Source organism: Cherax quadricarinatus, chromosome 39, assembly GCF_038502225.1.
Source record: "Cherax quadricarinatus isolate ZL_2023a chromosome 39, ASM3850222v1, whole genome shotgun sequence".
Classification (NCBI taxonomy): Eukaryota; Metazoa; Arthropoda; class Malacostraca; order Decapoda; family Parastacidae; genus Cherax; species Cherax quadricarinatus.
The window spans coordinates 30,642,799-30,714,887 of NC_091330.1; the positions used below are offsets into that span (position 1 = coordinate 30,642,799).

A 72,089-nucleotide genomic window follows, 5' to 3' on the forward strand; every position below is an offset into this window, starting at 1 on the left:
TTTAGCTCACATAGCAGCCTCTTCACTTCTTCTTGTATGTATTGTGTCCAACACTTGAAGGTGTACCCACACTTCACTGTCTTTCTGGAGTCCCTTCTGTCTCCTCTGTGAACACTTCGTTGAATCTCATATTGAGCTCCTCACATACTTCTCGGTCGTTTCTCGTGATGTCCTCAATGTCTGCACTACTCAAAGTGAATACTAGGTCCAGTCTTGCTGGTTCATCCCCTCCTCTCTCTCTTGTAGTGTCCCTTACATGTTGGTTCATGAGGTTTTCCAGTACCACTTCCACCATCTTAGCCCTCCACTTGTCTTGGCCCCCATGTGGCTCCAAGTTCTGCCAATCGATTTCGTTGTGGTTGAAGTCACCCATGATCAGTAGCTTTGCTCTGCTCACATGAGCCCTTCTGGCCGCTTCAGACAGTGTGTCAACCATTTTTCTATTACTCTCATCATACTCTTGCCTTGGCCTCCTGTTATTCTGTGGTGGGTTATACATCACTGCAATTACCACCTTGGTACCTCCAGACTGAATCGTTCCTATTATGTAATCTCTCACTTCTCCTCTGTCTCCTCTCTCCAGCTCATCAAAATCCCATCAGTTTTTGATGAGCAGTGCCACTACTCCACCCCCTCTGTTCCCTCTGTCCTTCCTCAGGATCTGATAACCCATTGGAAAGATGGCATCTGTTATCATCCCTGTGAGCTTGGTTTCTGTGATGGCTATGATGTCCGGTGATGCCTCTGTGACTCGTGCTACTCCTCCCACTTATTCGTTATTCCATCAGCATTGTTGTACCATACCCTCAGTATTGCCTCAAACACTGTGTTTTGGGGGGTTCTGTGAAGGTGGGGGACCTGGCAGTATGCTACGGGATTCTACAGTGTATTCTGGGGTGGAGGCTGAGAGCGTGGATTTTGGTCTGCTTTGGGATAAGGTGTATGATTGTGGGACTCTGGGGACAGTCTTTGTGTGCTTGCTCTTGTTGCTCTGCCCAGCTCTGGATGTCCTCTGCTGATTCTGTCCTTGTCTCTCTTCCTATCATCTTTCGTTTTAGTGTCCTCTCCCTCAGCTGCTGTCATTCTATTTTTGTTTTGTCTCGGTCTAGGAACACCCTTATGTATGCTGATGATTCCTCTAACCATGGTTTCTCTTGCAGTATCCTGTTTTGCACCGTTTCTGTTCTGAAAATCGGCTTGATTAGCCGTTTTCTCCCCTTCAAGTACCCCACTATTCTCTGAAAATTTAAAATCTCAGATATGTCCTCTTCACCTATTTCAATTTCCTGTCTTTCTGCATGCCCTCTTTCATTGTGTGTCCTTCCCTTGCTCTTCTGAAGCTCATGAATAAACACTGACTTTGCACTTTTCTCCTCCCATTGCCTTTCTCTCTATGTCTCTGGTTCCTGTTTGTACATAGCCATTTTCTCCCTTATTTCTTCCTGTAGCTCTTGTTGGCATGGTCGTGCCTCTGCATATGACCTATCCCCCTCTCCCCCTTCACTCCTCGTCCCTGCTTGGTGGGCAGATAGGGCCTTCGTGTGAGTTCTGTCTCCTTCCTTCCCGTTGGGCCCCTCGTTCATTAGGGGTGTACCAGCTTCAGTTGCTGTGTTTCCTCTGGTCAATACCCTTGTAGCTCGCTTCAGCCTATTTACCTCATATTCTAGAACCTTATCCTGGCTACTGCAGCTTCGACTTGTGACTCTCAATTCATCTTTTTCTCCAACCTCTTTTCCAATTTCACAGAAAGCTCTGCCTCCATCCTTTTCTCCATTTTTGCAGAAAGCTCTTCTAGTTTTCACTCCCACTCTTGTTTCAATCTTTTGCATTGCTCTTCCATCCATTCTTCCTTACCAAAACCTTTCTCCTCTGATCCCTTGGCCTTCAAGTTCCCCTCTGAGCCACCATTTTTTTAAAGGGTTATGTGCTGTAGTTGTGTGTTTGTGAAGGGGGGGAAGAGAGGAGGGGAGAGGGATGGGAGAGTGATGGAGGGGTGGAGAAAGAGTGGGAAGGGGACTAGAGGGAAAAGGGGTGGAAAAGAGAGGGGAATGGGGGGAAGGGAGGGAGAGGGAGAGAAAAGGGAGATTGGAAAGAGTGAGATAGAGAAGGGAGAGGCAGAGGGGAAAGAGAGAGAGAGAGAAGAGAGAGGCAGAGGGGAAAGAGAGAGATGGAAAGAGAGAGAGAGAGAGAGATGGAAAGAGAGAGAGAGAGAGAGAGAGAGAGAGAGAGAGAGAGAGAGAGAGAGAGAGAGAGAGAGAGAGAGAGAGAGAGAGAGAGAGAGAGAGAGAGAGAGTGAACTTCAAACCTACAAGCCTCCTCTGGGATGACTTCACACCGCAAAATAGCAAGAATATCTACGCTATCTGGCTATTGTCCCAGTAGTTACTGCTGTGTTTGTGGGTATACCACAAGGGACAAAATTCTTCTTAGATGTAAGGAGCCTACTTGTTCCAACTACTGCCACACAGATTGCATTCCAGAAGAAGAATTTTGTTGCAGCCAGGTTGAAAATTTCAGAAAATTTAAGGATATCCATAATCCTGTGGTATATGTGGATACAAGCCTGGAGCTACAGGAGGAAGGTTCAGAAGTCCTACCTCAGGGACTCCTGTCCAAGGATCAAGACTGCCCTCTTGGGCTGTGTTGTAAAGTTGCAGCTAAGATAATCCATCACAGGGAAGCACTTCATGAGCTCCTCAAATCATTAGATAACCTACAAGCTATTGTAGAAGGCCAGTGCAAGCCTGCATCAAGTGACGTAAGCTGCTCAGCTGATGGTGACACTATTGACAAAGACTGGAAGTCCCACACTGAGCTTAACTCAGGGGTAAACAACTGGTGGAATTCTGTCATCGCTAAGGTCCCACAGACTGACAGAGTTCAAAACACTACCTTTGGGAATTCTAACACAATTCCTCTGACCACCACAGAGGGAACAAATCCTCTTCCCAGCAACGAGGGAAGCCTTGGATCTGTTAATTCTCCTACACCTGACATCTCTGCTTCAGCCACTGCCAGTCTACTTGACAGTGCACATACCATCTCTGATCCTACACCTGTCAGCACACCTGCCGACACTATTCTAGAATCTGGTAGCAGTGCTTCGTCAGCAAGTTCTGAGCCAGGAGTTTCTCCACCAGAGAACGGTGCAGTTAATGATCAGGGAACTATCACTGCACCTGATCACCTACTGCGCCGAAGTACGAACAGCAGGGACACATCTGTCAGAACTGGTAGAGGAAGGGGCAGAGGACGTGGAGGAGGACGTGGAGGAGGAAGACATCTACAGCCGTCTCACCCTCCACTAACACAGTTCCAGCGGCAGAATCTGAGGACAAATCTGCAAAACACAGGAGGTGCAACAAATCCTAGTCCACCCTCCCAGGCACCTAGGCTGTGCTCTCGCTGTCACCGGAAGGGGCACACTGCCAACAACTGCCTGTGAGATACCAGGTGTAATTACTGCTACAAGAAAGGACATAAGGAGGACCAGTGTCGGAAGAAAAAGGAACTTGACAGACAGAGCCACCTGTTTAGAGACCTGTTCTCAGAATAAACCAGCAGGATCTCTGAATTGGTGAACACTCTCACACGTCACCCACTTAGCTACTCCTATCCCAGCCCAGCAGGTGGGATTGTGCCTTATACAAGACCACAGACCTACATCCCTGCAGCTGCCTCAGTACCCTACCTCTCTCAAGGGCATTCCCTACACACCCACCACCTCAAGCTGACCACTTCATCATGAGGAGCCAGTCTATCAGCATCCTGTCGGCCAACATTAGAGGTTTCATTACTAATGTTGGAGAGCTCACACATAGTTTTGTGAACACTCGACGTCCCGACATGATAGCTGTTGTTGAAACATTTTTGGATGACAGGACTCCAGAAAATTTTGCAAGAATTGCTGGCTACACCTCATGGATGAGAAGAGACAGGCAAGGGCAAGGAGGTGGTGTTGCTGTGTGCTTCTCTAAAAGTGTTCATACCCAGCCCATTGATGTTGCCACCCCTACACATCTTGAAATTATGTTCTTCAAGCTCTGTATAAACACTAGTACCTCTGTACTAGCATGTGCAATGTACAGACCTCAGTGGCAACATGCAGACCCTATCAACTTCCTAATGGAAAATATTGACTCCCTTCTGCTACAACACAACTGTCAACATATTATAATTGTTGGTGACCTCAACCAGCACCTTATACAGAGGGACTTTGATGACCTTCTTGCAGTGTTTGACATGAGAAACTTTGTTGATTTCCCTACTCATATCTCTGGCTCCTCCCTTGACCCAGTAGTGAGTGATCTGGCAGAAGGCATAGTCACTTGTCAACCCCTCGGCTACGTTGGATCGTCTGACCACAAGGCTGTTTTTACGACACTTAAGATCCCAACAGAACGAGGTGAGGAGTCCACACGCACAACCTGGCTATGGGAAAGAGGTAATTGGCCAGCCCTTTGCTCTGAGCTCGCCACCACCGACTGGAATGCTCTTCTCCAAGGGGATGTTGACAACCAAGTGAAAGCCTTCACTGGACACATCCTTAATCTACAACAAGAACACATTCCTCACCGGCAATATGTGACGAAGCCTACAGATCAGCCTTGGTTTGGCTTTCGTTGTAGAAAGGCTGCTACTGCTAAGTACAAAGCATGGCGAAGGTATAAGAGACATCCTACCACCTATAACAGGAACTTGCACATGCAAGCCTGTAGGCATATGGGTGATGTTCAAAAGTGGGCCATTGCTAAATGGGAGGTGGACACTAAAAGAAAGTTAGCATCAGGTAGGGTAAGCTCCAAAACCTGGTGGTCCCTGGTCAAGGACAGACAAGGTTATCTGCCTGATGAACTTATTCCACCTCTAAATCGACAAGATGGGACCACTTCTACTAGTAGTCAAGAGAAGGCGGACCTCTTTGCTGAACACTTTGCTACCAAAATGCAAGTTCCTGATCCAGCAAGGGACCCTCCTTGGCTAGCTGCAAGAACTGTGTCAAAACTGTCAGTGGTGACAATAAGGCAGTAGGAGGTGCATTTCCTACTTAAATCGCTTGACCAAGAAAAGGCTGTGGGTCCAGACAAGTTGAGCCCAAGATTGTTGAGAAGATGTGCAGACCAGCTAGCAGCACCTCTAACTCGCATCTTTCAGCACTGCCTAGTACAGTGTAAATGGCTCTCTCTATGGAAAGAGGCAAATGTAGTCCCTGTTCACAAAAAGAAGAGCAGAGCAGAAATCAGCAACTACAGACCAGTGTCACTCCTGTCAATCACTGGTAAGATCCTTGAGACAATAATCTCAAGACAAATGACAGAGTTTTTTGACTACCACTCACTACTTTGTGATCGTCAATATGGCTTCAGGAAAGGTTACTCTGCTGCTGATCTGTTGTTAAACCTCTCCACTAAGTGACACCAGTCACTGGATGAATCCAAAGTCAGCTGTGTGGTAGCACTGGACATTGCTGGCGATTTCGACCGGGTGTGGCACCAGGGCCTCTTAGCAAAACTTCAAGCACTGGGAATTGCAGGCTCTACGCTATGTCTCCTCAGTGATTACCTTCATGGTAGATCTCTAAGTGTAGTTCTCAATGGAACGGAATCAGCAAGACATCCTATTGGGGCAAGTGTTCCACAAGGAAGCGTGCTGGGTCCATTGTTATGGAATGTCTACTTCAACGACCTTCTTCATCTCATCCCAGAATCACATGCATATGCAGACGACTGTACACTGACATTCACTTATCCAAGAGAGGAAATGCCAGCTGCTCTAAGCTACATCAATCACCAGCTGAGAGCTATATCAGCTTAGGGAAATAGATGGCAAGTAACATTTGCACCTGAGAAAACGCAAATGATGATCGTCTCTAGGCACCATGATGGTAATGCTGGTGCAGTAGTAAGGATGAATGGGAGGATGTTGGCACCTGGAGAAGAAGTTGATATCCTTGGGGTGAAATTTGACTCCAAACTAACCATGAAGAACCATGTTGTAAATCTTGCAAACAAGGCAGCCAGGAAGCTTACAGCACTTCGCCGTATCTCCCATCTGCTTGACAGTAGGGGTTGCAAGATCCTGTACGAGGCACAAGTACGCTCGCACCTTGAGTATGCTCCACTTTCTTGGTTTGCCTGCCCCCCCTCTCATCTGCGACTGCTTGACAGAGTAGAGAACAGAGCAAGACGTCTCATCTCTCGCCTGGACCCATCCTGGATAGATCTGTCATTTCAGCAGAGCCTTCAACATAGGAGGGATGTGGGTGGCCTTACTGTTATGTACAAGGCCAATATTGTCAAAATACCACACTTGGATCAACTTCGAGGACAGCGTGAAACAAGCTTCTATGCCACAAGACGGGCAGAAAGCAGCAACTTCACTCTGGCTGTACCCTTCTCCAGAACATCACTCCATCTGAGATCATACATACCCAGGATGACTCGAGTATGGAACACATTCGTACAGGATAATGATGTCAACGAGATAAAGTCAGTTGATCAAATGAAAATGCTGGCCCACAGATGGCTCCAACTTCATCCTGTTTCCTACTTGTATGTCTCATAACAAAAAAAATGCTTTCAAATGAGCTGATGTAGGTAACAGCTCTTAGCTTGCCATTAAAGTTAGGAATCCTTAACCTGTAAATAGCTGTCAATAAAGCTAGGGATCCTTAACCTTGTCAAACCCTGTGTAAAAAAAAAAAAAAAAAAAAAGAGAGAGAGAGATGGAAAGAGATGGGGAGAGGGAGTGTGTATAATTGTGTGGGGGGTGTGGAGGGTTGTAAGGGGAAGAGAAGAGGGGAGAGGGAGGACAGGGAGAGCGATGGAGGGGTGAAGTGTGTACTCCCCTAATTGTAGTTGCAGGGGTCGAGACTCAGCTCCTGGCTCGGCCTCTTCACTGATCGCTACTAGGCCCTCTCCCTCTCTGCCTCCTGAGCTTTGTCATACCTCTTCTTAAAACTATGTATGGTTCCTGCCTCCACTACTTCACTTGCTAGGCTATTCCACTTCCTGACGACTCTATGACTGAAGAAATACTTCCTGACGTCCCTGTGACTCGTCTGAGTCTTCAGCTTCCAGCTGTGACGCCTTGTTTCTGTGTCTCCTCTCTGGAGCATCCTATCTCTGTCCACCTTGTCTATTCCCCGCAGTATCTTGTATGTCATTATCATGTCTTCCCTGACCCTTCTGTCCTCCAGTGTCGTCAGTCTGATTTCCCTCAACCTTTCCTCGTACGACATTCCCCTGAGCTTTGGGACTAGCCTTGTTGCAAACCTTTGTACTTTCTCTAACTTCTAGACGTGCTTGACCAGGTGTGGGTTCCAGACTGGTGCTGCATACTCCAGTATGGGCCTAACATACACAGTGTACAGTGTCTTGAACGATTCCTTATTAAGGTATTGGAACGCTATTCTTAGGTTTGCCAGACGCCCATATGCTGCAGCAGTTATTTGGTTGATGTGTGCCTCCGGTGATGTGCTCGGTGTTATGGTCACCCCAATGTCTTTCTCCCTGAGTGAGGTCTATAGTCTTTGTCCACCTAGCCTATACTCTGTCTGCGGTCTTCTTTGCCCCTCCCCAATCTTCATGACTTTGCATTTGGCAGGGTTGAATTCGAGAAGCCAGTTTCTGGACCACATGTCCAGCCTGTCCAGGTCTCTTTGCAGTCCTGCCTCATCCTCATCCAATTTAATTCTTCTCATCAGCTTCACATCATCTGCGAATAGGGACACTTCAGAGTCTATTCATTCCATCATGTCGTTCGCATATATCAAAAATAGCACTGGTCCTAGAACTGACCCCTGTGGGACCCCGCTCGTCACAGGTGCCCACTGTGATACCTCTTCACGTACCATGACTCGTTGTTGCCTCCCTGTCAGGTATTCCCTGATCCATTGCAGTGCCCTCCCTGTTGTATGCGCCTGATCCTCCAGCTTCTGCACTAATCTCTTGTGAGGAACTGTGTCAAAGGTCTTCCTGCATTCTAGGAAAATGCAATCAACCCACCCCTCTCTCTCGTGTCTTACTTTTGTTACCTTGTCATAAAACTCCAGAAGGTTTGTGACACAGGATTTGCCTTCCATGAACCCATGCTGGTTTTCCAGGTGTTCCACCACTCTCCTCCGGATAAACTTCTCCATGACTTTGCATACAATATATGTCAGAGACACAGGTCTGTAGTTTAGTGCCTCGTTTCTGTTTCCTTTCTTAAATATGGGGACTACATTTGCTGTCTTCCATTTCTCAGGTAGTTGCCCAGTTTCAAGGGATGTGTTGAAGATTGTGGTTAGGGGCACGCACAGCATCTCTGCTCCTTCTCTAAGGACCCACGGAGAGATGTCTGGTCCCGTCGCATTTGAGGTATCAAGGTCACTTAGCTTCTGCACCTCCTCCTTGGTTGTTTGTATGTCATCCAACACTTGTTGGTATATTTCCTCTTGATGTTCCCTTCTGTGCTGTCTTCCCAGAGCCCTTCCTGTCTCTACTGTAAAAACTTACTTAAATCTCCTGTTTAGCTTCTCCACTTTCTGTCCTCATTCTGATCACCTGGTCTTTGACTGTTGTCTTCCTCCTGATGTGGCTATACAGCAGTTTCAGGTCAGTCTTGATTTTCGATGTTATGTGCATACTCGTTCCTGGCTCTGCGACTAATCTCCCTATTTTCATGTGTTCTCTGCCTTCTGTACTTTTTCCATTCTCTATTGCACTTTGTTTTTGCCTCCTTACACCGTCGGGTAAACTAGGGGCTCGTTCTGGTGTTCCCATTGTTTCTGTTGCCCTTGGGAATAAACCTTTCCACTGCCTCCTTGCATTTTATTGCTACATATTCCATCATTTCATTTACTGGCTTTCCTGCCAGTTCTCTGTCCCATGGAACCTCCTGCAGGAAGTTCCTCAACCCTCTGTAGTCCCCTATTTTATAGCCTGGCTTTTCCCATTCAACTCCTGTTACTTTCTCCTCTTGCAACTCTACTATGTATTCAAAGCACAGAACCACGTGGTCACTAGCTCCTAAGGGACTCTCATATGTGATGTCCTCAATGTCTGAACTGTCCAGGGTGAACACAAGGTCCAATCTTGCTGGTTCATCTTCCCCTCTCCCTCTGGTAGTGTCCTTAACATGTTGGTGCATGAGGTTTTCCAGCACCACATCCAACATCTTGGCTCTCCATGTTTCTGGACCCCCATGTGGCTCCAGGTTTTCCCAGTCAATCTCCCTGTGGTTGAAATCCCCCATAACCACCAACTTTACTCTGCTGGAGTGAGCTCTTCTTGCCACCTCAGCAAGTGTGTCCACCATTGCTCTGTTGCTCTCTTCATATTCCTCTCTTGGCCTCCTGCAGTTCTGTGGTGGATTATACATCACTGCAATGACCACCTTGTGCTCCCCAGACTGAAGTGTACCTACTATGTAGTCCCTTTCTCCTGTCTCGTCTATGCCTCCCATTTTCTCGAATTTCCATGGTTTTTTTACGAGCAGAGCAACCCCTCCTCCCCCTCTGCCCCTTCTATCTTTCCTCATGATCTGGTATCCTGGTGGGAAGATTGCATGTTATTGTCTCTGTGAGTTTTGTTTCTGTAACTGCTATGATGTCTGGCGACTTCTCATTGATTCTTTCTTGCCATTCCTCATATTTATTCGTTAATCCATCCGCATTTGTGTACCAAACCTTCAACTTCTGTTCTAATACTGTAACTGTGGTCCTGGGGGAATACTGGGGTTGGGAGAGCAGGAGCCCTGGTGGGAGCCTGTGGGGGGGTTGCAGTGGAGGTGGAGGAAGATCTCCCATAGGGGGTTGCTGTAGAGGTTGGGTTTGTGGTGCGGGGGGTGGGAACAGAGGGATCGGTGTGTGATGGTTGGTTTGGACTGTTCAGTTGCCTTGGGGGTGTCATGGCTGGAGTCTTTCTGCAGGTGTTTCTGGGGGTGTGCTTGTCCTTCCACCTGTGCCTGGGTTATTCTGCTCTTCTTTGTCATTTCCTCCCATTCCTCCTTTCATTTTTGCACTCTCTCTTTCAGTATCATCCTTTCCTCCTGTGTTCTGTCTCGATCAAGGTACACACTCATGAACTCCTGTTTGCCTCTCAGCCGTGCTTTCTCCTGCAGGATCATGGTTCGAGTTGATTCTGCCTTGAAAATTACTTTGAGAGGCCGTTTCCTTCTCTTTGTGAACCACCCAATTCTCCAAAAATTTGCCACCTGGGTCATGTCTCCCTCGCCTATCACCTTCATGATACCTTCAATCACTTTTTTCTCCTGCTTTCTTTCATCATAAGTTTCCCCTTCAGCTTCATCTAGCCCATAGACATAAACTGATCTCTCCCTTTCCACCTCCCACTGTGACTCCCATTGCATCCTCTGAGGTGTTTTAGTTCCTTCTCGTGGAGTGTTCCTTCCTTCAGTCCCTTCCCTAGCTGTGGCCCCTATGCTCATTGGTTTGTCCTTCCTGCTCACCTGTTCCTGGCCCTCACAAGTGTCTGGTAAGGTCCCTGCACATGTCCTAGTTCCTTCAATGTCTTCCAACCTCTCATTCTGTCCTAGTGTGCTCCCTGTCTTTGTTTTGGCCCCATGTAGGTTTGACAGGACCTCTGCATACAGTTTAGCTTGCATGCTCCCTTCAGACCCTTTGTCTGTGTCTGATGTAAACATTGCTGATGCTACTTCTGTATTATCTTTGTCTCTAGGCTGTATCAGATTTCTCAGCTCCTCTTCTAATCTCTGTAGCTTGGCTTCTGCTACTGTGGCATGTTGCTCCCACCTTCTGCATTCTGCTGATAATCTCTCCTCCATCTTCCTTGCAAGCTCATCTAGCCTCCTTCCCCAGTCTTCCTCCCTTTTTTTGAGCTCTGCCTCCCAGTCCTCCCTCCCAGATTCGTCCTTCGGGCCCTTGGCTCTCATCCTAGTTCTAGGTTGCCCCATTGCACCACAGAAGGAAGGGGGAGAGATGGTTAGGGGGAGGAGAATAGATGGCTAGGGGGAGTGGGGTGGATGGTTATGGGGGAGGGGGAGGATGGTTATTGGAGGGGGAGAGGTGGTTGGGAGGAGGGGGTTAGATGGTTTGGGGGAGGGGTTAGATGGTTTGGGGGAGGGGTAGGTGGCTAGGGGGAGGGGGAGAGGTGGTTAGGGGAAGGGGAAGCACATGTTTGTGTCAAGTGTATATGTGCTTGTGTATGTGTGCTTGTGTATATGTGTGTGCATGTGTGGGAGAGAGAGGGATAGGATTAAGGGGGAGGGGGGAGGGGGAGAAAAGGATGAGGGTAGAGTGACCCCTAGAAGCAGGGGAGGTGTGTGTGTGTGATGGGATTAGAAGGGGAGGGGAGGGGAAGAGAAGGCTGAGGGTAGAGTGACCACTTGATAACAAGGTCCTTACGGGTGTGTGTGTGTGCATGTGTGTATGTACTCGCCTAGTAAGGGTGTGTGTGTGTATGTATGTATATGTGTGTGTGTGTGTGTGTGTGTATTCACCTAGTAGAGGTGTGTGTGTGTGTGTGTGTGTATGTTTGTATATGTGTGCGTATGTGTGTGTGTTCATGTGTTTGGCGGAAATTGGTACTAGGGTCTAAAGCTTCTATAAGTGTCTACCCTTGTGTGTGTGTGTGTGTGCCTCCAAGGACAAAGTTCTTTGTCTCCACAGACTCCTAAGTGCACCACTCACCCTTTTCCCCTCATCAATTCTATGATTCACCTCATCTTTCATAGACCCATCCGCTGACACGTCCACTCCCAAATATCTGAATACATTCACCTCCTCCATACTCTCTCCCTCCAATCTGATATCCAATCTTTCATCACCTAATCTTTTTGTTATCCTCATAGCCTTACTCTTTCCTGTATTCACTTTCAATTTTCTTCTTTTGCACACCCTACCAAATTCATCCACCAATCTCTGCAACTTCTCTTCAGAATCTCCCAAGAGCACAGTGTCATCAGCAAAGAGCAACTGTGACAACTCCCACTTTATGTGTGATTCTTTATCTTTTAACTCCACGCCTCTTGCCAAGACCCTCGCATTTACTTCTCTTACAACCCCATCTATAAATATATTAAACAACCACGGTGACATCACACATCCTTGTCTAAGGCCCACTTTTACTGGGAAATAATTTCCCTCTTTCCTACATACTCTAACTTGAGCCTCACTATCCTCGTAAAAACTCTTCACTGCTTTCAGTAACCTACCTCCTACACCATACACCTGCAACATCTGCCACATTGCCCCCCTATCCACCCTGTCATACGCCTTTTCCGTAAGCCATGCATGTCGTAAGAGGCGACTAAAAAGCCGGGAGCAAGTGGCTAGTAACCCCTTCTCCTGTATATATTACTAAATTTAAAAGGAGAAACTTTCGTTTTTTTTTGGGGGGGGGGCCACCCTGCCTCGGTGGGATACAGCCGGTGCAATGAAAGATATATATATATATATATATATATATATATATATATATATATATATATATATATATATATATATATATATATATATATATATATATATATATATATATATAGGTAGTAGGTTGGTAGACAGCAACCGCCCAGGGAGGTACTACCGTCCTGCCAAGTGAGTGTGAAACGAAAGCCTGTAATTATTTTACATGATAGTAGCATTGCTGGTGTCTTTTGTCTCTCTCATAAATATGCAAGATTACAGGTACGTCTTGCTACTTCTACTTACACTTAGGTCACACTACACATACATGTACATGTTTATTTATACACACTCATCTGAGTTTTCTTTGATTTTATCTTAATAGTTCTTGGTCTTATTACTTTTCCTTTTATATCCATGGGGAAGAGGAATAAGAATCTTTCCTCCATAAGCCATGCGTGTTGTAAAAGTCAACTAAAATGCCGGGAATAATGGGCTAGTAACCCCTCTTCCTGTAATAATTACTAAAAAGAATAAGAAGAAGAAAATTGTCAAAGCGGGAAGCCTGAATGTGCGTGGATGTTGTGCAAATGATAAGAAAGAGATGATTGTGGATGTTATGAATGAGAAGAAGCTGGATGTCCTGGCTTTAAGTGAAACAAAGCTGAAGGGGCTGGGTGAGTTTCAGTGGAGAGGAATAAATGAGATTATGTCAGGGGTTTCTAATAGAGTTAGAGCTAAAGAAGGAGTAGCAATAATGTTGAAGGATAAGCTATGGCAGGAAAAGAGGGACTACAGATATATTAATTCAAGGATTATGTGGAGTAAAATAAAGGTTGGATGTGAAAAGTGGGTTATAGTAAGCATATATGCACCTGGAGAAGAGAGAAGTGTAGAGGAGAGAGAGAGATTTTGGGAAATATTGAGTGAATGCGTGGGGAGTTTTGAACCAAGTGTAAGAGTAATGGTGGTTGGGGATTTCAATGCTAAAGTGGGCAAAAATGTTGTGGAGGAAGTAGTAGGTGAATCTGGGGTGCCAGGGGTAAATGAAAATGGGGAGCCTTTAATTGAGCTATGTGTAGAAAGAGGTTTGGTAATAAGTAATACATATTTGATGAAGAAGAGGATAAATAAATATACAAGGTATGATATAGCACGTAATGAAAGTAGTTTGTTGGATTATGTATTGGTGGATAAAAGGTTGATGGGTAGGCTCCAGGATGTACACGTTTATAGAGGGGCAACTGATATATCGGATCATTAGCTACAGTTAGAGTAAGAGGTAGATGGGAAAAGAGGAAAATGGCAACAACAAGCAAGAGGGAGGGGAAAGTGTATAAACTAAGGGAAGAGGAAGTTCGAGCGAGATATAAGCAACTATTGGCAGAAAGGTGGGCTGGTGCAAGTATGAGTTGTGGGGGGGGGGTTGAAGAGGGTTGGAATAGTTTTAAAAATGCAGTATTAGAATGTGGGGCAGAAGTTTGTGGTTATAGGAGGGTAGGTGCAGGAGGAAAGAGGAGTGATTGGTGGAATGATGAAGTAAAGGGTGTGATAAAAGAGAAAAAGTTAGCTTATGAGAGGTTTTTACAAAGCAGAAGTGTTATAAGAAGAGTAGAGTATATGAAGAGTAAAAGAAAGGTGAAGAGAGTGGTGAGAGAGTGCAAAAGGAGAGAAGATGATAGAGTGGGAGAGGTACTGTCAAGAAATTTTAATGAAAATAAGAAAAAAAATTTGAGTGAGTTAAACAAGTTAAGAAAGCCTTGAGAACAAATGGATTTGTCAGTTAAAAACAGAGTTGCGGAGTTAGTAGATGGGGAGATGGAGGTTTTGGGTAGATGGTGAGAATATTTTGAGGAACTTTTAAATTTTGGCGAAGAAAGGGGGGCGGTAATTTCATGCACTGGCCAGGGAGGTAAACCAACTTTTAGGAGTGAAGAAGAACAGGATGTGAGTGTGGGGGAGGTGCATGAGGCATTACGTAGAATGAAAGGGGGTAAAGCAGCTGGAACTGACAGGATCATGACAGAAATGTTAAAAGCAGGAGGGATATAATGTTGGAGTTGTTGGTATTTTTGTTTAATAAATGTATGAAAGAGGGGAAGGTACCTAGGGATTGGCAGAGAGCATGTATAGTCCCTTTATATAAAGGGAAGTGGGACAAAAGAGATTGTAAAAATTATAGATGAATAAGTTTACTGAGTATACCAGGAAAAGTGCACGGTAGGGTTATAATTGAAAGAATTAGAGGTAAGACAGAATGTAGGATTGTGGATGAGCAAGGAGGTTTCAGAGTGGGTAGGGGATGTGTAGATAAAGTGTTTACAGTGAGGCATATACGTGAACAGTATTTAGATAAAGGTAGGGAAGTTTTTATTGCATTTATGGATTTAGAAAAGGCATATGATACAGTGGATAGGGGAGCAATGCGGCAGATGTTGCAAGTATATGGAATAGGTGGTAAGTTACTGAATGCTGCAAAGAGTTTTTATGAGGATACTCACTATGAGGATACTCAGGTTAGGATGTGTAGAAGCGAGGGAGACTACTTCCCGGTAAAAGTAGGTCTTAGACAGGGATGTGCAATGTCACCATGGTTGTTTAATATATTTATAGATGGGGTTGTAAAAGAAGTAAATGCTAGGGTGTTCGGGAGAGGAGTGGGATTAAATTATGGGGAATCAAATACAAAATGGGAATTGACACAGTTGCTTTTTGCTGATGATACTATGCTCATGGGAGATTCTAAAGAAAAATTGCAAAGGTTAGTGGATGAGTTTGGGAGTGTGTGTAAAGGTAGAAAGTTGAAAGTGAACATAGAAAAGAGTAAGGTGATTAGGGTATCAAATTATTTAGATAAAGAAAAATTGGATATCAAATTGGGGAGGAGGAGTATGGAAGAAGTGAATGTTTTCAGATACTTGGGAGTTGACGTGTCGGAGGATGGATTTATGAAGGATGAGGTTAATCATAGAATTGATGAGGGAAAAAAGGTGAGTGGTGCATTGAGGCATATGTGGAGACAAAAAACATTTTTTATGGAGGCAAAGAAGGGAAGGCAAAAAGTATAGTAGTACCAACACTCTTATATGGGTGTGAAGCTTGGGTTGTGAATGCAGCAGCGAGGAGGCGGTTGGAGGCAGTGGAGATGTCCTGTCTAAGGGCAATTTGTGGTGTAAATATTATGCAGAAAATTCGGAGTGTGGAAATTAGGAGAAGGTGTGGAGTTAATGAAAGTATTAGTCAGAGGGCTGAAGAGGGGTTGTTGAGGTGGTTTAGTCATTTAGAGAGACTGGATCAAAGTAGAATGACATGAAGAGCGTATAAATCTGTAGGGGATGGAAGGCGGGGTAGGGCTCGTCCTCGAAAAGGTTGGAGGGAGGGAGTAAAGGAGGTTTTGTGGGCGAGGGGCTTGGACTTCCAGCAAGCATGCATAAGCGTGTTAGACAGGAGTGAATGGAGACGAATGGTATTTGGGACCTGACGATCTGTTGGAGTGTGAGCAGGGTAATATTTAGTGAAGGGATTCAGGGAAACCGGTTATTTTTATATAGCCGGACTTGAGTCCTGGAAATGGGAAGTACAATGTCTGCACTTTAAAGGAGGGGTTTGGGATATTGGCAGTTTGGAGGGATATGTGTATCTTCATACGTATATGCTTCTAAACTGTTGTGTTCTGAGCACCTCTGCAAAAACAGTGATTATGTGTGAGTGAGGTGAAAGTGTTCAATGATGAAAGTATTTTCTTTTTGGCGATTTTCTTTCTTTTTTGGGTCACCCTGCCTCGGTGGGAGACGGCTGACTTGTTATATATATATATATATATATATATATATATATATATATATATATATATATATATATATATATATATATATATATATATATATATATATATATATGTGTGTGTGCAACACACTGATCTCAATCATATTTCTACTGCTACCTGAGAAGGGACGTCATTATTCCTTTCATATCCAATGACAAACTTCTTTCTTTCCGTTGCCCTCCTTAATTTTTCCCTCTTGAAATCTCTAAATCACCTCATCTTTGATCAATTTGTCTGCCGACACATCTACTACTAAATATTTAAATATCTGTTTTCGCTTGAACTGTATTTCTGTCCATAAATATTAACGATTTGTTCAGGATGTTGTGGGCGGGGCTAGTGAGCTTGGCGAGTTTGGGCGTTGTGGCCCAGGAGCGGGTAGCATCACGGGCGTGCTTCCATCATCCGTCTGATGGAGGAAGCATCTATGACTTCGAGGAAGAAGATCTCTTTGAGAGCCAAAACATCTCACTAGCTGATTATAAAGGCAAGGTGAGTCTCCACCTCATTTAGCTAACCACTAATTACCTCGGCACACGACCTAAGCTTGATACCTTTTTATTAATTATTACTAATCAGTGTAATTAGAATAATTCTGAAGACATCACATTACTACCAGCAAATTATTATTATATTCAAAAACTAAGTGCTAAACCCACAAGGGTCATAACTACTGGCAAAGAGGCAAATACCTGACCAAGTTTTTTTCCAAGTGGATAGGTATTCATATCTGGTAGCAACCAGTCATTATTTAGTCCTGTTTGTTAATACTACAGACATCATCAATACTTACGAGTGACACGCACAGTAGATCGCAAGACCCGAAGACCAACCCCTGGATGCACAAGCATGGAATTACAGCTTCTGACTGGCGTCTAATGGGATGTGGTAAAGAATTTGAGTGCTGAGTAAGGTTTATACACAGCAGGAAGAACTAAAAAAAATTAACACTGCTCGCTCCGGCACAAAGACAAATGTTGACGTTAGCTTCAGCAAAATAAAACCAGTTTTAATGTTAATACAAATCGTAATGTTACTTAGTCAGTTCGATACGGCCAGTAATTGGATAATTAAACAGCCACACAACTGCTGGTTTTATTACGGATGGTGATGCCTAATCCATTTATGATTCACTCATAACTGAAGCCATTAACACCACCATCGACTCCAACCTGAACACAAACGTCAGAGTCATATTTAGGTTTTCAAACGTATTTAAAACATTTTGTCTTTATTATATGAATTTTTATGCGTTCCTTATTTGAGGAATATACAATGGCAAGTTTTGCAACTATGATATATTTTCACTGGGTCTCTGTTCTCCTGCACTTATTATGTTATTTCAAAGATCAACTAAAAAAACACTGTTGATAATATAAAAAGTTAATTAAAACATAAGCTGAATATTTAATATCCACAATTTTCTTAGCTTCCTCACTTATTACCAATGATATTCAACATGCATAAAATGCTCAACATTATGCATATATATATAAAACAATATATATAAAACAATATATGCATTACAATGCACAAATCGGGTAATCCAGTCAGATCAATTATTTGCTCCATATGTTCACTTTTCTATAAATTATCTAAATGATCTGGAGATATTTTCAGCCCAATTGTTGGAAAAATTTCTAATTTTAATATTGAAAACAACATAGATTTAGTGGATAAATAAATCACCTTGACTGACTTAAATGATTTCAATATTGTAAGTTTTGATGTTACTTCCTTGTTTACAAATGTTCCAGTTGATGATTTATTAAGTTTCTTATCTGAAGAACTTGTTCATTACCGTTACCAGTTCCTACTGTCATAAAACTTACTGAACTTTGTATTGTTGATGCAAAGTTTGTGTTTAATAACGAGTTTTATAGTCAGAAGTTTGGTATGGCAATGGGGAATCCTCTCCCACCTGTTCTGAGTAATTTATACATAGAATATTTTGAAACAAGATTGCTTAACACAGTCCTCCCTAATAGAGCTAAATGGTTCAGATATGTTGATGATATTTTATGTCTTATGCCTAAGAATGTTGATATAAACCATTTCCTTGTTAAATTAAATAGTTTAGCTCATTCTATATATTTTAATGTTGAATTCGAATAAAATAACTCATTACTTTTTCTAGATGATTTAATTATTAAAGGTAACAATGATTGTAAACTTTAAATTTACAGAAAACCTACAAATAACTGCTCCTATGTACACTATTATTCTTCATATCAAGATAGAGTTAAACTGTCGGTATTCTCGTCAGTGTTTTTTAAGAACTTTATGTATTTGTGGTCCAGAGTTCATAGATGAAGAAATCTCAAAAAAATTATAAAATAGTTAATGATGTAAAATACTCAAGAAACTTAATTGATAAATTCTTTAAAACTTCCAGAAATACTTTTTACATGTCAAAGAGGAACAACCAACCTTGATATTAAAATTCTACTTAAGAATTTTAATATCAAAGTTGTATTTAAAAATCTTAATACAATAAAAAAATTTTATACAACATTCCCTACAAAATGCTGATGGAAATATAAACACAAATGCAGTATAATGTGATCCTTTATTGACTACGTTTCGCCCACACAGTGGGCTTTTTCAAGTCACAAACAGAACTACCTGGGGTGGAAGGAACGCGTAGTTCTGTTTGTGACTTGAAAAAGCCCACTGTGTGGGCGAAACGTAGTCAATAAAGGATCACATTATACTGCATTTGTGTTTATATTTCCATTGTGTCGGTATTTTATACCATTTATTTCCAAAATGCTGATGGATGTGTCTATAAGACTCCTATTAAAATATGTGATGAAGTTAATTACGGTCAAACTGGTAAAAGTCTTGAACTAAGATTAAAACAACATAATTATAGCATTAAAAGTGGACAAAATTCTAATGCTCTGTTCATTCATGTGAGAGATTTTAACTATCCATTTGATTTTCAAAGGGCTGAGAAAATTGTATCAAGTCCATGGGAAAAATTTAAGTTCAGTAGACAAGTAAATAATCTTAATACTTGGGTAGAGTATAATTTGTTTCACAGAGTCGGGTGTTGTGATGTGACTGTGAGGTGTAGTCTCGTCCTTATATGTCTTCCTGTTGATCCTCTATTTTTACAGTTCCTTGATAATGCGAAAGGTCATGAAATCTCTTGGAATTTCTCTATTTTTTTTTGTAAGACATCAGCCGTATCTCACAAAGGCAGAGTGGCCCCTATTCGTCAAAAATGTACATATGTATACATTTGTGCATTTTTGAGGAGTAGGGGCCACTCTGCCTTTGTGACATACAGCTGATGTATTACAATTTTTTTCTTCAATAGGTAATACTGATTGTAAATGTTGCCACCTACTGAGGCTACGCTGAGCAATACCATGACATGAATGTGCTGCAAGAATCCTTCAATAATTTCGATGTGTTGGCCTTCCCATGCAATCAGTTCGGCCAGGTGAGTGCGATAGAAGACCTCCAACTTAGGTTGATGACCCACTTACGGTGACTTGCTGCTTAGGTTTGAACGAATGCAGTTTATAAGAACATAAGAATGGTGGAACAATGCAGAAGACCTACTGGCCCATACAAGGCAGGTCCTTATCAAAACGATCCCAACCCAAAGCAACCCAAAAATTTACTCCCGTACCCAGCCCCTCCCACTCATATATTTGTCCAATCTCTTTTTAAAGCTGTCCAAGATCCTAGCCTCTATCACCCAACTGGGAAGATTGTTCCACGTATCTACAACTCTGAAAACCAGTACCTACCTATGTCCTTTCTAAATCTAAATTTATCCAACTTAAATCCATTATTTCTGGTTCTTACCTGGTTTGACACCATCAGTACCTCGCCGTGTTTTCCTCGGCGATTAACCGAGGAAAAAACGGCGATTGACCGAGGAAAATTCGGCGATTGACCGAGGAAAACAAGAGGATTCGTAGTAGTCCTCCTGTTTTGAGTCCTCAGGTCAAGAAGGGAAACTGGACAGTGGCTGGACAGCATGGAGCGAAATTGACGATCAAGAAGACGAATGGAAAGGTAGAAATGATGAAGAAAAAAGAGACTGTTGTGGAAACATCTAATGCATTCTCTGTGCTACCCGACGAATGTAAGTCGACTACTGGGAACGTCACGACGAACGACACCAAGGAAGGTAAGAATATTGTTGTAAAGTACAAGGACACAAGTGCAACTAATGTGACATTTTATTGTGGCAATGTTTCGCTCTCCAGGAGCTTTATCAAGCTTGATAATGGCTTGATAAAGCTCCTGGAGAGCGAAACGTTGCCACAATAAAATTTCACATTAGTTGCACTTGTGTCCTTTTACTTTACATATTGTCGGTAATTCTACCAACTTTATTACAAGAATATTGTTGTTGTTGGGGATAGCCAAGTTAGGTATATGGATAGGGCGTTCTGCTTAAAGGACAGAAGTAAGAGACAGAGGGTTTGCTTTCCTGGGGCTGGGATGGAGGATATTGTTAGCCGTCTGGATGACATCATGAGAGGTAATGGGAACAATCCTATTATCTGTCTCAGTGCTGGAGGCAACGATGTTGGCAGATGTAGGAGTGAAGACCTGATTAGCAGGTATAGGTCAGCAATAGAAATAATTAGGAGGAAGGGTGGGAACCCTGTCATATGTGGTATTTTGCCAAGGAGAGGAGTTGGAAATGAATGGTTGTGCAGGACAATTGGTGTCAATTGCTGGCTGGACAAATACTGTAAGGAAAATGCGGTAACATTCATTGACAACTGGGACCTCTTCAATGGCAGAAATGACATGTATGCCAGGGATGGGGTTCACTTATCTAGGTTTGGGGTGGGAGCAATGGCTAACGCAGTGGAGGGAGCTGTTAGGACTTTAAACTAGGAATAGTTAATGGTATGGGTTTTGGCGGGAAAACAATGAAGTCCCAGTGTAGTAATATTATGAGTTCTAGGGGAACTAGTAATAAGCAGAACGAGGTAGATATTAAAAAGCCAGTGACACTAGGTGATAAGGAATAGGTTTAGTAGAAAAACAGAAATGAGCAGGAAAGGTAAAGAGAAAGGAGGGTCTTTATATGTATATTATGCTAATAGCCGTAGTGTTAGGAATAAGATGGACAAGTTGAGATTAGTTGCTAGTGCAGGTAACATTGATGTATTTGCCATAATTGAGACGTGGTTTAATTCAAAAACTCGGGACATGCCTATGGAATGTCACATTCAGGGTTTTAAATTGTTCCAAGTAGATAGAAGTATCGGGAAGGGGGGTGGGGTGGCATTGTATGTCCGAGATCGCTTGAACTGTTGCATAAAAACGGGTATTAAGTCTGATGTAACACATACAGAGTCTGTTTGGATAGAATTTTCATGAAAAATTGATTTTATGTGTGATATACCGTCCCCCAAACTTAGATAGGGACCAAGGGAGACTACTATGGGAGGAAACTGTTAAGGCCACAAGGCACGATAATGTAGTAATTCTAGGAGACTTTAACTTTAGTCATATTGATTTGAATTTCTTGACTGGGAATTTAGAATCATACGACTTCTTAGAAATAGTTCAGGATTGTTTTTTGAAGCAGTTTGTGACAGAACCTACAAGGGGAAATAACCTGCTTGACTTAGTTCTAGCAAACAATGAATCCCTTGTTAATAATTTAGAAATTTCAGAGGAACTTGGTTGTAGCGACCACAAATCAATTACATTTAGAATTGAATGGAAGTATGAAAGTAGGGACAACTCAGTAACAATCCCAGATTTTCGCTTAGCAGATTACGATGGGCTTAGAGAACACTTATCATCTGTTGACTGGGGTAACGAAGAGAGCTATCAATATGACAGTTTTCTGAACACTATACATGCTGCCCAAAGAACATTTATACCTTATAAAGAAATTAGATCAAACAGAAATGATCCAAAATGGATGAATAATAGGCTCAAATATCTTTAAGGGCATAAGAAAGGAATTTATAGGCACATCAAAAGAGGTGAGAGTCATCTTATGAATCAGTATATTGACATTAATAGGGACATTAAAAAGGGGATAAGAAAAGCTAAACGGGACTATGAAATTAAAGTTGCCAGGGATTCGAAAACTAACCCAAAAAGTTTTTTCCAGGTCTATAGAACAAAAGTTAGAGTTAAGATAGGTCCCCTTAAAAATAACTCTGGGCATCTTACTGACAAAGAGAACGAAATGTGCTCGATTTTAAATAATTATTTTCTCTCGGTTTTTACACAGGAAAACACTAACAATATCCCAGTAATTAATTTTTATAGTGAGCTAGAAGAAGATAAATTATGTAACATCACAGTCACTAGTGAAATGGTTGTGAAGCAGATAGACCGACTGAAGCAAAATAAGTCGCCGAAACCTGAGCTTTTTTCAAGGGTTCTTAAGGAATGCAAAATGGAACTCTGTGAACCATTAACTAATATTTTTAATTTATCTCTTCAAACAGGTGTAGTGTCTGATATGTGGAAGATGGCTAATGTAATTCCTATTTTTAAATCAGGGGATAAGTCATTACCGTCAAATTATCGCCCAATAAGCCTGACCTCAATTGCTAGAGTCAATTATAGATGAGATTATAAGAAGCCATCTGGATAAGCATAATCTGATTAATGATACTCAGCATGGATTTACGAGAGGCCGTTCTTGTCTAACTAATTTATTAACTTTCTTCAGTATAGCTTCTGAGGCTGTTGATCACGATAAAGAATTTGATATTATTTACTTAGATTTCAGTAAGGCTTTTGATGGAGTTCTGCACCAAAGACTTAAAGAAAGTGGCAGCTCATGGCATTGGGGAAAAAGCGCTCTCATGGATCGAGTCATGGCTCACAGACAGGAAGCAGAGAGTGTCCATAAATGGGGTTAAATCCGAGTGGGGATCTGTAACAAGTGGCATTCCACAGGGATCAATCTTGGGCCCGTTGATGTTTATAATATATATCAATAATCTTGATGAAGGAATTAGTAGTGATATGAGCAAATTCGCCGATGACACAAAGATAGGTAGGATAATTGATTCAAACGTAGATGTTAGGGAACTTCAGGAGGATTTAAACAAACTATATTCTTGGTCAGAAAAGTGGCAGATGCAGTTCAATGTAGATAAATGCAAGGTTCTGAAGCTCGGGAGTGTCCATAACCCTAGCACTTATAAGTTAAACAATGTAGAACTTAGCCATACAGATTGCGAAAAGGACTTGGGGGTTATGATAAGCAGCAACCTAAAACCAAGACAGCAATGCCTAAGCGTATGAAATAAGGCAAACAGATTACCGGGATTTATATCAAGAAGTGTAAGCAACAGAAGTTCAGCAGTTATATTACAGCTTTATACATCATTAGTAAGGCCTCACATAGATTATGCAGCCCAGTTCTGGTCTCCATATTGCAGAATGGACATAAATTCGTTAGAAAACATTCAGCATGGAATGACCAAATTAATGCATAGCATTAGAAATCTTCCCTATGAAGAGAGATTGAAGACCCTTAAATTACATTCACTTGTTAGACGAAGAATGAGGGGAGACATGATCGAAGTCTATAAGTGGAAGATGGGTATTAATAAAGGGGACATTAGTAAGGTCTTGAGGATATCTCTCCAAGAGAGAACCCGCAGTAATGGATTTAAATTAGACAAGTTTAGATTTAGAAAGGACATAGGAAAGTATTGGTTTGGAAATAGGGTGGTTGATGAGTGGAACAGTCTACCTAGTTGGGTTATTGAGGCTAAAACGTGGGTAGATTCAAATTTAGGTTGGATAAATGCGTGAGTGAGAGGGGATGGATTTGAGTGGGACTTGCATATGGGTGGATAGAGTTATCAGAGCTTATTTCTTGGGCAGTTTACCTGGAGTTTACCTGGAGAGAGTTCCGGGGGTCAATGCCTCCGCGGCCCGGTCTCTGACCAGGCCTCCTGGTGGATCAGAACCTGATCAACCAGGCTGTTACTGCTGGCTGCACGCAATCCAACGTACGAGCCACAGCCCAGCTGGTCAGGTACCGACTATAGGTGCTTGTCCAGTGCCTGCTTGAAGACAGCCAGGGGTCTATTGGTAATCCCCCTTATGTATGCTGGGAGGCAGTTGAACAGTCTAGGGCCCCTGACACTTATTGTATTGTCTCTTAACGTGCTAGTGACATTGGGGGGATGTTGCATCGTCTGCCAAGTCTTTTGCTATCATTGTGAGTGATTTTCTTGTGCAAGTTCGGTACTAGTCCCTCTAGGATTTTCCAGGTGTATATAATCATGTATCTCTCCCGCCTGCATTCCAGGGAGTAAAGGTTCAGGAACTTCAAGTGCTTCCGGTAACTGAGGTGTTTTATCTCTGTTATGAGCGCCGTGAAGGTTCTCTGTACATTTTCTAGGTCAGCAATTTCACCTGCCTTGAAAGGTGATGTTAGTGTGCAGCAATATTCAAGCCTAGATAGAACAAGCGACCTGCAGAGTGTCATCATGGGCTTTGCATCCTTAGTTTTGAAGGTTCTCATTATCCATCCTCTCATTTTTTTAGCAGATGCACTTGATACAATGTTATGGTCCTTGAAGGTGAGATCCTCCGACATGATCACTCCCAGGTCTTTGACGTTGGTTTTTTGCTCTATTTGTGGAAGGAATTTGTTTTGTACTCTGATGAAGTTTTAATTTCCTCATGTTTACCATATCAGAGTAATTGAAATTTCTCATCGTTGAACTTCATATTGTTTTCTGTAGCCCACTGAAAGATTTGGTTGATGTCATCCTGGAGCCGTGCAGTGTCTGCAATTTTGGTTGATGTCATCCTGGAGCCGTGCAGTGTCTGCAATGGAAGACACTGTCATGCAGATTCGGGTGTCATCTGCAAAGGAAGACACGGTGCTGTGACTGACATCCTTGTCTATGTCAGATATGAGGATGAGAAACGAGATGGGAGCGAGTACTGTGCCTTGTGGAACAGAGCTTTTCACCGTAGCCGCCTCAGACTTTACTCTGTTGACTACTACTCTTTGTGTTCTGTTTGTGAGGAAATTATAGATCCATCTACCAACTTCTCTTGTTATTCCTTTATCACGCATTTTGTGCGCTATTACGCCATGGTCACACTTGTCGAAGGCTTTTGCAAAGTCTGTATATGTTACATCTGCATTCTTTTTGTCTTCTAGTGCATCTAGGACCTTGTCGTAGTGATCCAGTAGTTGAGACAGACAGGAGCGACCTGTTCTAAACCCATGTTGCCCTGGGTTGTGTAATTGATGGGTATCTAGATGGGTGGTGATCTTGCTTCTTAGGACCCTTTCAAAGATTTTTATATGGGATGTTAGTGCTGTCGGTCTGTAGTTCTTTGCTATTGCTTTACTGCCCCCTTTGTGGAGTAGGGCTTTGTCTGTTGTTTAGAAAATTTAGTTGGGTAAATGTTTTGTTAGTGGGATTGATTGTAAAGGACTTGCCTAGTATGGGCCAACAGGTCTGCTGCAGTGTTCCTCCTTTCTTATGTTCTTATGTTCTTATTAATATCACCTTTATTTATGCCCATCATCCACTTATACACTTCAGTGATATCTCCCCTCATTCTACGTCTCTCCAGAGAGTGGAGATTTAAGCCTTTAAGTCTATCTTCCTACGGAAGATTCCTTAAACAGTAAATCATATTAGTCATACTTCTCTGTATGTTCTCCAATGAGTCAATATCCATCCTGTAGTAAGGAGACCAAAACTGAGCAGCATAATCTAAATGAGGCCTCACTAGTGATGTATAGAGCTGTAAAATAACTTTTGAACTTCTCTTACTTATACTTCTTGAGATAAATCCAAGTATTTTGTTAGCCTTGTTGCGTACACTTAGGCACTGCTGTCTTGGCTTCAGGTTTCTGCTTACCATGACACCCAAGTCTTTTTCACATTCTGTATGATCAAGCTCTACTTCCCGTAGTTTATAGCTTCGAGGGTTATTTTCAATACCAAGGACTAGTACCTTACACTTATCCACATTGAACTTCATCTGCCATTTTTCAGACCAGGACATTTTGTCCAAATCCTCCTGGAGTTCATTGCTATCCTCCTTAGAATGAATCATACGGCCTATCTTTGTGTCATTAGCAAATTTGCTCATGCCACTCCCAATCCCTTCATCAAAGTCATTATTGTAATTTATGAACAAAAGAGGGCCTAAAACTGATCCTTGTGGAACGCCACTAGTTTCTCATTTGAGTATAGGTGAGAGAGAAGAGTCACCACCATCACCACATAAAAACACAGACAGTCACTCAAAGATCTCGAGAGATCAGTCTAAAGCTCATACAACTAACGTTGGAGTGTACTATGGTAAAGAAGTGTCTAAGGCAAGAACCTCTAACAGAACCTCAGAGGCACTCATGCCAGAATATGCGTGTTCTGCGAAGGCGAACACATGATTGCACGAGTTGCTCTGAGTATACAGCACTGAGCAGTAGAGACTAAAGGAGTTGAGATTCTGCTTCAAATGTTGTGGAGAACACTTTGCCAGAGACTGTGACACCCAGCTCAGTGACTTTCGAGTCTGTTGCAAAGGTAAGCACCATACTGCACTATGTCCCAATAATTTAAGGGAAGCCCAGGCTACTGGGGATATATCTCAGGTAGAGATAGAAAGTGAGTCCGAGCCTGAAATGGTAGCCAGCGTGATTAGTGGGAGCGACGTCTCTAATCTGAGTTAGAATCACGGAGGTGCTGCCCTACCTACTGTCATGGCAGAGGTTGTGAATGGGCACAGGTCTGAAACAACCTAATTATTCTTTGACTCGGGAGCACAAGTATCCTCGATAACAAAGAAGTTGGTGGCCAAATTAAAGTTGAAGGCCACCAGGAAAGTTAGTATGATGTTGGGAGGGGCTATAAGTCAGGTCCCACCCAAATCTTATGACGTGGTGGATGTCAAAGCTAAATTAGGTGGACATCGCAGAAACATTATTAGTGGTAGAGTCGTTACCCACGGCAATTACAGCAAGAGATCTTGCTGCAGCAGCCAAGTGATTGAAAGACCTTGGCGTGAAGCTGGCAGACCAGGGAATTATCACTGACACAGTCAGAAATGTAGGTATCCTGGTGGGAGCCAATCGGATAGATGACTTCCTGTCTACACGACGGACGTTTAGGGAAGCAATTGGTTTATACAGATCCCCAGTAGGACACATCATAGGCGGCAGGATTCCACCTGAATTCCCTGCCACGCCAGAAGGGGAAGGTGTCCCCATGATAGCTGAGGGAGTAGTGATAATGAGTACGAGCATACACGATGAACCGCCAGGGAAGCTGAACCCAGTAGGGCGTGACAAACACTCAGCCACCTTGGGAAAACACTTTTACGGTGTACGTAAAGAGGGAGATAGATTGCCATTAAATCCAGGGAACTTCGTATCAGTGGGAGGAAAGGCTACCAGGGCATGTGGGCCACTGGGTGGGAAAGTACGGAGCCGCTCAGTCAAGGCTAGACATACAAAAGATGTTAAAGTTAAAGGAAAGGGTGCTAAGATCACCAGAACCAACAAGTTTACACCCCCAGAGGTCCGCACGGGGAAAACTGGACGGTCGAAGTTAGACCAAAGTCTGCTCGACGAGAGTGGCCAGATGGCACTCGTGTCCAGGGTCCACTGTGGGGGGCCTGCGGGAGGCAGACTTGATCTAGACTTAGCGCCTACCTTCGCTAGCGGGAGGATGTGGAAATTTATTTGGTCCTAAAGTTTCACAGGGCAGATACATCGTACAAAGATCCCATCAGGCCGTTTATGAAATGGCATGGTTGGGTGGCCCTTACACCCACCCAAAACACACACACACACCCGGGTTGGCGAAGGTGGTTGGAAGGTATTTCTTAATTGATAGATTTACCCTTCAGGGAAGAAGTAGGTAGTTTGTACTGTTAGTACACTAATATTAGGATTATTGAGGCAACTGTAGATAATAATAATGTAGACCTAAGACCTTAATGTAGGTAGTAATAGGCCGATAATGTAGGCAAACACTAGGTTATGTTAGCCAGGGAGAACTGGCAGCCCAAGTTTGAATACTGGGGCACGGGTTTGAGACCACAGTGCCCTTTCTTCTAAGACCAGGCACCATCTGAGCAACAAGTGCCGTGATCAGCAGGCGGCTCCCCCACGTGTCTTCACATACTAGACCTGGGGAAATCTGGTGGAGGCACCTCGATGTACCATAGATGACCTCCTCCATCAGGCCCATACAGTAAGACGAGACCTCCTTTTTTTTCTACGAGATTCTGGCCAGTTTCTGGGGAAAATTGCGAGTGAGTTGAGCTGAGGGCCTTTGTGCAGGCGGCAGTTCATGACCAGTACGTACCGGCATCACTCCTTCAGGCTTAGAAGCTAGTGTCCATTTCTGCATAGTTACTAGGGGATACACACCCCCTTGGAAATAGGAATTTCAGAGGTGCAGGCAGGTCACTAATATCGACTGAATATTGCAGGAATTAAGACTCCCGGTTGCACGTGGTTCTGAGGGGAAGTCCAGAGGGGAGGGAAGTCTTGCAACATCAGTCATTTGTGGAAATCTGTTCTATAAGCCATTTGTGAGGCTGAGGTGCCGACCTCAGAGCTCGGTGTCAACAGAGCTAGCTAGGGTAAGCAACTCACATGGAGGCAGTCTAGACAAATTTTCACACAGAGTTAATTTGTTCTATATATAGGGTAGGATCTGTGTTGCTTAGTCTATCTTTCTAGTTTGGTCCCACCTTATGTTTTTGTTATTGAAGTTGAATTTGGTGAAGGCTCCCTCGTGACTGACCATATTTTCTCCATCTGGGGCTCCCCACATACATGTCTGAACCTCTTTTATGTTGTGATCTGAGTATATTGTTTTTGATATGACAACATTTCGTATCAGATCATTGTTGTTAGTGAAGATGAGGTCCAGCATATTCTCCAGTCTTGTTTACCTGGAGTTTACCTGGAGAGAGTTCCGGGGATCAACACCCCCGCGTTCCGGTCTGCGACCAGGCCTCCTGGTGGATCAGAGCCTGATCAACCAGGCTGTTACTGCTGGCTGCACGCAATCCAACGTACGAGCCACAGCCCAGCTGGTCAGGTACCGACTTTAGGTGCTTGTCCAGTGCCAGCTTGAAGACTGCCAGGGGTCTATTGGTAATCCCCCTTATGTATGCCGGGAGGCAGTTGAACAGTCTAGGGCCCCTGACACTTATTGTATGGTCTCTTAACGTGCTAGTGACACCCCTGCTTTTCATTGGGGGATGTTGCATCGTCTGCCAAGTCTTTTGCTTTCTTTGTGAGTGATTTTCTAGGATTTTCCAGGTGTATATAATCATGTATCTCTCCTGCCTGCGTTCCAGGGAATACAGGTTCAGGAACATTAAGTGCTCCCAGTAATTGAGGTGTTTTATCTCCATTATGCGCGCCATGAAGGTTCTCTGTACATTTTCTAGGTCAGCAATTTCACCTGCCTTGAAAGGTGCTGTTAGTGTGCAGCAATATTCCAGCCTAGATAGAACAAGCGACCTGAAGAGTGTCATCATGGGCTTGGCATCCCTAGTTTTGAAGGTTCTCATTATCCATCCTCTCATTTTTCTAGCAGCTGCGATTGATATAATGTTATGGTCCTTGAAGGCGAGATCCTCCGACATGATCACTCCCAGGTCTTTGACGTTGGTTTTTCGCTCTATTTTGTGGAAGGAATTTGTTTTGTACCCTAATGAAGTTTTAATTTCCTCGTGTCTACCATATCGGAGTAATTGAAATTTCTCATCGTTGAACTTCATATTGTTTTCTGCAGCCCATTGAAAGATTTGGTTGATGTCTGCCTGGAGCCTTGCAGTGTCTGCAATGGAAGACACTCATGCAGATTCGGGTGCCATCTGCAAAGGAAGACACGGTGCTGTGGCTGACATCCTTGTCTATGTCAGATATGAGGATGAGAAACAAGATGGGAGAGAGTACTGTGCCTTGTGCTCTGTCCGATCACACAGTTACTCTACACTCAAGAAGCCTCTCTTCAACCCCGCCGGGGTGTAGAATTTATATTCTACAAACGTCACATCCTTTTCACAATGCTGTCGAATCGTGAGAAAATCAAGCCTGTAAATGGTGCAATAAATGACTTCTCGAAGTTAGCTTTAGCTACCGTCGTTAGGACCTGCCTGCAGGTCAAATTTACGGCAATCCACTCTCTGAAGGACTCCTTCATTGTCGTCTGCACAGTCGACACGGAAGCATCAAAACTAATGGACGACTCTTCAATCAGGACCCTACAAACACAACAATTCACTCTATCCCAGTCTCCATTCTTGAAGTCGAAACGTTCGGTCTTTGTGAAAAGACTGGACAATATCGTCACCTCTCTCTCTACTGAAGCACTGAAGACATCTACTGAGGAACAAAACACCTGGGCCTCGGTAGACAGCATCTCCAAGATCCCTAACGCCTCATCTATGCTAAAGATTACATTCTCAGACATCTCCATGGCTGCCCAAGCTCTCTCTCGGTGTGGCCATCTCATATTACCACATTCACCCTAGTCATATAGAACAAGAACGTTTCACATACATCTCCCACTGCTGGACCTGCTACTCCTATAAACACACCACCAAGGACTGCCCCATCAAGGATAAGAAGTTTTGTTCAAAATGTGGGAATGATGGACACGATTTCAGATCCTGCACCATTACTACAGCACCAACATCTCTTAACTGCAAGGGTAATCATCATACCCTTGCAGCTAAGTGCCCACTCAGGAAAGAAATCACATTGAAGAAAACTAAAGTTCTGAAGAACACCTCCAATTCACCGACATACGCTGCAGTAACCAAACCAGGAGGGAATTACTAGTGAAATGAGCAAATTCGCCGATGACACAAAGATAGGTAGAATAATTGATTCAAACGTAGATATCAGGGAACTTCAGGAGGATTTAGACAAACTCAATACCTGGTCAGCAAAGTGGCAGATGCAGTTCAATGTAGATAAATGCAAGGTTCTGAAGCTCGGGAGTGTCCATAACCCTAGCCAAATCCAGTCATTCCTGGAGTGGAACCACAGTCGATGGCCTCCACTCCAAACCAACAGATACAGATACAAATGCCAGAAAAAAAATCCCCCCCCCCAGTACCAACAATACCACCAGTCCGATGACATTCTTCTTTGCAAATATACAGGGTCTAAAGCCAGCAACAAACAACAAAATACCTTTCATCCGTGGACTGCTTGCAGAGGCAAAGGCAATGTTCGCGACTTTCACTGAGACCCACATAAAGGATCACTTAGACAACGAAATATGGATCCCAGGTTACAACCTATACAGATGTGACAGAGTGAACAGGCAAAAAGGGGGGGTTGGCCTGTACATTGCAGTCACTTGTTTGCACAGAACTGCTTAATGCCTCAAATGATGTAGTGGAAGTTTTAGCAGTAAAGGTCGAGAACCAAAACCTAGTCATTGTGGTAGTCTACAAGCCTCCGGATGCAACATCCCAGCAATTCCAGGAACAGCTGTTAAAAATTGACAACTGTCTGGAAAATCTTCCAGCTCCTGCACCCAACATCATGCTCCTGGGGGATTTCAACTTAAGGCACCTAAAATGGAGGAATATAGCAAATAATATTGTTGCAGTAATAACACCAGGAGGCAGCTCTGATGAAAACTCACACTCACACGAGCTTTTAAATCTCTGCACAAAATTCAATTTAAACCAGCAAATAATAGAGCCTACTAGAATGGAGAATACACTAGACCTCATCTTCACTAACAATGATGATCTCATAAGAAATGTCACCATATCAAAAACAATATACTCAGATCACAACATAATTGAGGTTCAGACATGTATGCGCAGAGCCCCAGACCGACAAAATGAGATTAGTAACGAGGGAGCATTCACCAAATTCAACTTCAATGACTTAAGAAATCGTAATGACACGATTGCAAATAAACCATACCCCCGGCCGGGATTGAATACCCCCGGCCGGGGGTATGGTTCAACTTCAATAACTAAAACATAAAGTGGGACCAAGTAAACCAAGTCCTAACCGATATAAGCTGGGAAGATATACTAAGCAACACAGACCCCAACTTATGCCTAGAACAGATTAACTTGGTGGCACTCGATGCATGCACAAGACTTACTCCTCTAAGAAAAAGGAGGAGTAGATGTAAAATAGAAAGAGACAGGCGCTTTCTTTACAGGCGACGGAGAAGAATAACAGAGCGGCTAAAAGTGGTCAATCTATCTGAAATGCGTAGGGAGACACTGGTCAGAGAAATAGCAAACATCGAACTTAAGCTAAAGGAATCTTATAGGAGTCAGGAATCGCGGGAAGAACTAAACGCCATAAATGAAATCGAAAGAAACCCAAAGTATTTCTTCTCCTATGCCAAATCAAAGTCGAGAACAACGTCCAGTATTGGGCCCTTACTTAAACAAGATGGGTCCTACACAGATGACAGCAAGGAAATGATTGAGCTACTCAAGTCCCAGTATGACTCAGTTTTTAGCAAGCCACTAACCAGACTGAGAGTCGAAGATCAAAATGAATTTTTTATGAGAGAGCCACAGAATTTGGTTAACACAAGCCTATCTGATGTTATCCTGACGCCAAATGACTTCGAACAGGCGATAAATGACATGCCCATGCACTCTGCCCCAGGGCCAGACTCATGGAACTCCGTGTTCATCAAGAACTGCAAGTAGCCCCTATCATGAGCCTTTACCATCCTATGGAGAGGGAGCATGGACACGGGGGTCGTCCCACAGTTACTAAAAACAACAGACATAGCCCCACTCCACAAAGGGGGCAGTAAAGCAACAGCAAAGAACTACAGACCAATAGCACTAACATCCCATATCATAAAAATCTTTGAAAGGGTCCTAAGAAGCAAGATCACCATCCATCTAGAAACCCATCAGTTACACAACCCAGGGCAACATGGGTTTAGAACAGGTCGCTCCTGTCTGTCTCAACTATTGGATCACTACGACAAGGTCCTAGATGCACTAGAAGACAAAAAGAATGCAGATCTAATATATACAGACTTTGCAAAAGCCTTCGACAAGTGTGACCATGGCGTAATAGCGCACAAAATGCGTGCTACAGGAATAACAGGAAAAGTCGGTCGATGGATCTATAATTTCCTCACTAACAGAACACAGAGAGTAGTAGTTAACAGAGTAAAGTCCGAGGCAGGCACAGTGAAAAGCTCTGTTCCACAAGGCACAGTACTCGCTCCCATCTTGTTCCTCATCCTCATATCTGACATAGACAAGGATGTCAGCCACAGCACCGTGTCTTCCTTTGCAGATGACACCCGAATCTGCATGACAGTGTCTTCCATTGCAGACACTGCAAGGCTCCAGGCGGACATCAACCAAATCTTTCAGTGGGCTTCAGAAAACAATATGAAGTTCAACGATGAGAAATTTCAATTACTCAGATATGGTAAACATGAGGAAATTAAATCTTCATCAGAGTACAAAACAAATTCTGGCCACAAAATAGAGCAAAACACCAACGTCAAAGACCTGGGAGTGATCATGTCGGAGGATCTCACCTTCAAGAACCATAACATTGTATCGATCGCATCTGCTAGAAAAATGACAGGATGGATAATGAGAATCTTCAAAACGAGCAATGCCAAGCCCATGATGACACTCTTCAAATTCAAATTCAATTCAAATTCAAAGTTTATTCTCTATAAGGATTACAACGCTGAGTTTACAGAAATTTGGTTATTGTGTGGTTTACATGTAGTAAAATTGTGATTACAGTGTACCACTAGAACGCTTAGCATAGCTAGGCATTGTAAAATATTACAAATTATGAGGTAAGTTGGTATTATGGCTAAGTGACTAAATACTAGTTTGTGCATTTAGCAATGTGAATGCTTTTGTTTTGGCACAGTACATAGTTTCAGTATTGGAGTATCACAGGATTCATTATTTTAAGATTGAGATTAATATTTCTGTTTATGGTCAAATGAGTGAGTGAGTGTAAGTGTGAACCACCAGGTGGTATTCGTGTAGTTAGTTGACGGGGTGTATCAGGGAGATAAGATGTTTTCTAATGGTAGTTTTGAAGGTGATGAATGTGTCTGCAGTTCTAGAGTTCTCAGGTAGGGTATTCCAGATTTTAGGGCCTTTGACATACATTGAATTTTTGTAAAGGTTTAGTCGGACACGGGGAATGTCTTAGAGATGTTTGTGTCTGGTGTTATGCCTGTGGGTTCTGTCACAACTATCAAGAAAGCGTTTTAGGTCAAGGTTGATATTAGAGTTTAAGGCCCTGTAGATGTAGATTGCACAGTAGTAAGTGTGGAAGTACTGAACTGGGAGTAAGTTTAGGTCTATGAAGAGTGGGGGGGGGTGTTGCCAGGGATGGGATTTAGTGATTATTCTTACTGCAGCTTTTTGTTGGGTTATTATTGGCTTTAGGTGTGTTGCTGCAGTTGATCCCCAAGCACAAATAGCATAGGTGAGGTATGGATAAATAAGTGAGTGGTATAGTGTGAGAAGGGCATTTTGCAGCACGTAGTATCGTATCTTGGAGAGGATCCCAACCGTTTTGGATACTTTTTTGGTTATATGCTGGATATGGGTGCTGAAATTCAGGTTGTTGCCTAGGAATTTTCCCCCATTATTTCTGGTAATTAGAGTGTTGTCAATCTTAATGTTAATTTGTGCATCTCCTGCTCTGCTACCAAACATAATATAGTAGGTTTTGTCAGTGTTAAGCGTAAGTTTATTGGCTGTCATCCAAGTCGATATTTTAATCAGCTCCTCATTCACAATGGTGTTGAGGGTGGCAAGATTAGGGTGAGAGATGACATAAGTCGTGTCATCAGCAAAGAGAATGGGTTTCAGGTGTTGGGATACGTTTGGAAGGTCATTGATGTATATGAGGAAGAGCAGGGGACCAAGGACACTTCCCTGCGGAACTTCAGTATCAAGTGGCCGTGTTGCTGATGCTGTGTCTTTAATGGTGACGTACTGATACCTTTTAGTAATGTAAGATTTGAAATAAGCAAGCGCATGGCCTCTTATACCGTAATGATCAAGTTTGTGGAGTAGGATGTCGTGGTCTACTGTGTCAAAAGCTTTTCTTAGGTCAATAAAAATTCCTAGTGGATATTCCTTATTTTCCAATGCTGTGTAAAGCAGATCTAGCATTTTTATGATTGCATCATTAGTGCTTTTATTTTTCCTGAATCCAAATTGGCAGGGGTTGAGTATGTTTTGAGCCGTTATAAATGAATACAGTCTCCTGTGCACGAGTTTCTCAAAGATTTTGGATAGCAATGGTAAGTTAGATATTGGCCTATAGTTGTTTAAGTCTGTAGGGTCACCACCTTTATGTATTGGTGTAACCCTTGCCATCTTGAGTAGTTTCGGGAAGGTGCTAGTCTCTAGTGACTTGTTAAAAAGTAATGAAATTGCATGCGAAAGGACATGGGCCGCTCGCTTGTACAGTAATGGTGGGACATGAGACAGATTCCCCGAGTTATTTTTAAGTGACTTTATAATCTCAATGACTTCCGTGGGCTCAGTTGGTGCAAGATAGAAGGAATTAGGGAAATTCCCATCTAGGTAGTCCCCGGCATGGGCATTGGTATGTGGGATTTTACTAGCGAGATTAGATCCTATGTTTGAGAAGAAGTCGTTTATCTTGTTAGCTGTGTCAGTGGGATGTAGTGGTGTTTCATTAGGTTTAGTTAGGACAATATTCTTGGTTTTTCTCAGTTTGTGGGTCCCTAGAATCTGAGAGAGTGTTTTCCAGGTCTTTTTTATATCTCCTCTAGTGTCTGTGAATCTACTGGAGTAGTATAGTTGTTTGGCTTTCTTTATTACTTTGGTGAGAGCTGATGAATAGTGTTTATGAGTATCTTTGTGTATTAAGCCCTGTCTATATTGCTTTTCATATTGGTGTTTCTTGTCAATGGATTTCAGAATGGTGCTGGTTAGCCATGGGCAACCAAGCCGTTTGTTTGTGATCTGTTTTGTTTTTATAGGACAATGTTTGTTGTATAGTCTAAGTAATTTGTTAAGAAAAATGTCTGTCCAGTCATCAATACCATTGGCCTTGGAGAATTCTGTAGGCCAATCAACAGTCTCTAGGTCAGCTGTGAACTTCCTTACTGAGGCCTCGTCATGGAGTCTAAATGAGACTTTGTTGTATTTAAGTGGTGGTTTACTAATGTTTTCAGGAGGAAGGTAGGGTAGTGGTCTGTAGTGCTATCTGTGATTATCCCTGATTTAAGGGGGGCTTGTATATTGGTCCATATGTGGTCTATTATGGTTGCACTTGTCTCAGTGAGCCTGGTTGGTTTAGTTATTGTTGGTATGAGAAGTGTGTTGTTCATATTGTTGATGAAATCAGTTACAGGCTGATCATCTAGTAAGCCAAGGTTGATGTTGAAGTCTCCAGCTAAGAGAAGGTGGTGCTTATTCATTTGTCTGTTTGTTATTAGTGACTTTAATTTCTCGCTGAAATTTGGGATGTTTGTGTGAGGCATCCGGTAATTGGCACCGATTGTTATAGGCGTCTTAAGGTTTTTTACAGTAAAATTAGCAAAAATGTATTCCCCATATTCATCACTAAAGCAAGTGGTGCTAAGACAAGATAATTGGTCATTTGTTCTATCTAGGCTGGAATATTGCTGCACACTAACAGCACCTTTCAAGGCAGGTGAAATTGCTGACTTAGAAAATGTACAGAGAACCTTCACGGCGCGCATGACGGAGATAAAACACCTCAATTACTGGGAGCGCTTGAGGTTCCTGAACCTGTATTCCCTGGAACACAGGCGGGAAAGATACATGATTATATACACCTGGAAAATCCTAGAGGGACTAGTACCGAACTTGCACACGAAAATCACTCACTACGAAAGCAAAAGACTTGGCAGACGATGCAACATCCCCCAAATAAAAAGCAGGGGTGTCACTAGCACGTTAAGAGACCATACAATAAGTGTCAGGGGCCCGAGACTGTTTAACTGCCTCCCAGCATACATAAGGGGGATTGCCAACAGACCCCTGGCAGTCTTCAAGCTGGCGCTGGACAAGCACCTAAAGTCAGTTCCTGATCAGCCGGGCTGTGGCTCGTACGTTGGTTTGCGTGCAGCCAGCAGTAACAGCCTGATTGATCAGGCTCTGATCCACCAGGAGGCCTGGTCACAGACCGGGCCGCCAGGGCGTTGACCCCCGGAACTCTCTCCAGGTAAACTCCAGGTAGCACTTATAAGTTAAACAATGTAGAACTTAGCCATACAGATTGTAAAAAGGACTTGGGGGTTATGGTGAGCAGTAACCTTAAACCAAGACAGCAGTGCCTAAGCGTACATAATAGGGCAAATAGATTATTGGGATTTATATCAAGAAGTGTAGGCAACAGAATGCAACAGTTAGGTATCTTTATTTCGAAACGTTTCGCCTACACAGTAGGCTTCTTCAGTCGAGTACAAAAAAGTTGATAGAAGCAGAAGAGACTTGAAGACGATGTAATCAGTCCATCACCCTTAAAGTTTTCAGGTGGTCAGTCCCTCAGTCTGGAGAAGAGCATTGTTCTATAGTCTGAAACAATAGACTATAGAACAATGCTCTTCTCCAGACTGAGGGACTGACCACCTCAAAACTTTAAGGGTGATGGACTGATTACATCGTCTTCAAGTCTCTTCTGCTTCTATCAACTTTTCTGTACTCGACTAAAGAAGCCTACTGTGTAGGCGAAACGTTTCGAAATAAAGATACATAACTGTTGCATATGTGTCTTACCTAACAACCTGTCGGTATTTTATACCATTTTAATGTTCAGGCAACAGAAGTCCAGAGGTTACACTGCAGCTTTATACATCATTAGTAAGGCCTCACCTAGATTATGCAGCTCAGTTCTGGTCCCCATATTACAGAATGGACATAAATTCGTTAGAAAACATTCAGCGTAGAATGACTAAATTAATACATAGCATTAGAAATCTTCCTTATGAAGAAAGATTGAAGACTCTTAAATTACATTCACTTGTTACGAAGAATGAGGGGAGACATGATCGAAGTCTATAAGTGGAAGATAGGTATTAATAAAGGGGATATTAATAAGGTCTTGAGGATATCTCTCCAAGAGAGAACCCGCAGTAATGGATTTAAATTAGACAAGTTTAGATTTAGAAAGGACATAGGAAAGTATTGGTTTGGAAATAGGGTAGTTGATGAGTGGAACAGTCTACCTAGTTGGGTTATTGAGGCTAGGACTTTAGGTAGCTTCAAATTTAGGTTGGATAAATATATGAGTGGGAGGGGTTGGATTTGAGTGGGACTTGCAAATGAGTGGATAGAGTTATCAAACCTTATTTCTTGGGGAGCATTGAAAATTGGGTTGGGCAAATGTTTTGTTAGTGGGACGGATTGTACACCTGCCGAGTATGGGCCAACAGGCCTGCTGCAGTGATCCTCCTTTCTTATGTTCTTATATTGTTAGTGTCTTCCTGTGTAAAAACCGAGAGAAAATAATTATTTTAAATGAAGCACATTTCATTCTCTTTGTCAGTAAGATGCCTCAAATTATTTTTAAGGGGACCTATCTTATCCCTAACTTTTGTTCTACAGACCTGGAAAAAACTTTCTGGGTTAGTTTTCGAATCCCTAGCAACTTTGATTTCTAGATGAATGGTTCAGAGAACCGACATGTTGATAAATTAGACACATGTGCAACTCTTGGGTATCTTTATTGAGGAAACGTTTCGCCACACAGTGGCTTCATCAGTCCATACAAAGGAGAATCTTGAAGAACAGGAGGAGAATGAGGCAATCAGTCCCTCAACCTTGAGTCGATGTGGTCAGTCCATCAATCTTGAATAGAATCATTCCGACAGTATTTAAGTCTCCGCACTGTCGCTTGATCTTCAGATAGTTCCTGACTATGGAACTGAACTTCTCCAGGCCGAGGGACTGACAACCTCAAATTCTACGACTTTAAGGGTGATGGACTGATTACATCGTCTTCACATCTCTACTGTTCCTGCCTACTTTCTGTATTCGACTGAAGAAGCCTACTGTGTAGGCGAAACGTTTCGGAATAAAGTTGTCTAACTGTTGCATATGTGTCTTACCTAACAAGTCAAGCAGGTTATTTCCCCTTGTAGGCTCTGTCACAAACTGCCTCAAAAAAACAATCCTGGACTACTTCTAAGATTCTAAATTCCCAGTCAAGAAATTCCAATCAATATGATTGAAGTTAAAGTCTCCTAGAATTACTACATTATCATGCCTTGTGGCCTTAACAGTTTCCTCCCATAGCAGTCTCCCCTGGTCCCTATCTAAGTTTGGGGGACGGTATATTACTCCTAAAATAAATTTTTCATGACCCTCTGAAAATTCTATCCACACTCTGTATGTGTTACTTCAGACTTAACACCCGTTTTTATGCAACAGTTCAAGCGATCTCGGACATACAATGCCACCCCACCCCCCTTCCCGATACTTCTATCTACTTGGAACAATTTAAAACCCTGAATGTGACATTCTGCAGGCATGTCCCGACTTTTTGAATTAAACCATGTCTCAGTTATGGCAAATACATCAATGTTACCTGCACTAGCAACTAATCTCAACTCGTCCATCTTATTCCTAGCACTACAGCAATTAGCATAATATACATTGAAGGACCCTCCTTTCTCTTTACCCTTTCTGCTCATTTCTGTTTTTCTACTAACCCTACACCTAGTGTCACTGGCTTTCCAATATCTACCTCGTTCTGCTTATTACTAGTTCCCCTAGAACTCATAATATTACTACACTGGGACTTTACTGTTTTCCCGCCAAAACCCATACCACTTACTATTCCTAGTTTAATGTCCTAACAGCTCCCTCCACTGCAGTTGCCAGTGCCTCCACCCTACACCTAGATAAGTGAACCCCATCCCTGGCATACATGTCATTTCTGCCATAGAAGAGGTCCCAGTTGTCAATGAATGTTACCGCATTTTCCTTACAGTATTTGTCCAGCCAGCAATTGACACCAATTGCCTTGGACAACCATTTGTTTCCAACTCCTCTCCTTTGCAAAATACCACATATGACAGGGTTTCCACCCTTCTTCCTAATTATTTCTATTGCTGACCTATACCTGCTAATCAGGCCCTCACTCCTACGGCTGCCAACATCGTTGCCTCCTGCACTGAGGGAGATAATAGGATTGTTCCCATTACCTCTCATGATGTCATCCAGATGGCTAACAATATCCCCCATCCCAGCCCCAGGAAAACATACCCTCTACCTCCTCTTCCTGTCCCTAAGACAAAATGCCCTATCCATAAACTTAACCTATCTCCAACTAAAACAATGTTCTTACCTTCACTTGTGGAATTCGCCATGACGTTCTTGATGGTCTTTGTTGGGGTTTCTAGGGATGTTTCACTCACATTTTCCAATGCTTCCTTGGTGCTCATTGTGATGTTCCCAATTGACAACCCACATTCGTCAGGTAGCACCGAAAATGGGTTGGAAGTTTCCACAGTAGTCTTCTGGTTCTTTGTTGTTTCTGCCTCTCCAACAGTCTTCTTGATCCTGAGCTTGGCTTCATGTTGTGCAGCCACTGACCAGGTTCCTCTCTTAACCTGAGGACTCACAACAGGATTACTACGAATCCTCTTGTTCTCCTCCGTTACTTGCCATATCTCCAGCTTAGCAACCCTAAGCTCCTCTTTTAGCTGCTGGTAGAGTTGCTCAAGAGAGGGCATCCTGGTTCAGATTCACAGAGAGCACACGAACAAGTCTTCACAGAGCTAAGTACACGTCACCACTTAGAAATGAAAATACAGAGAATGTTTAATTTATATTTAATCTTTTTCATTAAGGAAAATAAAGAATGTGAAGAAAGTTATAATAGTTTTTCCCTCTAACAGCAAGAACCGGGTGCTAATGGAGAGGAAATAAATAACGGGATAACTCACGTTCGTCCCGGTAAAGGCTTTGAGCCCAGCTTTACCATGTTCAAGAAGATTGAGGTGAATGGTAACAAGGAGCATCCTCTGTACACATACCTCAAGGTAAGGAAGAAAGTGGACTGTTTGTGGAATTATCTGACAGACAGGCACTCAGCTCACATACTGAGGTCCGGGGTTCGATCCACGGTACGGCTGGGAATATTAGGACATGTTTCCTTAAGACACCTACTGTCCATGTTTACCAATCAGTAAAATAGGTACCAAAGTCTTAGTTGACTACTGTGGGTCGCATCCAGGGGATAAAATTCACCTAATTTGCCTAAAATGCTGTGCATGACAAAGGGCTTTCTGTATAGTGGTACTTTATTGATATCAGCTAAACCTGTATATCTTGTTCATATACTTGTGTAAATAAAGATTATTATTATATGATTATTATTATAACTTTTACTTATTATTATAATCCTGCGCCATATTGTTTTAATCTGCAAATTGCGATGTGTTTTGGTATGTATCAATCAATTCTCCTGGAACCAATTATGAAATTTAGCAATAGCCGACTTATTATATATACAGAATGACTTAGACCTGACTTAGGCATGTGATAAAGTCCATGTTTTTATGCCTAACATATAGGCTGCTTTCGAGGCTATGACATCGATATATATCAGAAGAGTCTTACTAATAAAAAATTCTCAGAGAATGTTCATGTTTTTTTTTTTCAATATGAACCGTTTTACTTATACCGGAAAAATCTATCTTTAACATCCAAAAAAAAAAAAACAGTATTTGAAAGCTCAGTATTCAACCTCTTGATTGGTTAAAATTTAAGGAAGTTGTTACATTGAACAATATATGAGCCAAACATATTTAGTTCAACTCTGTATGGTCTAGTTCTGATTATAATATGAACATTATTCTAGAATTCACAGGATATATGTATTTATGGTTAATATAATCTAAAAGCTGCAACCTATGTTGACATAATATCTTCATTTACTACAAGTACATGTACAAGATGTACAGTCCTAGCTGACATCAATGACATAATACTATTTATTTATTTATTTATTTATTTATTTATTTAATGTCTTTGCAAACAGTACATTGAGATTGTGTATATACAATAGTGGGTTGCAATACAAAGAGAACCTCTATTATGCCTGGGCATTATGGGTCAACTTAACATTATTGGCTTACAGTCTACTTAACACTAAGGAGTATATCATAGTTGTACAGTAGGATAGTAATTATTTCATAGTTGTACAGTAGAATATTAATTATAAATGAATCAAAATTTGTATAATACAAAGATATATTTATATTCTTAAATGCTTTTGTGAAAAACAATGATTCAATTATATTTGATCAGGCTCTGATCCACCATGAGGCCTGGTCACAGACCGGGCCGCGGGGGCGTTGACCCCCGGAACTCTCTCCAGGTAAACTCCAGGTAATGGATAAAAGGTTCAATGTGATTGTTGAAGTTATGATGTGGGAGTACATAGGTGAGTAAGTGTGTACTGAGTATTTAGCATTTAGTCTAGGGTGATTAAGTGGCTTTTGAGAAGAGTCTTAAATTGATTTTCAGACTGGGTTACTTTAATAACTTCTGGTAATGAATTCCATATTTTGGGGCCCTTTATGTGCATAGAGTTTTTACACAGTGTGATATGGACACGAGGTATATCAAAAAGAGATCTGTGTCTTGTGTTGTGGTCATGTGTCCTGTTTAGGTTGGTGAGGAGAAGTTTGAGTGGGGGGTTTATATTTGTGTGTATTGTTCTGTGTATGTAGTAGGCACATGAATAAGTATGGATGTTCTTAATGGTAAGCAGATTCAGACTTTTGAAAATTGGTGGAGTATGCTGGCAGGAGTGGGAATTTGTTATCATTCTTACTGCTGCCTTTTGCTGGGTTATTAGGGGTTTTAAGTGATTGGATGTTGTTGATCCCCATGCACAAATTCCATATGTAAGATAAGGGTATATGAGTGAATGGTACAGTGCCAGGAGAGCTGATTGTGGAACGTAGTACCTTATCTTTGATAGTATGCCTACAGTCTTGGAGATTTTCTTGGTGATTTGTTGTATGTGTGTCCAGAACTTTAGGCTACTGTCAAGGTGGATACCTAGGAATTTTCCCTCTGCGAGTCTTGTGACTGATGATCCATTTAGCGTAATATTAATTGGATCATTTGCAGCTTTGTTTCCAAACTGAATGAAATAGGTTTTATCAGTGTTCAGGGTAAGTTTGTTAGTCATCATCCAGGCAGATATTTTCTGTAATTCAGCATTGACTGTGTTTGCTAGTATGACTGCGTTTGGGTGGGAAAAGACATATGTAGTGTCATCTGCTAACAATATGGGTTTGAGTAGCTGTGATGCATTCGGTAGATCATTGATGTAGATGAGAAAGAGGAGTGGTCCAAGGACGCTTCCTTGTGGGACTCCTACTGTGATTGGTTGGGTGGAAGAGTTTGCATCATTTGCATACACATATTGAGTTCTGTTACTAAGGTATGACTTTAGGTAGTTGAGGGAGTGGCTTCTGATACCATAGTGCATTAATTTGGAGTACAGTAGTTCATGGTCAACTGTATCGAAAGCTTTACGTAAATCAATGAAAATGCCCAGCGGGACTTCTTTCTTTTCGAGTGCGGTATATATTAGTTCTAGCATGTGTATGATAGCATCATTTGTGCTTTTATTATTCCTGAATCCAAACTGACAAGGGTTTAATATGTTGTGCGAGACGAGGTAGGAATAGATCCGTCTATGAATTAATTTTTCAAAGATTTTAGAGAGCAGTGGTAAGTTAGATATTGGTCTATAGTTATTCAAGTCAGCTTGGTCACCTCCTTCGTGGATCGGAGTGACCCTCGCTATTTTGAGGATTGTTGGGAAGGTAGATGATTCAATGGATTTGTTAAAGAGCGTTGCAGTAATTGGTGACAATACTTGAGAAGCTTTTTTGTACATAAAAGCAGGCAAGTTGTTTATGTCTCCTGCCTTGTTTTTAAGGGTGTTTGTGATGAGCAAATATTCAGTGAGGTTGGTTGGAGATAGGAATAGCGTATTTGGGTAGGTTCCTATGAGGTAGTCTGATGGACGGGTGTTTGTGCTTGGAATTTTGTTTGCTAGATTTTTTTCCTATGGTGGAGCAGAAAACATTAAGTCTGTTTGCTGTTTCGGTTGGAGTGAGTAGGGGTTCATCTGATTTTGTTAGTCTGATTACCTGGAGTTTACGTGGAGAGAGTTCCGGGGGTCAACGCCCCCGCGGCCCGGTCTGTGACCAGGCCTCCTGGTGGATCAGAGCCTGATCAACCAGGCTGTTACTGCTGGCTGCACGCAAACCAACGTACGAGCCACAGCCCGGCTGGTCAGGAACCGACAACGAAATATGGATCCCAGGTTACAACCTATACAGATGTGACAGAGTGAACAGGCAAAAGAGGGGGGTTGGCCTGTACATTGCAGAGTCACTTGTTTGCACAGAACTGCTAAATGCCTCAAATGATGAAGTGGAAGTTTTAGCAGTAAAGGTCGAGAACCAAAACCTAGTCATTGTGGTAGTCTACAAGCCTCCAGATGCAACATCTCAGCAATTCCAGGAACAGCTCTTAAAAATTGACCACTGTCTGGAAAATCTTCCAGCCCCTGCACCCAACATCTTGCTCCTGGGGGATTTCAACTTAAGGCACCTAAAATGGAGGAATATAGCAAATAATATTGTTGCAGTAATAACACCAGGAGGCAGCTCTGATGAAAACTCACACTCACACGAGCTTTTAAATCTCTGCACAAAATTCAATTTAAACCAGCAAATAATAGAGCCTACTAGACTGGAGAATACACTAGACCTCATCTTCACTAACAATGATGATCTGATAAGAAATTTCACCATATCAAAAACAATATACTCAGATCACAACATAATTAAGGTTCAGACATGTATGCGTGGAGCCCCAGACCGACATAATGAGACTAGTCACGAGGGAGCATTCACCAAATTCAACTTCAGTAACAAAAACATAAAGTGGGACCAAGTAAACCAAGTCCTAACCGATATAAGCTGGGAAGATATACTAAGCAACACAGACCCCAACGTATGCCTAGAACACATTAACTTGGTGGCACTCGATGTATGCACAAGGCTTATTCCTCTAAGAAAAAGGAGGAGTAGATGTAAAATAGAAAGAGACAGGCGCTCCCTTTACAGGCGATGGAAAAGAATAACAGAGCGGCTAAAAGAGGTCAATATATCTGAAATGCGTAGGGAGACACTGGTCAGAGAAATAGCAAGCATCGAACTCAAGCTAAAGGAATCTTATAGGAGTCAGGAATCGCGGGAAGAACTAAAAGCCATAAATGAAATCGAAAGAAACCCAAAGTATTTCTTCTCCTATGCCAAATCAAAGTCGAGAACAACATCCAGTATTGGGCCCCTACTTAAACAAGATGGGTCCTACACAGATGACAGCAAGGAAATGAGTGAGCTACTCAAGTCCCAATATGACTCAGTATTTAGCAAGCCGCTAACCAGACTGAGAGTCGAAGATCAAAATGAATTTTTTATGAGAGAGCCACAAAATTTGGTTAACACAAGCCTATCCGATGTTATCTTGACGCCAAATGACTTCGAACAGGCGATAAATGACATGCCCATGCACTCTGCCCCAGGGCCAGACTCATGGAACTCCGTGTTCATCAAGAACTGCAAGAAGCCCCTATCATGAGCCTTTTCCATCCTATGGAGAGGGAGCATGGACACGGGGGTCGTCCCACAGTTACTAAAACCAACAGACATAGCCCCACTCCACAAAGGGGGCAGTAAAGCAACAGCAAACAACTACACACCGATAGCACTAACATCCCGTATCATAAAAATCTTTGAAAGGGTCCTAAGAAGCAAGATCACCACCCATCTAGAAACCCATCAGTTACACAACCCAGGGCAACATGGGTTTAGAACAGGTCGCTCCTGTCTGTCTCAACTATTGGATCACTACGACAAGGTCCTAAATGCACTAGAAGATAAAAAGAATGCAGATGTAATATATACAGACTTTGCAAAAGCCTTCGACAAGTGTGACCATGGCGTAATAGAGCACAAAATGCGTGCTAAAGGGATAACAGGAAAAATCGGTCGATGGATCTATAATTTCCTCACTAACACAACACAGAGAGTAGTCGTCAACAGAGTAAAGTCCGAGGCAGCTACGGTGAAAAGCTCTGTTCCACAAGGCACAGTACTCGCTCCCATCTTGTTCCTCATCCTCATATCCGACATAGACAAGGATGTCAGCCACAGCACCGTGTCTTCCTTTGCAGATGACACCCGAATCTGCATGACAGTGTCTTCCATTGCAGACACTGCAAGGCTCCAGGCAGACATCAACCGAATCTTTCAGTGGGCTGCAGAAAACAATATGAAGTTCAACGATGAGAAATTTCAATTACTCAGATATGGTAAACACGAGGAAATTAAATCTTCATCAGAGTACAAAACAAATTCTGGCCACAAAATAGAGCGAAACACCAACGTCAAAGACCTGGGAGTGATCATGTCGGAGGATCTCACCTTCAAGGACCATAACATTGTATCAATCGCATCTGCTAGAAAAATGACAGGATGGATAATGAGAACCTTCAAAACTAGGGAGGCCAAGCCCATGATGACACTCTTCAGGTCACTTGTTCTATCTAGGCTGGAATATTGCTGCACACTAACAGCACCTTTCAAGGCAGGTGAAATTGCTGACCTAGAAAATGTACAGAGAACCTTCACGGCTCGCATAACGGAGATAAAACACCTCAATTACTGGGAGCGCTTGAGGTTCCTGAACCTGTATTCCCTGGAATGCAGGCGGGAGAGATACATGATTATATACACCTGGAAAATCCTAGAGGGACTAGTACCGAACTTGCACACGAAAATCACTCACTACGAAAGCAAAAGACTTGGCAGACGATGCAACATCCCCCCAATGAAAAGCAGGGGTGTCACTAGCACGTTAAGAGACGATACAATAAGTGTCAGGGGCCCGAGACTGTTCAACTGCCTCCCAGCATACATAAAGGGGATTACCAACAGACCCCTGGCAGTCTTCAAGCTGGCACTGGACAAGCACCTAAAGTCGGTTCCTGACCAGCCGGGCTGTGGCTCATACGTTGGTTTGCGTGCAGCCAGCAGCAACAGCCTGGTTGATCAGGCTCTGATAAACCAGGAGGCCTGGTCACAGACCGGGCCGCGGGGGCGTTGACCCCCAGAACTCTCTCCAGGTAAACTCCAGGTGCTTGTCCAGTGCCAGCTTGAAGACTGCCAGGGGTCTGTTGGTAATCCCCCTTCTGTATGCTGGGAGGCAGTTGAACAGTCTCGGGCCCCTGACACTTATTGTATGGTCTGTTAACGTGCTAGTGACACCCCTGCTTTTCATTGGGGATGTTGCATCGTCTGCCAAGTCTTTTGCTTTCGTAGTGAGTGATTTTCGTGTGCAAGTTCGGTACTAGTCCCTCTAGGATTTTCCAGGTGTATATAATCATGTATCTCTCCCGCCTGCATTCCAGGGAATACAGGCTCAGGAACCTCAAGCGCTCCCAGTAATTGAGGTGTTTTATCTCCGTTATGCGTGCTGTGAAGGTTCTCTGTACATTTTCTAGGTCAGCAATTTCACCAGCCTTGAAAGGTGCTGTTAGTGTGCTGCAGTATTCCAGCCTAGATAGAACAAGTGACCTGAAGAGTGTCATCATGGGCTTGGCCTCCCTAGTTTTGAAGGTTCTCATTATCCATCCTGTCATTTTTCTAGCAGATGCGATTGATACAATGTTATTGTCCTTGAAGGTGAGATCCTCCAACATGATCACTCCCAGGTCTTTGACGTTGGTGTTTCGCTCTATTTTGTGGCCAGAATTTGTTTTGTACTCTGATGAAGATTTTATTTTCTCGTGTTTACCATATCTGAGTAATTGAAATTTCTTATCGTTGAACTTCATATTGTTTTCTGCAGCCCACTGAAAGATTTGGTTGATATCCGCCTGGAGCCTTGCAGCGTCTGCAATGGAAGACACTGTCATGCAGATTCGGGTGTCATCTGCAAAGGAAGACACGGTGCTGTGGCTGACATCCTTGTCTATGTCAGATATGAGGATGAGGAACAAGATGGGAGCGAGTACTGTGCCTTGTGGAACAGAGCTTTTCACCGTAGCTGCCTCGGACTTTACTCTGTTGCCTACTACTACTCTGTGTTCTGTTAGTGAGGAAATTATAGATCCATCGACCGACTTTTCCTGTTATTCCTTTAGCACGCATTTTGTGCGCTATTACGCCATGGTCACACTTGTCGAAGGCTTTTGCAAAGTCTGTATATATTACATCTGCATTCTTTTTGTCTTCTAGTGCATCTAGGACCTTGCTTTGTTTTTGGATAACTTTTTAGTTCCAAGAATTTCAGATAGAATTTTCCAGGTTTTTTTCATATCACCTTTGATGTTATGTAATCTATTCTAATAATAAAAATTTTTTGATCTTCTTATCAGGCTGGTAAGTGCTGACGAGTAACATTTAGACTGTTCTCTAGTTATTTGACCCATTCTATACTGTTTTTCATATTTGTGCTTTGTGTTAATGGATTTGAGGATGTTTGGTGTTAGCCAGGGATTATTCAGTCTCTTTGCTGTGATCTGTTTAGTTTTTCTGGGGCAATGTCTGTTATAGAGGCATTGGGCTTTTTTTTGAAAATTATTTATACATTCATACATATCTGTATATGTTTCAAGCTCATTTTGCCAATCGATGTTATTTATAGCTGCTATAAAGTTGTTAACTGCTGTGGCATTATGTAGTCTGAAGGTTACTTTTGTGGTACTTTGCCCAGATTAGTTATGAGAAAGGTTGGGTAGTGGTCTGTAGTGTTGTCTGTAATTATGCCTGATTTTAAAGGGGATATGGTGTTTGTCCAGATGTTGTCTATTAAGGAGATGCTTGTCTCGGAGATTCTTGTAGGTTTAGATATTGCTGGTAGCAACAGGCAGTTACTCATTGTGTTTGTGAATTCGGTTACTTGTGGGTCCTGGTCGTGTAGTATGTTTATGTTGAAATCACCTGTTAGTAGTAGGTGGTCTTTATTCATGTGTGCATCTGTAATCATATTTCCTAGTTTTTCACTAAAGTGGTAAATGTTTGACTGTGGTACTCTGTAGAAGTTTATAACTGTGAGGGGTTTTTGCAGGTCTTTTGATTTAAATTTGGCTATGATATATTCTCCATGTTCATCCCTTGTGCAAGATTCATTCATACATTCGAGTTGATTTGAATAGTATATAGCTGTTCCTCCATCTTGCTGGTCTGTTCTACAGTTGTGTATGACCATGTAGCCAGGAATGGTATAGACATCTGTAATATCAGGCTTAAGCCAGGTTTCTGTGAGTGTGATGATTGATATATTGGAATGAAGGGAACTGAGTAATGCTGTGAGGTCATCATAATGTTTGCTCAAGGATCTGACATTGTAGTTAAAGATGGTTATGTTATTGTTTGTACTGAGTAATGTCTTTGCTTGGTCTGCTGTGTAGTAATTATAGTTGCTGTTTGATTCGTGTAATTCATTTAGTAAAAAGTTTACGTCAGGATCTATGTCTGTAATCATAGGATGAGAGTAATTTTACAAACTAGATTTTCTGAGTAAAATGATATAAGATTTATATTGAATCTACAACTAGACTTATGACTAAGACTCCGTGATTAATCTAAAACTTGTAAAAATTTGAAAGAAAAAGGGATTATTACAGAACCGATAATTCAGTTATACACTTAAGTATCTAATAGCACCTTAATTATTTTAAAAAGTGAGTTTATGAACTACAGTAGATATTTACAATTAAAATAAAAGAGCTAATGGATATAATAGTAAAAGAATGTATTAAAAGTAAAATCAGTAGCACCTGAGGTAGTCTATAGCACCTGGAGTATTTTAATGGCAAAATAGTGAACTTGTTATGCTGAGCATTTCGGGCAAATTAGGTCAGTTTTGTCCCAGGATGTGACCCACACCAGTCCACTAACACCCAGGTACCCATTTATACACTGATTGGTGAAAATGGACGGCAGGTGTCTTATGGAAATACGTCCCTAATGTTTTCCAGTCGTACCGGAGGAGATTCGAGTGCTCTAGGGATCGAGTTACTGGACATAGGTCTTCACTTTACTGTTACAAGATCATATCCAGACAATATCTGAAGTGCAATCGACCAGTATATATATATATATATATATACATATATATACATATATATATATATATATATATATATATATATATATATATATATATATATATATACATATATATACATATATATATATATATATATATATATATATATATATATATATATATATATATATATATATATATATATATATATATATATATATATATATATACATATATATACATATATATATATATATATATATATATATATATATATGTCGTGCCGAATAGGCAGAACTTGCGATCTTGGCTTAAATAGCAACGTTCATCTTGCCATATAGGACAAGCGAAAATTTGTGTATGCAATAATTTCACCAAAATCATTCTGAACCTAACGAAAAAAATGTATTTCACTGTGTTTGTGTAGTATTAAATTCTTGTAAACAAATCTAAAATATATTTAGTTGGGTTAGGCTAAAATAAATTGTTCTTGTTATAATAAGGTTAGGTAAGTTTTCTAAGAGTCTTTTGGTGCAAATTTAAAAAATTTTCATTAACATTAATGAAAAAAATATATCTTTAAACGTATAAGAGAAAATTTTAGAAAGGACTTAATTTTAAATGAGTTCTTGCTAATTGACCAGTTTTACATATTCGGCACGACATATATATATATATATATATATATATATATATATATATATACACACATATATATATATATATATATATATATATATATATATATATATATATATATATATATATATATATATATATATATATATATATACATATATATATATATATATATATATACATATATATATAAACTCTGATCTCTGGCTGAAGGAGACTCGAACCTACGAACCTTAGGACAAGGTACGCAGTGCTTACCTGGAGTTTACCTGGAGAGAGTTCCGGGGGTCAACGCCCCCGCGGCCCGGTCTGAGACCAGGCCTCCTGGTGGATCAGAGCCTGATCAACCAGGCTGTTGCTGCTGGCTGCACGCAAACCAACATACGAGCCACAGCCCGGCTGATCCGGAACTGACTTTAGGTGCTTGTCCAGTGCCAGCTTGAAGACTGCCAGGGGTCTGTTGGTAATCCCCCTTAAGTGTGCTGGGAGGCAGTTGAACAGTCTCGGGCCCCTGACACTTATTGTATGGTCTCTTAACGTGCTAGTGACACCCCTGCTTTTCATTGGGGGGATGGTGCATCGTCTGCCAAGTCTTTTGCTTTCGTAGTGAGTGATTTTCGTGTGCAAGTTCGGTACTAGTCCCTCTAGGATTTTCCAGGTGTATATAATCATGTATCCCTCCCTCCTGCGTTCCAGGGAATACAGGTTTAGCAACCTCAAGCGCTCCCAATAATTGAGGTGTTTTATCTCCGTTATGCGCGCCGTGAAAGTTCTCTGTACATTTTCTAGGTCGGCAATTTCACCTGCCTTGAAAGGTGCTGTTAGTGTGCAGCAATATTCCAGCCTAGATAGAACAAGTGACCTGAAGAGTGTCATCATGGGCTTGGCCTCCCTAGTTTTGAAGGTTCTCATTATCCATCCTGTCATTTTTCTAGCAGATGCGATTGATACAATGTTATGGTCCTTGAAGGTGAGATCCTCTGACATGATCACTCCCAGGTCTTTGACGTTGGTGTTTCGCTCTATTTTGTGGCCAGAATTTGTTTTGTACTCTGATGAAGATTTAATTTCCTCATGTTTACCATATCTGAGTAATTGAAATTTCTCATCGTTGAACTTCATATTGTTTTCTGCAGCCCACTGAAAGATTTGGTTGATGTCTGCCTGGAGCTTTGCAGTGTCTGCAATGGAAGACACTGTCATGCAGATTCGGGTGTCATCTGCAAAGGAAGACACGGTGCTGTGGCTGACATCCTTGTCTATGTCGGATATAAGGATGAGGAACAAGATGGGAGCGAGTACTGTGCCTTGTGGAACAGAGCTTTTCACCGTAGCTGCCTCGGACTTTACTCTGTTGACGACTACTCTCTGTGTTCTGTTAGAGAGGAAATTATAGATCCATCGACCGACTTTTCCTGTTATTCCTTTAGCACGCATTTTGTGTGCTATTACGCCATGGTCACACTTGTCGAAGGCTTTTGCAAAGTCTGTATATATTACATCTGCATTCTTTTTGTCTTCTAGTGCATTTAGGACCTTGTCGTAGTGGTCCAATAGTTGAGACAGACAGGAGCGACCTGTTCTAAACCCATGTTGCCCTGGGTTGTGTAACTGATGGGTTTCTAGATGTGTGGTGATCTTGCTTCTTAGGACCCTTTCAAAGATTTTTATGATATGGGATGTTAGTGCTATTGGTCTGTAGTTCTTTGCTGTTGCTTTACTGCCCCCTTTGTGGAGTGGGGCTATGTCTGTTGTTTTTAGTAACTGTGCGACGACCCCCGTGTCCATGCTCCCTCTCCATAGGATGGAAAAGGCTCGTGATAGGGGCTTCTTGCAGTTCTTGATGAACACAGAGTTCCATGAGTCTGGCCCTGGGGCAGAGTGCATGGGCATGTCATTTATCGCCTGTTCGAAGTCATTTGGCGTCAGGATAACATCGGATAGGCTTGTGTTAATCAAATTTTGTGGCTCTCTCATAAAAAATTCATTTTGATCTTCGACTCTCAGTCTGGTTAGCGGCTTGCTAAAAACTGAGTCATATTGGGACTTGAGTAGCTCACTCATTTCCTTGCTGTCATCTGTGTAGGACCCATCTTGTTTAAGTAGGGGCCCAATACTGGACGTTGTTCTCGATTTTGATTTGGCATAGGAGAAGAAATACTTTGGGTTTCTTTCGATTTCATTTATGGCTTTTAGTTCTTCCCGCGATTCCTGACTCCTAAAGGATTCTTTTAGCTTAAGTTCGATGCTTGCTATTTCTCTGACCAGTGTCTCCCTACGCATTTCAGATATATTGACCTCTTTTAGCCGCTCTGTTATTCTTTTCCGTCGCCTGTAAAGGGAGCGCCTGTCTCTTTCTGTTTTACATCTACTCCTCCTTTTTCTTAGAGGAATAAGCCTTGTGCATACATCGAGTGCCACCGAGTTAATCTGTTCTAGGCATAAGTTGGGGTCTGTGTTGCTTAGTATATCTTCCCAGCTTATATCGGTTAGGACTTGGTTTACTTGGTCCCACTTTATGTTTTTGTTATTGAAGTTGAATTTGGTGAATGCTCCCTCGTGACTAATCTCATTATGTCGGTCTGGGGCTCCGCGCATACATGACTGAACCTCAATTATGTTGTGATCTGAGTATATTGTTTTTGATATGGTGATATTTCTTATCAGATCATCATTGTTAGTGAAGATGAGGTCTAGTGTATTCTCCAGTCTAGTAGGCTCTATTATTTGCTGGTTTAAATTGAATTTTGTGCAGAGATTTAAAAGCTCGCGTGAGTGTGAGTTTTCATCAGAGCTGCCTCCTGGTGTTATTACTGCAACAATATTATTTGCTATATTCCTCCATTTTAGGTGCCTTAAGTTGAAATCCCCCAGGAGCAAGATGTTGGGTGCAGGAGCTGGAAGGTTTTCCAGACAGTGGTCAATTTTTAACAGCTGTTCCTGGAATTGCTGGGATGTTGCATCCGGAGGCTTGTAGACTATCACAATGACTAGGTTTTGGTTCTCGACCTTTACTGCTAAAACTTCCACTACATCATTTGAGGCATTTAGCAGTTCTGTGCAAACAAGTGACTCTGCAATGTACAGGCCAACCCCCCCCTTTTGCCTGTTCACTCTGTCACATCTGTATAGGTTGTAACCTGGGATCCATATTTCGTTGTCCAAGTGATCCTTTATGTGGGTCTCAGTGAAAGCCGTGAACATTGCCTTTGCCTCTGCAAGCAGTCCACGGATGAAAGGTATTTTGTTTTTTGTTGCTGGCTTTAGACCCTGTATATTTGCAAAGAAGAATGTTATCGGACTGGTGGTATTGTTGGTACTGGGGGGGGATTTTTTTTCCGGCATTAGTATCTGTATCTGTTGGTTTGGAGTGGAGGCCATCGACTGTGGTTCCACTCCAGGAATGACTGGATTTGGTGTACGATTTCTGCCATTTCCTGCCAGTTTTTTTTCCTTCCTGGCACTAAAAAACCTCTCCCTCTTGAGTGGCTGTGGCTACCCAGGTTTTCCCATGGCCTGGATGTTTTGTATCTTTTTGTCCCCTTTAGATGGTATGCCTGGCAATTTAAGTTATAGCACAGTCTTTCCTGTACTGAAGAGGTACACAGTTCAGGGTAAAAAAGCTTACAGGAAGGGAGTTTGCATTTTCCTGTTGTCATATGGGCATGGCATTTCCTAGGGTGGTCATAGTTTCACGTCCCATCTGTTTTTCCAGATTTCCCATGCCAGCAGATACCGAGTGCATAGTATGTGCACAGGCTTGGTTTCCGTTTGCCTTGGGTTTCTGTGACTGTATTCCCTGTTGGTGCATGTTTCCCTGTCTTACTTCTATCCTCCCTAGCACCAACAATGGAGCTCCCACCAGTTGTTTTTGGTAATATATCCTCACTATTGCTAGTGGAGTCCTCTTGTTTGCTATTTCCTGCGGTATTTCTAGTTTGCAGTATTGGTTTTATCTTATCTTTGACTACACTTGTTTCCCTACTATGGCTCCTGTCCCCTATGAGGTCATTTATATGTATTCCTTCCTGCGTATAATTCCCGACTACCTGGACAAAATCTCCAGCTTCACCATTACTGTCTCCCAGGACAGCATCTCCAGCTTCCCCATTACTGTCTCCCAGGACAGCATCTCCAGCTTCACCATTACTGTCTCCCAGGACAGCACCTCCAGCTTCACCATTACTGTCTCCCAGGACAGCACCTCCAGCTTCCCCATTACTGTCTCCCAGGACAGCACTATCAGCCCCCCATTTACTGACTACCAGGACATCATCTCCAGCCTTACAGTTTCTGACTACATGGCCAGTATCAAGGGCAGTACCATTCAGCCCGGACTTTTTATGTTCCCATCTGTTGTAGAAAGCTTCCAGGTTTTCTATGAAAGCAGCTTTGATGTTGACCTCTTTTAATACCCTTGTGATTTTAGTCCACAGATTTATCTCATTTGGGCATACCCAAAAACACTTCCCTGTTTTAATACTGCTTGTAGCTAGTTCTTGGATATCTGAACAAGGGGCGTGACACCAATTTCCACAGAAATGACAATTTATGCATGTGGAAGCCCGTTTGTTTGACTGACCACAGACTACACACAGCTTCATAATGATTTGAATGGTTGATTTACTGCAATTCTACTAGCAACCTCTTGAATATTCTATTAATAACCTGCTAGGTGGTGCACAACGAAACCGTTTGAAACCAGTCCAGGGTTCGGACCAGTCAAGGGTTCGGACCAGTCAAGAGTTCGGACCAGTCTATCTGATCTGATCAGTGGGTCACTTATTTAAACCATACTGGTCGGTGATTTGAGCTAACACATGAAGGATCTACTGGAAATTATCTACCCGAGTAATATGTGATTTGATTGATACAAAGGTATAACTTGCGTGTTGAAGAGCCGGTGACTGCTGGCACTCCTACAATGACGAACGGTCGAGCCTTGTTTATCAATCGCTGTATCTAGCTTCTCTATTTTTTTTTTTCCGTCTCCACCACAAGTTAGTTTAATATGTTTATTATGCACCCCATACCCATCCTGTGGGCTCCACCACAATAAATGCTATATTATCACTATAGTTGACTGGTGCAAATTTTGGAGGAAGGGCGCTTTTTCTGTAGTAATAATTGCTTCTCGTTGTGTATATTGCGACCGCTGGTAACTACAGGTTATATGAAATTCACAGTAACGTCTGGTATTTCAAGAAAAAGAAACTAATGAAAGTCACTCCACTCCACTAAGTACCATTATAATACTGGTTAGTTGCTACTACAACACTGTATCTGCTATTCACTGGTATCACTAGATTATATGTGAGTACACTAGCAGGCCAGGAAGATTATTAAAAACAGCTGACCTGTGGTAAGTTTCTGGCGACTTCTGGCACCTGCCTCTATAGGCTTATCACTTCATTTACAAATTCACCTGTTTTCAAATGACACTTTAGCCTTTATCATCAATATACTAGGGAGCCACTGTAGAGCCACTGTACCAGTGTTTATGTATCGAGATCTGCTGCTGAGAGTCGAGTGCTGGGCCCATAGCATAGTGCTTATTGCCTTAATTGTTTCTAGTGAATTTGTAGATGCCATTCTCAAGAAACACAAAAGGGAAAAATTATCAGTAAGATATATATATGCAAGGAATTCGCGAGAGCATGCGAAATATACACAAACACTGATCTCTGGCTGAAGGAGACTCGAACCTATGAACCTTAGGACAAGGTACGCAGTGCTTTACCAATCTACCCACACTGGACCAATACCTTGGCGTGTAGCATGAGCTACACGTTTGATCCAAGGCAGCCAGCTTTCAGGGAGAAGGCTTACAGCTTTTCATCTCATCCCCTGCATGCATCAGCCTTACTAGAGATTTGAACAATGCAAGGAATTCGCGAGAGCATGCGAAATATACACAAACCCTGCAGGTTCGTAGGTTCGAGTCTCTTTCAGCCAGAGATCAGTGTTTGTGTATATTTCGCATGCTCTCGCGAATTCCTTGCATTGTTCAAATCTCTAGTAAGGCTGATGCATGCAGGGGATGAGATGAAAAGCTGTAAGCCTTCTCCCTGAAAGCTGGCTGCCTTGGATCAAACGTGTAGCTCATGCTACACGCCAAGGTATTGGTCCAGTGTGGGTAGATTGGTAAAGCACTGCGTACCTTGTCCTAAGGTTCATAGGTTCGAGTCTCCTTCAGCCAGAGATCAGTGTTTGTGTATATTTCGCATGCTCTCGCGAATTCCTTGCATATATATATCTTACTGATAATTTTTCCCTTTTGTGTTTCTTGAGAATGGCATCTGCAAATTCACTAGAAACAATTAAGGCAATAAGCACTATGCTATGGGCCCAGCACTCGACTCTCAGCAGCAGATCTCGATACATAAACACTGGTACAGTAGTAAAAGCCTTTCATTAAAAGAGACATTCCATGTTAAAATAATCTCCAAGAGTTGGGAACTTTTTACTGATGACACAAGACTGATAACCATGGCTAATAAAGCCAAAAAAAATAAAGAATCTAGCATAGCAAACCCGAAGGTCCATACAGAGTAGTGTGCTTTACTGTTGGTTCAGTGAACTATCAAAACTTTGGGGCCCAGTCCCTGGACCCATTATGTACCTCTGTAATCTTTTGACTACCGCCCACAGGATGGGTATCGGGTGCATAATAAACATATTAAACTAACAACTAACTTCAGTGAACCAGCTGTTCAGTTTTGTTTACGGAGTTAGTGGAAATTCAATAAGTACCAATTCATGTTTTATAACATCACCATTATCACGGGATAATATAAAACTAATCACTTCAATCCTGTGCATTTTTTAAGACAGATTAGATAAGACACAGATTAGAAAAAACACACTGAACTGGATGGTAAGTCTTGTTTGTAGATAAAGCGGCTATCATTCAATCAATATGTGACAGAATCATTAGCCCAATCAACTGCAAGACATATATGTAAACAGAACATCAAGATCAGAAGCGTAGAACTATGGAGCATCACACATCACCTACCAACAGTTACTGAGTGAATAAAGCGCAATGCTATTCATTAGCTTTGCCTGCACTACAAGAAGTATATTTGGAAATGTTGTAGTGCATCTACTCTGTCGAACAATAGTTAATTTACTACCTGTGAAGCAATCAAATTTGCGGTCTCCATTTTTCCTAGTAGTTAATGATCTTGGAATGTTTGTGTCTGTTTTAACGACATACACATCTCCAGGAAAACCCACAGCAGTGAAGAGTGTTGCTGTTTGTACCATAATGTTGCGTGAACAACATTCCTGAGAAATATAATAAAAAATATTTGAAATATGATACATTGCAAAAACTCTTGTATGTTGCTTCTCTTCAATAATAACTAACCTTCATATTATGACACTGCAAACTGGTCACTTATGATAATGTGTGCTAAGACTTGATGTGTTAAAATATGTATACTCCTCATCATTCCCAATACGGCAAGGTTACTCAAAAGATACAATACACTAGCTATCAGAGACATAACAAGGGAATCAGAGTTTTTCCTCTGGGTACATAAATGAAACTGGATCAAATGGCTCTTCTTCCCTCCGAAAAAAAAATTTTTATTCTCTGAATTATTAAACTAAGAGTTCATATACCTGAAAAAAATCATTTGTAATCTAATGACATGTAAATGTTGATGATTCATTACAATATTATGTTTTCTCCGAACAGACATACTGCCCTTCCACTCGTCAGAATTTTGCAGACACTAACAGGCTCTTCTACAGCCCTTTGAGGAACAGCGACGTTCGTTGGAACTGGGAAAAATTTCTCATCAGTAAGAGTGGGAAACCCTTCATTCGCTATGATCCGAGCACCAAGCCTCAAGATATAAGGAACGACATCCTCTTTCTTTTACAACAGAAATCCTAGGATATGTAAGCAATAAGAAAGTGGGTCCTCGAGTCATTAGCATTTCTATGAACGTTGAGTTTACTTTTATTTGTCTTCCTTCGCTCTCTTGTCTTTCTGTTAACTCCTAGCACCTACGCCTCTAACTCCTCCTGTCACGATGAAGGCATCGCCAGAAACCAGATGGTCGGCGGTGCTGGAAGATAGAGAAAACCTGGGTCTGGTCTTCAGCACATTCAACTAGACTCGGGCCATTTCTCGAGATCAGGAGAGCTCAGTGATCGTAGCCACTACCTAGCACAGGAATTATAGGGAATTACCATTTCAATAAAATAATTAAAATATATTAATTTTTTTCTTCATCCTCATGACTAATGTTAAATAATGTGAAACTTTATTTAAAAGTGTCATTCAGAGGTTACACACACACACATACACACACACACGCTCAGAGGATCAGAGGAAAATGTTTCTGGTAGAGAAGAATGAATGGAAGAGCAATGTAAAAGGATGAAGAGTGGGAGAGTAAAGTAGGTGAGTTTTCTGAAGGATGGAGAAGAGGATGGAGGTGGAGAAGAAATGGGAGTCGCAAACTGAAGCCACAGAAGCCAGGATAAGGACCCTAGAATATAAGGTAAATACTATGAAGCGAGTTACAGGGCTATTGCCAAGAGGTGACATAGCATCTGAAGCAGGTACACCCCTGTTGAACGTGGAGCCCAACAGAAAGGAAGGAGACATGACTTATGCTAAGGCTCTATCAGACCACCAAGCAGGACCGAGGAGTGAACGGGGAGATCAGTTGGGAGCAAAGATAGCAGTAAGAGAGGGGGCCTAGGGTGGAGATGGGGTTAGGTCCTATCCAGAGGGATGACCATGCCACCAAAAGCTACAGGAAAAAATAAGGGAAACAATGGCCATGTACAAATGGGACCCATAGGCACTGAGGGAAAAACAATGGGAGGAGGAGAGAGAGATGTCAGTGTTTATTCATGGGCCTCAGGAGAGCGAGGGAAAGATGCATGATGAAAGATGGCAGAAAGAAAAACAGGAGATTGAAAATATCAAAGAAATAGGCGAGGAAGACATGACTGAGATAGTAAATTTTCAGAGAATAGGGGGGTACCTGAAGGGTAGAAATCATCTAGTCAAGCTGATTTTCAAGACAGAAATAGTACAAAAGAGGATCCTGCAGGAGAAACCACGCCTGAACGAATCATCAACATACAAGAGGGTGTTCCTAGACCAGGACAGAACAAAAACAGACCAACAGCAGCTGAGGGAGAGGACATAGAAGCAAAAGGGGCTGGGAAGAGAGACAAGGACAGAATCAGCAGAGGACAACCAGATCAGGGCAGAGCAACAAGAGCAAGCACACACACAACCACCCCTAGAATCCCACATCTAAACATGCTATCCCAACACAAACCACTATCCACAATCACAGCCCCCACCCTGCACTACACTGTAGAATCCCACAGCACATCGCCAGGTCCCCACCCTCAGAGACCCCCCAGAACACAGTGTTCGAGAGACAACTGAAGGTATGGTACACCAACGCTGATGGAATAACGAATAAGTGGGAGGAATGGCATGAAAGAGTCAAAGAGGCATCACTGGACATCATAGCTCTCACAGAAACCAAGCTCACAGGAATGATAACAGATGCCATTTTTCCAATGGGACATCAGATCCTGAGGAAAGACAGAGGGAACAGAGGAGATGGAGGAGTGGCACTGCTCATCAAAAAAAAGATGGGATTTTGATGAGCTGGAGACAGGAGACAGAGGAGAAGCAAGAAACTACATAGCAGGAACATCTCAGTCTGGAGATCCCAAGGTGATAATTGCAGAACAGCAAAGTAGGAGGCCAAGATAAGAGTTTGATGAGAGTAATAGAGTGATGGCTGACACACTAGCTGAGGTGGCCAGAAGGATTCATGCGAGCAGGGCAAAGCTGCTGATTATGGGTGACTTCAACCACATGGAAATCAGCTGGGAGAACCTGGAGCCACATGGGGGTCCAGATACGTGGAAGGCTAAAATGATAGAGGTGGTACTGGAAAATCTCATGTTCCAACCAGAGAGAGAAGAGAGGATGAACTTTGAGTAGTACAGACACTAAAGACATCATATATGAGAGATCCCTCGGGGCCAGTGATCATGTGGTTCTGAGCTTCGAATACATAGTAGAGTTACAAGTGGAGAGGGGAGCATGAATGAAGGCAAACTACAAGAGAGGGGACTTCACATGCGGCATGAAGAATTTCCTACACGGGGTTCAGTGGGACAGAGAACTGGCAGGTAAGTCAGTAAACGAGATGATGGGATATGTGACAACAATATGCAAGTAAGCTGAGTAGAGGTGTGTGCCCAAGGGTAACAGAAATAACAAGAAAGCCATGATGAGTCCTTGGTTCACCCAAATGTGTAGAGAGGCCAAAACCAAGTGTGCTAGAGAATGGAAGAAGTTTAGAAGGCAAAGGACCCAGGAAAATACCTGGAGTATACCTGGAGAGAGTTCCGAGGGTCAACGCCCCTACCATCCAGTCTGTGACCAGGCCTCATGGTGGATCAGGGCCTGATCAACCAGGCTGTTACTGCTGGTTGCACGCAATCCAACATACTAACCACAGCCCGGCTGGTCAAGTACTGACTTTAGATGCCTGTTCAGTGCCTGCTTGAAGACAGCCAGGGGTCTATTGGTAATCTTCCTTATGTATGCCTCCCAGCATACATGAGGGAGATTAGAAATGAATATACACAAATAAGAAGGGAGGAGGCCCAACAACAATATGAAAATGACATAGCAGTGAAAGCAAAATTTGACCTGGTACTGTTGTACAGCCACATCAGGAGGAAAACAACAGTCAAGGACCAGGTAATCAGGCTGCGGTAGGAAGGAGGAGAGATCATAAGAAACGACTGAGAAGTAGGTGAGGAACTCAACATGAGATTCAAAGAAGTGTTCACAGAGGAGACAGAAGTGACTCCAGAGAGATGGAGAGGTGGGGTACACCATCAAGTGCTGGACACAATACATACAACCGAGGAAGAAGTGAAGAGGCTGCTAAGTGAGCTAGATACCTCAAAGGCGATGGGGCCAGATAAGGTTTCTCCATGGGTCCTGAGAGAGAGAGAGCAGAGGCGCTATGTATACCCTTAACAACGATATTCAACACATTTATCGAAACAGGGCGACTACCTGAGGTATGGGAGACAGCAAATGTAGTCCCAATTTTTTTAAAAAAGAAGACAGACACAAAGCATTAAAACTACAGACCATTGTCACTGACATGTCTAGTATACATAGTAATGGAGAAGATCGTCAGGAGAAGAGTGGTGGAACACCTAGAAAGGAATGAGCTTACCAACGACTGCCAGCACGGTTTCAGGGATGGGAAATCCTGTGTCACAAACCTACTGGAGTTCTATGACAAGGTGACAGCAGTAAGACAAGAGAGCGAGAGAGGGGTGGGTAGATTGCATTTTCTTGGACTGTAAGAAGGCGTTTGACAGTTCCATACAAGAGATTAGTGCAAAAACTGGAGGACCAGGCAGGAATAACAGGGGAGGCACTACAATGGATCAGGGAATACCTGCCAGGAAGACAACAGCGAGTACGTACGAGTACGTGGCGAGGTGTCAGAGTGGGCGCCTGGGACGAGTGGGGTTCCACAGAGGTCAGTCCTAGGACTGGTGCTGTTTCTGGCATTTGTGAACATGATGGAAGGAATAGACTCTGAGATTAAGGGAAATCGATTTGACGACACTGGAAGACAGGAAAGATAGGGATGATATGATAACGACATAAAATACTGAGAGAAATTGACAAGGTGGACAGACACAGGATATTCGAGAGATGGGACACAGCCACAAGGGGTCACAGTTGGAAGTTGAAGACTCATATGAACCACAGGAATGTTAAGAAGTATTTCTTCAGTCACACAGTTGTCAGGAAGTGGAATAGTTTTGGAGGTGATGTAGTGGAGGCAGGATCCATACATAGCTTTAACAAGAGGTATGATAAAGCTCATGAAGTGGGAAGAATAACCGAGTAGCGGCCAGTGAAGAGGCGGGGCCAGGAGCTGTGACTCCATCCCTGCAATCGTAACTAGGTGAGAACTGGATGAGTACACACACACATACCTGAATGACAGAAGGCAGAGTAGCAGCTAGGATGAGACACCTAAATGGGGGAGAGTAACAGGTGAGGTTCCACAAAGTTTAGTGCTAAGATCACTATTGCTATAACATACGTGAGACCTGTGTCGCTGTTTGCGAATAATAAAACTAATGGGAAGAATAAATACAGGTGAGAACAGTGATAAACTTCATGGAAACTTTAATCTGCCAAAGATACTTATAACCCAGCCGGAGCCGGCCAGTACTGACATCCAAGAGTAGGCTTATTTTGTTGGAAGCACTATAGACTCAAATTCAAATTCAAATTCAAAATTTATTCTCTATAAGGATTACAATGCTGAGTTTACAGAAATTCGGTTATTGTTTGGTTTACATGTAGTAAAATTGTGATTACAGAGTGTACCACTAGAACGCTTAGCATGGCTAGGCATTTCGGGCATACTTAGTTTTATTCTTAATTGTAAAATATTACAAATTATGAGGTAAGTTGGTATTATGGCTAAGTGACTAAATACTAGTTTGTGAGTTTAGCAATATGAATGCTTTTGTTTTGGCACAGTACATAGTTTCAGTATTGGAGTATCACAGGATTCATTATTTTAAGACTGAGATTAATATTTCTGTTTATGGTCAAATGAGTGAGTGAGTGTAAGTGTGAACCACCAGGTGGTATTCGTGTAGTTAGTTGACGGGGTGTATCAGGGAGATAAGATGTTTTCTAATGGTAGTTTTGAAGGTGATGAATGTGTCTGCAGTTCTAGAGTTCTCAGGTAGGGTATTCCAGATTTTAGGGCCTTTGACATACATTGAATTTTTGTAAAGGTTTAGTCGGACACGGGGAATGTCGTAGAGTTGTTTGTGTCTGGTGTTATGCCTGTGGGTTCTGTCACAACTATCAAGAAAGCGTTTTAGGTCAAATTTGATATTAGAGTTTAAGGCCCTGTAGATGTAGATTGCACAGTAGTAAGTGTGAATGTACTGAACTGGGAGTAAGTTTAGATCTATGAAGAGTGGGGGGGGGGTGTTGCCAGATTTAGTGATTATTCTTACTGCAGCTTTTTGTTGGGTTATTATTGGCTTTAGGTGTGTTGCTGCAGTTGATCCCCAAGCACAAATAGCATAGGTGAGGTATGGATAAATAAGTGAGTGGTATAGTGTGAGAAGGGCATTTTGCGGCACGTAGTATCGTATCTTGGAGAGGATCCCAACCGTTTTGGATACTTTTTTGGCTATATGCTGGATATGGGTGCTGAAATTCAGGTTGTTGTCAAGGTATAAGCCTAGGAATTTTCCCCCATTATTTCTGGTAATTAGAGTGTTGTCAATCTTAATGTTAATTTGTGCATCTCCTGCTCTGCTACCAAACATAATATAGTAAGTTTTGTCAGTGTTAAGCGTAAGTTTATTGGCTGTCATCCAAGTCGATATTTTAATCAGCTCCTCATTCACAATGGTGTTGAGGGTGGCAAGATTAGGGTGAGAGATGACATAAGTCGTGTCGTCAGCAAAGAGAATGGGTTTCAGGTGTTGGGATACGTTTGGAAGGTGATTGATGTATATGAGGAAGAGCAGGGGACCAAGGACACTTCCCTGCGGAACTCCAGTATCAAGTGGCCATGTTGCTGATGCTGTGTCTTTAATGGTGACGTACTGATACCTATTAGTAATGTAAGATTTGAAATAAGAAAGCGCATGGCCTCTTATACCGTAGTGATCAAGTTTGTGGAGTAGGATGTCGTGGTCTACTGTGTCAAAAGCTTTTCTTAGGTCAATAAAAATTCCTAGTGGATATTCCTTATTTTCCAATGCTGTGTAAAGCAGATCTAGCATTTTTATGATTGCATCATTAGTGCTTTTATTTTTCCTGAATCCAAACTGGCAGGGGTTGAGTATGTTTTGAGCCGTTATAAATGAATACAGTCTCCTGTGCACGAGTTTCTCAAAGATTTTGGATAGCAATGGTAAGTTAGATATTGGCCTATAGTTGTTTAAGTCTGTAGGGTCACCACCTTTATGTATTGGTGTAACCCTTGCCATCTTGAGTAGTTTCGGGAAGGTGCTAGTCTCTATTGACTTGTTAAAAAGTAATGAAATAGCATGCGAAAGGACATGGGCCGCTCGCTTGTACAGTAATGGTGGGACATGAGACAGATTCCCCGAGTTATTTTTAAGTGACTTTATAATCTCAATGACTTCCGTGGGCTCAGTTGGTGCAAGATAGAAGGAATTAGGGAAATTTCCATCTAGGTAGTCCCCGGCATGGGCATTGGTATGTGGGATTTTACTGGCGAGATTAGATCCTATGTTTGAGAAGAAGTCGTTTATCTTGTTAGCTGTGTCAGTGGGATGTAGTGGTGTTTCATTAGGTTTAGTTAGGACAATATTCTTGGTTTTTCTCAGTTTGTGGGTCCCTAGAATCTGAGAGAGTGTTTTCCAGGTCTTTTTTATAGACCATTCTTCCCTGGCACTTTTGAGCTCTGTCCGTCCATGGTCCTTACGCGTTCTCGTCCGACAGACGCAGTTTCTTCTGCGTTTCTTGCTGAGTCCGGGTTGGAGCATCTCCCTTCACTGGGTTCTGGACCATGTTGGCATTTGGGGCAATGAAGTGGCTGATCGAGCAGCACACGCATTTCTTAACTTTACCCCTCTTGCACTGGGCCACAGTGATTTCACAAGGACTGTTTGGAGGGAAATCCGCATTGAGCTCTGTCCAATATTTCAATGGCCCCTGTCCTTGGGCTCTTCATCCCAATCGATCAGTGGATGTTGCACTGACTCGCCTCCGGGTTGGGCACTCACGACTGGCAGCTTATCTGCACCTCCTTCGGCTGACGGACTCTCCGTACTATCCATGGTGTCCTTCACTGCCTGAGACGGTGGAACACTTCTTATTGTGTTGCCCTGTTACCACTCTGCACGGACTTGCGCACGTTTAGGGTGCAATCCTTAACCCTACCTCTCCTCAATGGGGAGGGGTTTGACCCTCCAGACCGACAGGAGATCTTGGCCTGTACCTGCGAATTATTGCTGGCTTCAGGGTGCATTAACGACATATAATACGCAGTTATTAATCAGCATCCTTCCACTTTCGTGGCCCGGTGGCCTGGTGGCTAAAGCTCCCGCTTCACACACCTAGGGCCCGGGTTCGATTCATAAGAACATAAGAAAGGAGGAACACTGCAGCAGGCCTGTTGGCCCATACTAGGCAGGCCCTTTACAATTCATCCCACTAACAACATTTGACCAACCCAATTTTCAGTGCCACCCAAGAAACAAGCTCTGATGTGCAAGTCCCTCTCAAATCCAACCCCTCCCACTCATGTACTTATCCAACCTAAATTTGAAACTACCCAAAGTCCCAGCCTCAATAACCCAACTAGGTAGACTGTTCCACTCATCTACTACCCTATTTCCAAACCAATACTTTCCTATGTCCTTTCTAAATCTAAACTTATCTAATTTAAATCCATTACTGCGGGTTCTCTCTTGGAGAGATATCCTCAAGACCTTGTTAATATCCCCTTTATTAATACCCATCTTCCACTTGTACACTTCGATCAGGTCTCCCCTCATTCTTCGTCTAACAAGTGAATGTAACTTTAGAGTCTTCAATCTTTCTTCATAAGGAAGATTTCTAATGCTATGTATTAATTTAGTCATCCTACGCTGAATGTTTTCTAACGAATTTATGTCCATTCTGTAATATGGAGACCAGAATTGAGCTGCATAATCTAGGTGAGGCCTTACTAATGATGTATAAAGCTGCAGTATGACCTCTGGACTTCTGTTGCTTACACTTCTTGATATAAATCCCAGTAATCTATTTGCCTTATTACGTACGCTTAGGCATTGCTGTCTTGGTTTAAGGTTGCTGCTTACCATAACCCCCAAGTCCTTTTCGCAATCTGTATGGCTAAGTTCTACATTATTTAACTTATAAGTGCTAGGGTTATGGACACTCCCGAGCTTAAGAACCTTGCATTTATCTACATTGAACTGCATCTGCCACTTTTCTGACCAAGAGTAGAGTTTGTCTAAATCCTCCTGAAGTTCCCTAACATCTACGTTTGAATCAATTATCCTACCTATCTTCGTGTCATCGGCGAATTTGCTCATATTACTAGTAATTCCTTCATCAAGATCATTGATATATATTATAAACAACAACGGGCCCAAGACTGATCCCTGTGGAACCCCACTTGTTACTGATCCCCACTCGGATTTAACCCCATTTATGGACACTCTCTGCTTCCTGTCTGTGAGCCATGATTCGATCCACGAGAGCACCCTTCCCCCAATGCCATGAGCTGCTACTTTCTTCAACAGTCTTTGGTGCGGAACTCTATCAAATGCCTTACTAAAATCTAAGTAAACAATATCAAATTCTTTATCGTGGTCAACAGCCTCAAAAGCTTTACTGAAGAAAGTTAATAAATTAGTTAGACAAGACCGGCCTCTTGTGAATCCATGCTGAGTATCATTAATCCCGGCGGGTGGAAACATTTCGACACGTTTCCTTACACCTGTTGTCCTGTTCACCTAGCAGCAAATAGGTACCTGGGTGTTAGTCGACTGGTGTGGGTCGCATCCTGGGGGACAAGATTAAGGACCCCAATGGAAATAAGTTAGACAGTCCTCGATGACGCACTGACTTTCTTGGGTTATCCTGGGTGGCTAACCCTCCGGGGTTAAAAATCCGAACGAAATCTTATCTCTCTCTTAATCTTCGTCTAGGTTCTTTTTCCGGGCGCTGGAAGGCTGGCTTCAATACGGCGCATGCTGTCAGTTGCCCTATAAAACCCAACAACAACAACACTCGAGTAGTTCTCTCTGGCCACCACTTGTGTTATTTCTCCTCTAGCATAGGTGAGTGACAGCTGCGTGTATTACAATACGACATTCATGTGCTAGATGATAGAGAGAGAGTTTGAGGGGTGATATATATATGGTATTATCAAACATGGTCAGGTGTTGAGGTATTAGGTGCTTAGGGAGCAGCAGGTGTTGAGTGTGTCATGTGCTCATGGAACACCAGGTGTTGAATATGACAAGTGCTCAGAGAGCAGCAGGTGTTGAATGTGTCAGGTGCTCAGGGAGCACCAGGTGTTGATTGTGTTAGGTGCTCAGGGAGCAGCAGGTGTTGAGTGTGTTAGGTGCTCAGGGAGCAGCAGGTGTTGATTGTGTGAGGTATTAGGTGCCCAGGGAGTAGTTGGTGTTGAGTGGGTGAGGTGTTAGATGCTCAGGAAGCAGAAGATGTTGATTGTCAGATGCTCAGGGAGCAACAGGTGTTGAGTGACAGGTGCTCAGATAGCAGCAGGTGTTGAGTGTGCTATGTGCTCAGGGACCAGCAGGTGTTGAATGTGTCAGGTGCTAAGGGAGCAGCAGGTGTTGAGTTTGCCAGGTCCTCATGAAGCAGGTGTTGAGTGTGTCAGGTGCTCAGAGAGCAGCAGGTGTTGAGTGTCAGGTGTTCCAGGAGGAGCAGGTGCTGAGTGTGTTAGGTGCTCAGAGACCAGCAGGTGTTGAGTATGAGGTGCTCTGTGCTCAGGGAGCAGCAGGTGTTGAGTGTGTGAGGTGTTAGGTGTTCAGGGAGCAGGTGTTGAGTGTGTGTGGTGTTAGGTGCTCAGGGAGCCGCAGGTGTTGAGTGTGTCAGGTGCTCAGGGAGCAGCAGGTGTTTAGTGTCAATTGCTCATGGAGCAGCAGGTGTTTAGTGTGCCAGATGCTCAGGGAGCAGCAGTTGTTGACCGTGTCAGGTGGTCATGCCTAATCACACTATGTATGCCACTACGATTCTTAAATCTTTCAAACCAACCTTTGCTGGCCTTAAATTCACTCACATCAGCACTAGTTGCAGGCAATTTCTTTACCAAATCGTCATGCAACTGCCTAGCCTTTTCACAAATGATCGCTTGAGAGATGCCATCTCCTGCTATCAGTTTTTCATTTATCCACACCAATAACAGTCTCTCAACATTTTTTAACACTTGCGGTCGCTGTTTTGTAATCACAGTTGCACCTTTTGCAAGAACAGCTTCCTTGATTGCCATTTTCCTTGTCACTATAGTAGAGATGGTTGATTGGGGTTTACTATACAACCTGGCCAGTTCCGACACACGCACTCCACTTTCGTACTTTGCAATTATCTCTTTCTTCATTTCAATAGTCATTAGCACCTTTTTTCTCGAATGGTTAGCACTAGAGTGACTTATTTTGCAGAAACAAGCACCAAAAACAGTGATAATATGGAGTGTATGTTACGTTGGTTGTCCCTTATTACTTTGATAGTAAGGTTCTCACTACATGTTCTAGTGTGGGGTAGCTTTTACTTAATGGTCTTATTTGTCTAGGGGTAATACTTACATCATGGCTGATCATCCTGAGTGTCTCTGATACCCTTTCACCAGCCCTCTTCACAGGTTATGTAAACTACTACTATAAAAATATAACTGTATTCTCAATAGATATGTACAGAATATACAATTACAGCCTCACATTTTCAAAACAACGATCTACACACTGCATAGCTGTTCTCCCACATGGTGTACCTTATTAACTTTTGTCCTTCTCTCTTGACATAACTCTGGCTAACCAGTGTTTTGACACACTTTAGTCACCCTGGGTATGGTGGCCACAACTTAAATTATAAAAACTCACCTCTGGAGCACACATAATGCCCCAAAAGATAGAAGAAGGACCCAGAGATCCTGCCAGGTTGAAGGTCAGCCACAGAGAGAGGGAGTCAGTGAGAGGGAGAGAGAGAGAGAGCCTGGCTAAGCTCCTCCCACCAAAACAAAAGACTGTTGCCAAGCACACTTCTCCAGTTACCACAATTCTACCACACCTTAATTTTACTTTTACAAAAAGAAATACAACTTTATAAACTACTTATTTAAATTGTGTGTTTATGTGTCTATAGTATAACCTATTATATTGAGAAAAATAGGTTTGACCCAGCTGCCTCTCAGTCATAAGGTTGATCAGTCCTTCTGACATTTAGAGCAAAGTCCCCATCAATTCAATATAATTAGGTATTTCAGAGTAACTGTTACTTATAAATACATGTTGGGTCCTATAGCCCCATAACACCCCCACCTCCAGACGAAGTCTCACAAAAGCTAGCCGTGTCCCTCAGGATACGGCTAGTAAAAAGTATATTGCTTAAGTCTGAAGGCGGTAAACAAGACTACTAGAAATGCTACATATTTCCTAGCACCATAACTACTCTTCACTTTACTGTTATTTACAACAGATTGCAGAATTTTTTTTTTTTTAGAAAAGCATTTTAACCATACCCATATACTCAAGTGTGTAACTATTTACAATTTTAGTGACTTTTAAACAATACACATTACAATGCAAAATTTTGCACACAATGCCCACTGTGAAAGCCCGCACCAACAGGCCTGTGCCTCTGCTGCGGTAATCCAGCAAGCAACTGGTACTCCAGGGTGGCATCTTCCTGATCAGGAGACGAGAGTAGAGCCAAACCCAGAGCAGTCAGGCATACACCAGGCAGGAAACTTCACAAAACATGTCAAGGTGTCTCTCACTTGGTGGCCGAACCAAACAGTGAGACTTCCAGTCAACACTCACGATCCTTAACATGGTCAGGCACTCAAGCCCATCTTCCGAGGTCCCACTCCACACAGATCCTCCAAACTTATGAAGAGGAGGCTGACATAGAACATGGAGGGGTCCAAGGGACCACAAAGGCAAATCGTCGGGCCGTTTTGTATATAGAGCACACCAAGACACAACATCACATACCTTCCTGAACGTCTCATGTTACCGAAGGTTGTCAACCACTGCCTCAACTCACATTTACGTACACCCTGACCCTCGTCACACTTTTGGCTCTGACTCGACTCCTTCACAATCAGATGGCTGGTAGAGAGTACTCAGGCTCGCCGAGAGTCCACCACTGCAAAAACAACAAGGTCAGCACAAGACAAACACTATGTACAAAGTACGCACCATGCATCTACATGAAACATCTAGAGAGAGCATCAGCAACCACATTCTCTGAGCCTTTTATATATTTGACTTCCAAATTAAAAGGCTGTAGGAACAAAGCCTATTTTAAGAGTCTGATTTTAGTCACCATACACAGGAACAGGATGAAGAGATCCTGAGACATGTACAAATGCTGAATAGCCAGCCCCAAAATGAAAATTTTCTTTCCTGTGGTAAAATGTTTACATTTAAATTTAGAAGGTTGCTCACTGATAGTAACAGTTCTGCAACCTCTTGCAGTACAACAACAAACACCAAAGACATCTCTTTGCACCCAGGTTGGATACATTAAGTTTACACAAATACCATCACGTTCCATCTCACACACAAATTTTAAGCACAGAATGAGCACAATTTACATTACACACATGAAAATGGTACTGAAACACAGGCCATGGAAATCACATCTTCCTGCCCCATGTTTTAGTTTATTTAAAATGTTTGCATCTCTTAGTGCATAAGTATCAATCTTTCTAATCCTGTAAACCTTAGTTGTTAAACGTACTTTGTGGTAGTCAGTGCTTATGCCCAGGGTGCCATCTAATTTGGGAACCATGAAGCATGGGAATGCCCACTGACTCTCACTAAGCACTACAAACTGGTGTTGGAAGAATTTCACTTCTTCCTCCATCTCCAATTTTTTCATACAGATTTTTCCCACACAAAAATTGTTGAATTGGCTCAGCTTCCTTAACAATTTCTTCATTGAGTTTCAACTTTTCCCCATTACTGACATCCCAAACTTTTATAAAGTTCCAAGGTGGTTGAGCCAACTCTCCAACATTTTTCTCATTAACACCAAGCATGCATTTCCCAAAATCTTTTACACACATGTTATTTCTTGAATACACTTTTGGTATTTCATACAGATTATTGTTTTGCAGCCCTTTACATTCCATTAAAACATTGGTCTCTCTGAATTTTTGACACAACTTCAAACCCTTTGACCGGTTACTGTGTACATTATACTCATTCTTTTTCTGCTCAGGGGTGTGAGTTCTATATCTAACCCCTGGGAACTTCCCCCACAACATGTTCAGCTCACAGCAACTTGCCATACAGATTTTCACATGAATTGGCTCCAGTATC

At 42.4% G+C, this 72,089-nt stretch overlaps 1 protein-coding gene and 1 pseudogene across 1 annotated transcript in view; both read left to right on the forward strand.

The window, feature by feature from the left end:
* Positions 1–16,514: 16,514 nt before the first annotated feature.
* LOC128696239 (glutathione peroxidase-like) lies at positions 16,515–59,189 on the forward strand (annotated as a pseudogene).
* An 8,544-nt stretch (positions 59,190–67,733) lies between these two features.
* Positions 67,734–72,089, forward strand: part of LOC128696238 (zinc finger protein 436-like) — a 20,627-nt gene continuing 16,271 nt past the window's right edge. The window contains exon 1 of the mRNA XM_053787367.2: positions 67,734–67,856. The gene's annotated coding sequence lies outside the window, so the exon portion shown is untranslated. The remainder of the gene's footprint in view (positions 67,857–72,089) is intronic.